The sequence below is a fragment of the Oreochromis niloticus genome, unplaced genomic scaffold (assembly GCF_001858045.2).
Source record: "Oreochromis niloticus isolate F11D_XX unplaced genomic scaffold, O_niloticus_UMD_NMBU tig00000736_pilon, whole genome shotgun sequence".
NCBI classification, from domain to species: Eukaryota; Metazoa; Chordata; class Actinopteri; order Cichliformes; family Cichlidae; genus Oreochromis; species Oreochromis niloticus.
In genome coordinates, this window is record NW_020327230.1 from 221,050 (window position 1) to 273,333 (window position 52,284).

Genomic DNA, 52,284 nt, shown 5'->3' on the forward strand with positions numbered 1-52,284 from the left:
TCAAAGGCTGTTGGTAGTCCCACAAACACGTTTTAAGACCAGAGGAAATAGATCTATTAGAGCAGTCGCCCCCAGGTTGTGGAATGCTCTCCCTCCATCATTACGTTGCCTTGATTGTATTTATTCTTTTAGAAAGCAGCTTAAGACTCATTTATTTACAGGGAGTGCAGAATTATTAGGCAAGTTGTATTTTTGAGGAATAATCTTATTATTGAACAACAACCATGTTCTCAATGAACCCAAAAAACTCATTAATATCAAAGCTGAATGTTTTTGGAAGTAGTTTTTAGTTTGTTTTTAGTTTTAGCTATTTTAGGGGGATATCTGTGTGTGCAGGTGACTATTACTGTGCATAATTATTAGGCAACTTAACAAAAACCAAATATATACCCATTTCAATTATTTATTTTTACCAGTGAAACCAATATAACATCTCCACATTCACAAATATACATTTCTGACATTCAAAAACAAAACAAAAACAAATCAGCGACCAATATAGCCACCTTTCTTTGCAAGGACACTCAAAAGCCTGCCATCCATGGATTCTGTCAGTGTTTTGATCTGTTCACCATCAACATTGCGTGCAGCAGCAACCACAGCCTCCCAGACACTGTTCAGAGAGGTGTACTGTTTTCCCTCCTTGTAAATCTCACATTTGATGATGGACCACAGGTTCTCAATGGGGTTCAGATCAGGTGAACAAGGAGGCCATGTCATTAGTTTTTCTTCTTTTATACCCTTTCTTGCCAGCCACGCTGTGGAGTACTTGGACGCGTGTGATGGAGCATTGTCCTGCATGAAAATCATGTTTTTCTTGAAGGATGCAGACTTCTTCCTGTACCACTGCTTGAAGAAGGTGTCTTCCAGAAACTGGCAGTAGGACTGGGAGTTGAGCTTGACTCCATCCTCAACCCGAAAAGGCCCCACAAGCTCATCTTTGATGATACCAGCCCAAACCAGTACTCCACCTCCACCTTGCTGGCGTCTGAGTCGGACTGGAGCTCTCTGCCCTTTACCAATCCAGCCACGGGCCCATCCATCTGGCCCATCAAGACTCACTCTCATTTCATCAGTCCATAAAACCTTAGAAAAATCAGTCTTGAGATATTTCTTGGCCCAGTCTTGACGTTTCAGCTTGTGTGTCTTGTTCAGTGGTGGTCGTCTTTCAGCCTTTCTTACCTTGGCCATGTCTCTGAGTATTGCACACCTTGTGCTTTTGGGCACTCCAGTGATGTTGCAGCTCTGAAATATGGCCAAACTGGTGGCAAGTGGCATCTTGGCAGCTGCACGCTTGACTTTTCTCAGTTCATGGGCAGTTATTTTGCGCCTTGGTTTTTCCACACGCTTCTTGCGACCCTGTTGACTATTTTGAATGAAACGCTTGATTGTTCGATGATCACGCTTCAGAAGCTTTGCAATTTTAAGACTGCTGCATCCCTCTGCAAGATATCTCACTATTTTTGACTTTTCTGAGCCTGTCAAGTCCTTCTTTTGACCCATTTTGCCAAAGGAAAGGAAGTTGCCTAATAATTATGCACACCTGATATAGGGTGTTGATGTCATTAGACCACACCCCTTCTCATTACAGAGATGCACATCACCTAATATGCTTAATTGGTAGTAGGCTTTCGAGCCTATACAGCTTGGAGTAAGACAACATGCATGAAGAGGATGATGTGGACAAAATACTCATTTGCCTAATAATTCTGCACTCCCTGTAGATTGGCTTTTAATTAGATTTGTGCTGTATGTTTGATTGTGCTTTTTTATGTATTTCTGTTTTTATATTACTGTGAAGCACTTTGTGGTTTTTAACCTGTGAAGAGTGCTATATAAATAAATTGAATCGAATTGTTCCCAGCTCTGAGCCTCTAGCTTCAGACTTTCCTTTTAGTTCTGTGTTTCAGTAAATAAAGCTGCCTCTTTCAATTTGTCCATTTGTTTCTGAGTCCTGAGTCCTATACCTGCCACAGTTGTACATAACAAGGAGAGTGTCTGAGCTTTAGTTGATGCTTGACCTTCTTATGACAAACAGCCAGTGTAATCTGACTTTGTAAGTTAAGACCAACTTATTTTGTGAAGTCTACTTTCCTGTGTTCTCCTTTATATCCAGGAAACCTGTGAAGCGGAGCTGGAGAAAGAGGCATCTTGGAAAAAAAATGTCATCAGCTGTGTCAGCCTGACTGTACTGGGAGCTGGGATTAACACTGCTGTGGACTTTGTGTGTTAAAACTGTTTATGACCCTTTTTTCACTTGTCATTGAAGTCACTGTCTCTGCTAGAGGAAGTCCTGTGATTGAGTCCTGCTTTTCTGCCTAGTGTCAAACCTTAACACAAACACAACTACAGCCAGGACAGAAAGATTTGAAGACAAAGGAGGAAACAGAGAAGACCTTAAATAGCTCCATGATTTTGTTTCATTCTTTCTGTTTGTTTGATTACATTTAAATGTTTGATAATAAATATATGTTTATGTGTAATGCCAAAGCAGATTTCTTAAACCCTATTGCTCTTTTGCTTCAAAGGAGTTCTTGTGAAACACAAACTTTTAAATCTTTTAAAAATCTTTTAAATGAAGCTGTTATCAGAGCTGTTTCAGTAGATATGTGATGGCAGTCATGTATTTATGGAATGACAGTGGGGCAGATCAAGCATAAATGTGACTGACTGACAGCCACATCACTGCTCTCTCCTGGGCCTCCCCCAGCGAACAAACAGATTAGGGATGTTTAGCGATCTTTTGTTTCAATATTTTGGCATAGCTTACTGCCTAAGTCAGTAAATGGGTGTACTGCATTTACACTTCCTTTTGGTTTTGGCTTATTCTTGGGTGGAGTTGGAGTCGGGAGACAAATTCTTGTTACACCGAGGATGTAACACACTTTTGCATAATTTCGTGAGCAGCAAAAAAACAACACTTACTATTATTCAGCACTTCACTGCACCTTACTGAGTGCTGGCATTTGAGTCTTTCTCACTACTCTGTGTATAGAAATCTGTACATTACAGAGAGTGCAAGCATGCATAATTTTTGATAGCCCTTCTTACAATCCACCTTAAATAAAGGTGGGATAAGGTTTTAGGTTTTAGGAAAGTGGAATTTGTTTTGGTCAGCTCAGATCATGCCAAAAAGTTTACTAATCCCTGAGAAAATTATGTAACTTTTTTTATGTTTTAACTAGGGACCGAGAGTACTTAAAATCTCAGTGAAGCGGAGTTGGTGAGGTAGAAAGTCATTAAGATTACATGTTACATATCACGCATTGTCTCACTTTGTCTTAGAAAATTGTATGTGTGTGTGTGTGTGTCCTCAGTGAACTGTATCAGTCTCTGCAGTATCTTCCAGCTGCAGCAGTCAGTTCAGTTTCTGTTCAGTCTGACTGAGGGAGGTTTTTGTACGACTGTTTTTCACTGTGTGAACACCCACTGACTGTTCAACCAGTGAGCACTCAGACAGTAATAAACTGCTGCATCTTCAGCCTGGACTCCACTGATGGTCAGAGTGAAGTCAGAGTTTGATCCACTGCCTGTAAAACGAGCTGGAATCCCTGAATCTCGAATGCGAGTGTAGCAAATGAGACGTTTGGGAGGTTTTTCATCTTTCTGTTGGAACCAGGCTAAACAGTGAGAGTTGCTTTGAACAAAAACATCCTGACTGGTCCTACACTTGATGCTGACAGATCCTCCCACAGCAGAGCTCACTGCTCCAGGCTGAGTCACTGTGATCTGTCCTCTGGACTCTGAGGATACAGAGACAAAAACATAAAGCAGCTTCATGGTTTTGTGGGCTTCATTTCAGAGGGACAGATGTTGATAGAGGAGAGGAGTTTGATTCTCTGGACTTTACCTGTGAAGCAGCAGCAGAGGAGAGTCCAGATGAGGACACAGATCAAAGTCATGTTTTTGATGAGGAGGATTTCTGTGGCTTCTGTTGTGATGAAGGACAGCTGTCAGTCATCCAGTGTTCAACTCTCAGGACTATAAACTCTCCCAGAGCACTGGAGCATGGTGCTGCTGATGCAAAGTGCCTCTCTATGGAAATCATCTGACTGACACAATGAAATCCTTCGTGTTTTTTCTATCTGAAATTTTTGTCTGAATTAATGATGTCTTTTCTGTTTTTGCTTAGTTTCCTATTAATTGATATTTAAAATTATTCAAAATGTAATTTGCAATTTCCATATGGATGATGAAGTTAATGTATAATCTGCCCCTTATCCTGAGACAGCTGGGAAAAGCTCCAGCCTCTCCAGAATCCTGTCAGATAAGATCACAGATTGAAATAGAAAGTGTGTGAAGTGTTTTCTCACAGTGTTCCTCACATGTGAACAGACGGCTGTACTCCTGCTGACAGTAATAAACTCCTGCACTTTTAGGTTGAACTTCACTGATGGTCAAAGTGAAGTCAGTTCCAGACTGACTCCCACTTAAATAATCACAAACTGTAGATTTGCAGGTGGCAGCATCATCAATCTGCAGTTTAGGAGCTTCTGCAGGTTTCTGAAGATACCAGGTGATGTCATCACTAACATACTCACCAAGAGTCAGTACGGGTTCAGATCTGGCAGATCACCATCTTTGGCACTATTAGAATCAATGGAATACACCCCAAACTCCATAGACAAAAAGCAATTTGTGAATGGGTTATTCATACACTTGAGCGTTGGACACAAGAGACCATGATATATTAATAAGAAAATTGGAACATTATGGTGTTAGGGGAATAGTTTTATATTTGCTTAGGGGTTATTTAAGAGACAGGATGTCAAGAACCGTAGTTCTAGCACGCAAGCTGGACCCAGAAGCAAACACAATACGCTGGGATGCACGCAGAATAACTTTATTTCTCAAACTAAGGGTGTCCCAGAATGATCAAAGGAAAACATGCAGTGTTAATATTAGAACCAAGGGACCGGGAGATAACAACTCGGGAACGCCGTGATCGGGACCGTGGGAGGCTGCAACAGAGAAGTGAAGAGAGTTACTGGGGAGCAGGGAGATAACGGCATACAACGGGGTAGAGCTATTTATCTTACAATCAGGGCTGGGCCGTGGGAACCGGAGGGAGGGGTGAGGGTCCGCGGGAGAGGGCTCCAGGAAGGCGGAGGAGATGATGACCGGTGGCTAATCTGAACTCCAGGCAGGCAGGAGGACGGGCAGGTGTAGGCTCAAACGCGCTGAACAATAACCTGGGCACACAGTAGAAGGATTAACATAGTTCAAAAGAAACCAGAAATTCCACATCCACCTTCACGTGAGGGCCAAGTTACCGCTGAATGGTGACTAATGGACTGGTGTGGAGAAGCCGGCCATGTGGGGTTAAATAGTCCTCCTGATGATCGCCTGGAATGGGATGCAGGTGTGGAGACGACAGCCACACCCATAGGCGTGGGCATCCCATCCGCTCCTCAGGCACCAGGCCGCGGACCATGACACAGGAAGCAGTTTGTGAAATGAAATGGTATTGCTCCTTTTTTATGGACATTGCTTGTGAACACATGTAATTCTTCATGGTTTAAACGAAGTAAAATACTTGTTTTATCTTGTGGTCTTTAATCATTTTGTATTGCAACAAGAGATGATCAGTGATCAATTTTTCATACTTCCAGAGTTGTGCTTTTATTCGTGCTTTGGTTTCTTTGCTGTCCTGGTGCTCCAGTGTTTCCATTTCTCTGACCCACTCTGTCATCTTGTTTAGTGTATTCCTCTCACTTTCTTAATTTATCTTTTTGTTAGTTCCTGTTTATTTTGAAAGTTCCTCATCAGTAGAGAGTTGAAGGTGAAGAATTTCCATGTAGACACAAGTACAGCAGGACAGAGAGAAAGATTTGAAAACAAGAAGGTGGAAGCAGAAATGCCTTTTAAATAGTTGTATTGCTTTGTTATTGTTATGGAAATTTAATTAACAAAATCTACAGACACGATGAGCAGAAGACTAACACCTTTTAATAAACACAAGCGCTTGGGAGAGAGCTGCCATCGGGGCACTGACAGCAGTCTACTAATGAAAAGTTTTATTATATGTTTATTATATATTACATTACATATATTACATATTATATATGTTTTATTATAAATAATATATCGAAGCCCAAACTTTCATAATCAGACTTATTTTTATTGTATTTTAAACCCCACAGGATCAGAAAACCCCAACAACCATATGACCCCCTATGAGCAAGCACTTTGGTGACAGTGGGAAAGAAAAACTCCCTTTTAACAGGAAGAAACCTCCAGCAGAACCAGGCAACCATTTACCATTTACAAAAAACATGCTGTGGAAGAAAGCCAGAGATTAATAAGAAGTAATGATTCTATAAACACATAAAGAAACCACGCGACCTGCGGCGTAGGTGCCACAGACAGATGTCCTGGTGGTTGTGTAGTAGGTGGAGCTGATGGCTGGATAGACTCTCCAGAGCTGCCAGGGGACACAGCAGGTGGAGACAAGACTGACTGGATATGAAACATGGAAAAAGGGAAGACACAGTGACTGAAACTAAAAGTTAGAACAAAAAATATAACATCAAGAGAACTAAAACCATGAATAACAATAATCAAGAAATATAATTTAAACACAAAACACTTGGTCACAGACCCAGGGCCGTGACAAGTATTTTGAGTGAAAACATATATTATGTTGTTTAATTTATAATGACGTAGAGTTGGTAAAAGAGGAAGAATTTATAGATTATCTGGGATAAAGAATAGTTGAGTTCTTTAAAATAAATAACAAAAACATCTGCCTTCATTGAATGAAAGCATTTAAATATTTTTATTGAGATTCATAAAAAGCTTTATTATTTAAGAAGTACAATAAATCAGACTGCTTATGTAATAGAGTTATTTCTAGGAAAATGTCTGTCAGAAGATTCATTCACAGAGAGAAAAATAGCCATATGCTATGAGATGATAAATTGATGACGTTTGAAGCAAATGCTTGCTGTGTCAGTGTTTATTTTTGTTAGAGCATATTGTAGTGTTGCAAGTTTTTGTATATATTTTTTGTGTTTGGGGAAAAGCCCCTCCCTTCCGCCTTCCTCCACTTGATGCTTGATTAGAGACACCTGAAGGGCAGCGAGAGGAGATGCTGTAATGACAGGGGATGGAGAGAAGAGAACAGAGAGCTGAACTGAACGGCGAGCCAAACCGAGGGTTAGCAAAAAGGACGCCCCATATTAGAAAACTGGCCCAGTGAGCTGAGAGCGGTCGAGGGTAGTCTCAGTGGGAAACCACAGCTGACAGTGGGTGCTTGACGAAAGCCGACCGTACGTTTGAACCCGGAGCAGCGGCGGGCGGAGTTCAGAGCTCTGGCCTCCCGGGGTAAGTACCACTTGTTAAGATTCATGTAATACCCGGGAAATTGAGAAGAGTGACTGCCGCTGCTCTCCTGTGCCTAGCGGAAGCTTGAGCGGAGCGGCAAGGCGACAACAGAGGACGCGGTCGGCCCGGCTCCCACTGGTGTAATCGGTGGATTCTTCACGGCCGGGAAGTGTGGCTGTCATGGATTGCGGGGTGAGCCGTGTAGAATTTAACAAAGGACCCAAGATACTGATATTGCAGTGAAGTGAGAGGCTTTATTGAGACTGAGTGATTAACAAACAAAAGGTGAGAGTGACAAGAAACAGAACTTAGAAATAATCTATACTGGGAAAACTAAAACCTAAACAACAAACCTGAACATGAGTGGCGACAACAAGCAGGGAGAATTCACAGGATGATGCAGGGAAAGAACACAGACGAACCAGCAACGCACACCAGAAAACACAGAGCTTATATACACAAAGAGGCAATCAGGAAATGAGACACAAAAGGAGGGAACAGCTGGGAGTAATCAGACAAGACGAGACAGGGGAAACATAAACTGAATACACTGACATAAGACACAGACCTTCACAATAAAACAGGAAATACACAAAGGTGCAGAGTGGAGAGAGAGAGTACACTGAGGAGCAGGAGGGAGAACACAGACATGATGGACTGGGGGAAACATGGAATAAAACAAGAGGGGAAACCCAATAAACTAAACAACTTGGGACCGATAGGAACTCCAAGAATAACAAATGAACTTAACATGATACAGAAACACAGGAAACAAAGAACACTGGGTCAAAATGTCCCAGGACCATGACAGTGGCGGAGCCTGACTCGGAACTTGGGACTTAGCTCATGGACTGAGCACCGTTATGTTTTTATTGTGCTGAGTTTTACATTTTTATTTTTCTCTCCCCTGATCAGGGTATTTTAGTGTTTATTTTTTATTGACTATTTTAACCGGGTAATACGTCTTCTGTTTCCGTGATCACCCCCTGCTGCTCTCCCCGTTATAGAAGGGGCTCCCTTTTAGCTTACGCCCGTGACGCAAACAACAAATGATTATTGAGGAGGTACAATTGTTCAGCATTTCACTGCACCTTACTCAGTGCTTCGATTTGTATCTTTCATGCTGCTCTGTCCATAAAGATCTATAGATCTGTGTCCATAACAGAGAGTACAAAGACATGCATTTTCTGATTGCCTTTCTTACAATCCAATTTATATAAAGTTGGGAGAAGGTTCTAAGAAAGTTTTGGAAGGTGGAATTTGTTTTGGTCAGCTCAGATCATGCCAACAAGTTTATCAGTCCCTGAGGAAAGTATGTAACTTTAATAAATATATGTTATAACCAGTGTTGAACTTCCCCAACACTGTAATTAAGTAAGTAATTATAGTTACTAGTTACTTCGTCAAAAAAGTAACTGAGTTAGTAACTGAGTTACAAGATTCTAAAAGTAATTAATTACTTGAAAAGTAACTATTGTGTTACTTAAAAAAAAATGTTTAACCCTCTGGGGTCCAGGGTATAATTGGCCATATTTAACTACTTTTGATTTTCCCTCCACATTTCACCTTTAAAAACTATTTACTTTGCCTTGTTTGGTATCATCCTTTTCAGCACAACCTCACGTGTCTGAATTTACTGTTATGTTTTCATTTTGACGTACTGTACTAACAAAATTGATCTAAAATCAGACAAAAAAAACATAAAACCAGAGTAGAAAAAGTTATATTTTTTACTGTAACAACCACAAACATGTTTATTGAATCATATTTCATAACTTTAAATGCAAATATAAATTGTCAATTTTGTCAACACAAAAGGGCTGGGTTTTTTTTGTTTGTTTGTTTTTTAAGCTCTAGCAAGCACTCTCATAAGCAGAGAGTGCTTGCTAGAGCTGTCCTTAAACAGTAAACGTGACGCAACTATTGAGGAAGACACGCCGCGTATATATTGTTTATCATGACTCTGGTTTTACTTGGCCTATCAACACAATTTATAAACTGGTATATATCACCTTGTTGCTTTTTATCTTTAAGTGGTCATGTGATTGACTTAGCACGACTACTTTATTCTTCCTCAGTCAAACAGCAGCACTCATGCGATTGTTTTTCCCCCTGAGCTCCAGGTGTTGTGCCAAAAAGTGATCGTCAGGCAGAAAGTGATTGCCGTCCGCGGGAGCGCGTGCTGCTTAAAGATGTAGCCCCCAGATTACTTACGTAGACAGCTACTTCCTTACAACTGATGCGGTAAGCTGAAGACAGCTTCAACCGTCTGGTTGTTGAAAAATAGTAACGCGACCGCACCGCATTTTCTTGTTAGTAACAGTAACAGCGTTGTAACGATAGGAATAGTAATTAGTTAGATTACTCGTTACTGAAAATAGTAATGCCGTTAGTAACGCCGTTATTCGCATCACTGGTTATAACACATGTAGGGAGGTCAAAGTCATGAAGATTCCATGTTATATATCACATATTCTCTCACTTTTTATTTTTTATCTCATTTACTAAAGACAATCTTTGTGATGAATCACTTTAGTGTGTGTGTGTGTGTGTGTGTGTGTGTGTGTGTGTGTGTGTGTGTGTGCTCAGTGAACTGTATCAGTCTCTGCAGTATCTTCCAGCTGCAGCAGTCACTTCAGTTTCTGTTCCGTCTGACTGAGGGAGGTTTTTGTACGACTGTTTTTCACTGTGTGAACACATCCTGATTGTTAGGATAGTGAAAACTCTGACAGTAATAAACTGCTGCATCTTCAGCCTGGACTCCACTGATGGTCAGAGTGAAGTCAGAGTTTGATCCAGTGCCTGTAAAACGAGCTGGAATCCCTGATTGTCGAGTGCTAGCATAGTAAATGAGCAGTTTGGGGAGGTTTCCATCTTTCTGTTGGTACCAGGCTAAACGATGGTTGTTGTCCCAATTAATAACATTCTGACTGGTCCTACACTTGATGTTCACAGATCCTCCCACAGCAGAGCTCACTGCTCCAGGCTGAGTCACTGTGATCTGTCCTCTGGACTCTGAGGATACAGAGACAAAAACATAAAGCAGCTTAATGGTTTTGTGGGCTTCATTTCAGAGGGACAGATGTTGATAGAGGAGAGGAGTTTGATTCTCTGGACTTTACCTGTGAAGCAGCAGCAGAGGAGAGTCCAGATGAGGACGCAGATCAAAGTCATGTTTTTGATGAGGAGGATTTCTGTGGCTTCTGTTGTGATGAAGGACAGCTGTCAGTCATCCAGTGTTCAACTCTCAGGACTATAAACTCTCCCAGAGCACTGGAGCATGGTGCTGCTGATGCAAAGTGCCTCTCTATGGAAATATTCACAGTGACTCCAGCATGACTTCATAAGCAGTCATCACATTGTGAATTCACAGGTGTCATTTCAATCGGCCAACATGTTTCAAGAAAAATATAAAATGATATAATTATAATTTTTTGATCTAGGATGCACTTTCGAGGTCCAAGTATTTTTCTTTTTAGTCTGTTATTTATTCATTCGGGATCTCTAAGTGTTCTTCTTAACTACAAACTGCTGCAGCAGATTAAAAACAGAATTAGACATTGTCAGGAAGAGTAAAATATTATGCTGCTATTATTTGCTGCTATTTTTATGATCATTATTACTATTCCATTAATTATTAATATTGATATTGCATTTAGAGGTTTAAACATATTGGCACCCAATTAAGCTTTTATTACAGGTCCAAGAAGAACCACTTTGAACTGTTGAGTTGAATCTATAATTCTAAATGCTTTTCAATGCTCCTATAATCTTAAATGTTTCTGTGCAGACTGCAGGGACAGGAAATATACTCTGTGCAAAAGGAGACAGGAAACGCCATGCTTTGCAAAAAGTGAAACTGAAAGCAGAGTCTGAGTGCAAGCTAAGAGCAGGTTATTTTATTATGCATTTATATCTTTGGATTAAGCTTTTAGTAGAGGCTCTTGATTAAAACATTTACTCAACATATTACATATATACTTGCCCTCAGAGGCTCCCATTAAAGAGATCAATGCTGCTCAGGCTGATAATTTTCCTCATTTTGTTATTTCTTCACCTACCTGTCAGCCTGTCCCAGTTCCTCCATCCCAGGCCATTATTAATTACACCGCTAAACCCGATAATTTCTCCCAGTCAATCATTATTTCTTCACCCATTGTTCAGCCTCTTCCTGCCAGCAGGGCGGCTCAGATTCGGCCTTCCCCTTCACCTGTTTCACCTTCTCAGGTGAAGGCAGCTAAGGCTCAGCCTGTCCCTGTAGCACCTACTCGGGTGGCTAGGGCTCAGCACGTACCCGCATCTGCACCAGCCCCTTGGGATGATGCAACTGACGTCCAGCCAGCACCCATTCCTGTGCCAGCTCCCAGGGCGAGGGCAGCTAAGACACAGTCCACTCCTGCACCTGTTCCGGTTCCTCGGGTGGGGGTGACTGGTGTCCAGCTAGCTCCCGTTCCTGTCCCAGCTCCCAGGGTGAGGGCGGCCAGGATCCCATCTGAACTCTCTAGAGGCTCCCACGCCGTTGCCTTCAGCTGCTCCGCCACCAGCGGCTCGTCCATGTCAAGTTTGGTGTCAGCAGCCACCTTCCACCCACTGACTGGACTTCCTCACCGCCGGCCTTCGGACCTGCTCAGTGGCCACCGCTGTCTTCCTCGCAGCCAACCACTGGACCTGCTCGGGGGCCACTGCCGTCTTCCTTGCAGCCGCCCACCGGACCTGTTTTGGCTCAGCCGCTGGCCATGTGATCGCCCACCACAACAGTTTCTTTTTGGAAATTTAAGTCCTCAGTTTCCACTCGCTCACTGTCTTGTCATTGATTTTGTCACTGCTGTCTACTCTGGTTGTTTGCCTTTCAGTTCAGTCAGCCAGTCTTCTTCCATGTACTGTTCATCCGTTCATCCTGCCATTGCATTAAACACCCTTAATCCTCACCACGAGTCCTGCGTTTGGGTCCCCTCTTCTTCACATACACACAGCAAACCCTGACAGCTGTTTAGTAATAGATCAATCACATTAACATAATCAAGATCACAAAGGAGATGGAGATGAGACGTAATGTTCTTTAAACTATGTTAGAAAAAGTTAACGGAACATTTTGTGGTTTGGGTTGACGTAAGCTGTACTTTGTCTGTTTTTGCAAAAGAGGGGGCTTTGTTGTCTTACCCCTATAAAACCTTTGTCTAATTATTTTAAGTTCAGTTCAATCGCTGACCTTGCCCAGCGTTGAGCTCCACGCGTGTAAACAATAAATCTTCGCTTTGATCATACCTTCTGGACCAGTGTCATCATTTGATGTTGGGAACCTCCGTACTCTTTTCTCAAATTTTTGAACCTTAACATTTGGGGGCTCGTTCCGGTGGTTGGAGAGAAGAGAAGACCAGTGGAGGTGTTGGACGGGGTCCGAGGTGGTCAGGCGGACAGACGGTAATCAGTGGTGGAAGTGAGGGGACATTCGCCGGCGAATTAAAAAGGTAAGACACTACCTGTTGAACTGAATTTCCAAAAGGTGTCAAAATTGGATATGACAAAATTAGAAAGTCTACTCACTGAAATTACTGGTGAATGTCTGTTTGATTTTGATGGTAATTTCATGAGCATGCTGGTTGAAGTAATGATATGAATGATGATGATGATGATAAGTGATAAGTAAAAGTACTGGGTTCAAGTCCCAAAGAAAAGGAAAAGAGTTAAAGTGAGTTCGAGTCTCACGTAGAAAGTAGGGAATTGGTCATTTCTGTGGGTTCAAGTCCCGCTGGACATGGGGTCTATCTTGTGATGGTCATTTCGTGGGTTCAAGTCCCCTATGTCCACAAAGGTAGATCTGCCTCAATCTCAATCCTGTTTTGGGCTTAGATTGTTGTTTCAAATTATTCTAAATTTTTCTAGAACGACAGCGGCGTCTGTTAAGAAGCGCATTTTCTCGGAGGTAACGCTCCCTCCTGGATAAAGACGTTTATCCTTGACCTAGCGGCAACTAATGGGATAGTACGGTACGACGAACCGGGGAGGACTGGGGAACCTCCAAAATTGCTAGGGGTTCAAGTCCCCTATTCTTGCGCTTTTTTGGCTACTGGTAAATTAATTTAGGTCTTAGAAATTTGGACAGAGCAGTTCGAGTCTGGTCTGGTGAATTGGTCGCAAAAAACCTGGGGTTTGCCCGTTCTAGTCGGTTATGGTAAATTTATCAAAATTGTGTAGGAACTATAAGGCTTACAATCTGTGCAGTTGTAAATATAAGACGTCTGTATAAAATAAAATAACATATTCTGGCTTGAAGAGAGTTTCTGCATCAGCAGTGCAGCGCCTGACTTCTATTTTTAGATGCTGTGTTCATGTAAATGAGGAGCGGTGACGCGCATAGTGATTGTTGCTTTCGGTTTCGAGCTTTGTAACTATTGCTTGAAAATTTTGTTAAATGCCTGTAACTAAGAGGTTGGTTTTGTTTATTACGAGAGGATAAATAGAGTGTGAATTAATTGCGGTGAATGTGTGATCAGTGACTGAGTCTAAGGGTCACAGTTTAAGTGTATGAGTGCGCGATGAGTCTGACTGAGTGAGAGAATGCTGCAGGTCTGCGAGTTATTTTTAGAGAACCTGTGTTTATGTAAATGAAGTGGCTGCTACTGTGAGTGCACAAAGGGGTTTTAACAGCTGTTTAATAAAGAACGTGGCTGCGAAATCCCTAGAGTGTTGGGGATTCTATAGAAACTGTTACGTATTGCTGAATGCCTGTATTTAAGACGCTGGTTTTGTTCATTACAAGTTTGGGAGTAAAGCTTTAATTTTTGACAGGAGTGTATGACTGTTTTGCTGAGTTTTGAGATAGAATATATGAACTGTGATTTGAGTTTTCTTAGATAAGAGGGATGTTTGTTTCTGGATCTTGTCAGGTTGAATATTCACGTACAGGGAGTGTTATTCATATGACATGCATTTGTTGGGCTGAAACGTTGGAGAACCAGTATGGTTTTACAGTGTCTGCAGAAATAAGACGGTCAGAGTTATATAGCTTTCTGTTTCGTAGTTTCCTGATATTCCGGTGCTTGGAAAAATACATTGAGAGACATGAAAGGGACCCACGTGAAGCTGCCAGTGCGTTTTCCTTGTTCTGCGAACGTGCCTTTAGTCCCTTTGACATAGAGTACCAGTGGACCGGGTAACGGACGGTGACTTTGCGAGTATATGCAAATGAGCTGGCTGCTGTGAAACGCACAAGAATTCCTGTTTTGGTTTAAAGTGTTTTTGAGGACATAAGCATGATTTACACATATTGTTAACTGACTGTAAATATGACGTTGTTTGGTTTGTTAGGGGGATATTCATGGGGCTTTGTTTCATTGCTGTGATGATGTAATTGATGAGCTGGGTTTGGAATATTGTTATTGTGATGCAAAGCGGGATGTTTTGAAGCTGAAACTGTTTTAATTTAGATAATATATAGCTGGTGATATTGACGTTTGAGTTCTCTTGTGTTTTTACCTGAGGCTTAAATAAACAAATAAGCACCTCTGAGAAACCCGGCCAAATTTTACTGTGCATAATAACACATGGTGCATTTAGGTATAACTCACTGCGCCCTATGTTATGGTTATAGGACTGATTATAAAAAAAATTGATGAACCTTTGAGATTAAATTGTGGAGAGAAGACAAAGTACACAAAATTTAATCGGACGATTTGAGTTTGTTAAGCACATGGCCATATAGTAATGTCGAGCTGTAGCATGCTGACATATCAGTAGAGAACTGTTAAAGACGAATGAGCTGTCTTGACCCAGAGAAAATGGAGTGGTCGTCCTGTTAGGATTGAATGATGCTCCGGCTCGGTGGTCAAGTTCAGACATAAGCCTTAAGCAATCATGAGCCACTAATAAGCGTGACAGATTAACAGATATAAAATTACAGGATTGAGTTTTAAAAGATCACAGTGAAATGAGCATGCAATAAAGTGGACTTATTAGGAGTAAAGAATTATACAATAGAGGGGAGTTGGTGTTAATTTACCAGTAAAGTAAAAAACAAAAAAAACAAAACAAAAATCAGCTGGAAAATAACCGAAATGCTGTTGGAGGCGTTCTGTAAAGTGGATATTTTACTCGTGGAAGGTGTCTTTGAAGTTAACTGCGTTTGCCATGGAGAAACGGAGGACGCCCCGTATGATTTGTCCATATGCGCAGAAGTTGAGTTAGATGATTTGGATGAGTATGTAAATAAATGTTTGCTATTGTTTACGGGATTAATGGAATTGGCGGACAATGAAGATAACCCGGGGTGGGTGCCATCTAACGCGGCGGCGTTTCTTTTCTCCCTGGTAGAAGCGGCGGAGACGGGTTCCGATTTTAACATGCTTGGATGAGGGTGTGTTAAGGTGGAACCCGGGTCAGAACAAATGAAGTGGGTTGTGATGAACGGGTGGCCAAGTCACGGATGGCTTATGATAAGTTGGGTTAAACTCTGTGTGTCGCCAAGCAGGAGAAGACGAGGAAGCGGCTGTCAGAGTGGTGAGACGGGTTGTGGAAACCGAAAGGGAACTACATCAGAGTAACCCAGGAGGAGGAGTCAGAAACGTCACTGGAGGGGGTAAGTGAGTGTGTGGCAGAATGGGTGACAGGGCGACCTCTGGTGAAATAAAAGGGTATAAGCCCTTGAAGGCTCAGCTTGAACAGCTGAAGAAAGCTATTCGACTGGCTAATGCAGGGGCAGTAAAAGCGGCCGAAAAAGAAGGTCAGGTTATGGAGCTTGAGGTAAGTAAGCTCATCACATCTCAACAAAAGAAATTAAGTGATGAAATAGCTCTGGGCTTGGTGTTCCAAACGGAAGGAGAAAGATGTGAAGAACAACTGAAGCAACTGGAAGAGGAGTCTGCAGGTCACTCAGTGAACAGAAAGACCAAAGCAGCAATGAAAGATCTCAGAGAGGTGCATGACAAGTGTTCTAAGTGGCTGTTTTTGTGGAATGCTGCAAAATCTTGGATGAAGGAGGATGACATGGCCAAAGCAGGGGACATGGTGAGTATAATGGCCTCAGTTAAACAACTAAAAGAGGAAAATAAGAAGTTGGAAGATCAAATGAGGAACTTGACCATAAAAACAGAGGAAACTGCTACACTCTCCACACCCAAAATATACCCATGGGCTACTTTAATGCCAAGTGCTCCACCCCCACCCTATGTCTTGCCGGTGATGACTTTGGATGGAGGACAGGTTCGTGGGCCTGAAGGACAAACAGGAACAGTCCTGGGAGGAGTGGTGAATGTTGACTACACTGGTGGACACATAGGGAGTCAGGAGGAAGAAGTAAGAGCAGGGGGGCGTCAGCCCTTTAGTGAAGGTGGGAGACTGGAGGCCTCAGCTGCAGATGAAGGCCCAACCTCGCCACAAAGGGGGCTCATGAGTGATGAGCTGACGCCGACCGAGGAACGCCTGGTAGAACAGCCCAGACAGGACAGACAGGTGGAAGGACGCCCACCAGCAAGGATGGGCGGCCAGCGGCGGAGCTGGGAGCCCGGCCCAAGCACAGGGGATCGCCAGGTCCGCAGAAGGAAGGACAGGCCCAGATGAGGGGATCGGGTGGAGCAGAAAAAACGCCCGACTGGGAACGCTGGGAAGGAGAAGTGCATGGTCGTATGTATGAGGAGCCTGAGGCACTGCTGAAAGTTTTCAGCACATTGGAAATGGTGAGGCGGACAATACTTAAGGGTAGGTCAAAAGACAAAATAGAGGACGAGGTCTCCTGGAGTGATGAAGAGGAGGACGGCGATGAAGAGGAAGTAGCCGAAGAAGGAGAAGTTGAGTCAGACCCAGGGCCAACCATATCACTGAGAAACCGCAAAGTAAAAAAGGATGAAGGTGGAAAACAGAAGCAGGTCACTGCAGGTCGGAGAAGATCAATGTTTGGGCAGTCAAAGGGAAAGACACAGGTGGTGAAAAATAGAAAAGTGATTTTTGACAGAGGAGTACAGGACGGACAACTGAATTTGCCTCTGATGTCTGGTCCATGTGGTGAACCAGTGTATAGAGCATATAAAATCAGAGATTTGAAAGCATTGGTTAAACAACTTCCGCCTATTACAGAAGGAGGGGCTAGTTGGCTGAGGAAACTGACCGCACTGACCGAAGGAGAGGAGCTTGCTCTGGGTGATTTTCGCGCTGTCGCTGGACGGTGCCTTCTTGGCGGAGGATTAGCTGATGTAGAGGAGCTAGCACGTACCACTACGTATGCTAATGATCTACCTCTTTGTGAGGTCCAAAGTGCCCTGTCTAATGCCGTTCACGAAAAGTATCCAACACGTAACACTGGGGCGATACCTAAGATAATTTGGGACCCCAAAGATACACCAGGGGAGTTCTTAGCTAAAGCTAAGGAGCAGTGGTTGACTGAAACAGGCATACATCCAGGTAAAGAGAGCGAAAGTAGGGCGTGGTTCCGTTCCGCCGTTCTAGCAGGGTTGCCAAAACAGGTCACAGCAGACTTAGAGAAGAATCCAGACTTTGCAGTAGCAGACTCTGCGCAGTGGGAGAGGCACGTGGCGCATAGGCTCCAGCTGGAACAGGATCTGGTGAATAAACAGAAAAAAGAGCTCGAGGAAGCCCAGGCTCTGCTTGTCAAGTTGCAGTTGGGGGAGGCTCGCGACAAATTTAACAGTAAGAAAAAGGAACTGAAAGAACCAAGCAAAACAGTAATGGTGGCAAGGCCCGGGGCTGACCCGGTGCCTGACTGGCCAGATTTGGATCCGAGTCTCTATCCTGATGACCGCTGGCCCGCCAATGCACCAGGGCAACGTAGACCCGCTGGGAATTGGGGGACCGGTGGACCGCAAAGGGGGCGTGGTGGATCCGGCAGGGGCGGACTAAGAGCTCGGCCTCTGGGGTCTCCAGCTAATAATGTCGGTTGGAGTGGCTGTTTTTTCTGTGGAGCGGAGGGACACTGGCTTCGGGAATGCCCTGAGAGGCCCCGTAACTATCCACAGCGGGGCTACCAACCCCAGGCACGTGGAAACATCAGAGGAGGAGCTGCGTACAGGGGAGCGCATCAAGCTCCGAATCCCAGTGCAGCGCCTGTCGCCCAGTATCCAGTTGCTGACTGGGGCTGGGACGGGGAGCAATACTGACGCCGCCCGGAGAGACCGAACAGTGTGGGCACGGCAGAACCCATGCTGTCGATGACCGTGGAGGGTACAGAACTACCCTTCCTGGTGGACACTGGAGCAACCTATTCTACATTGAGAGACACACCTGACTGTGCAACACTCTCAAGTAGCACAGTTAATGTTGTGGGTTTTTCCGGGATTCCAATGACTCTGCCGCTGACTGATCCAGCCTTGACGCAGCTGGGAAAACAGACTTTGAAACACCAATTTGTGGTGTCACCACAGGTGCCTGTAAATCTCATGGGCAGGGATCTGCTTGTGAAACTGGGAGCAACTATTATGTGTTCGGCGGACGGCCTGACGGTCACTCTGCCAGGAGGAAAAGAATTCCCGTGCCTGGGATCGCCTTCAAAGACTCAATATCTGGTCAGAGACTCTGAGCAGTCCACAGCAGACATATACTGGGGACGGCTGGTGGAGGAAGGCATTCTGAGAACATACCAGCAATGGAGACCCTGGATAATGAGCTTGGCCGTCTACTCTGAGCCTAGAGATCCTTACCACGTCACCCTTTTTTATGATAAGGAAGAAGACGACACCTATAGGGAGCAATTTGAGAGTGATCTAGAGGGAGAAACTTGGAAGGTAAAAACACACAATATTTACATTGAACCAGAAGGTGTCGCCGCGGCTGTCAAATTAACGGATGAACAATTGCCCTGGTACAATGTGGGAGAGGATTCAGCCCCTCACATTACTTTGGCGGTCCATGTTGGTCATGAGGCACGAGAATTAGGGCCAATGGTCAAGCGGGCGCTGGACAACTCTTGGTGGCAAGGTACGCAAATTCAAAATGTTTGGTATGCTCCTAAATGTAAAATCTATCGTATACTTTGTTGTTCTAACGATGCTGTGATTTTAGAACATAAAGAAATTTCCAGAACACATGGCAGGGAGAAAACAGATCATCCAGACGCGGTGGCTGAACTCCCCAAACTGCCGGACACATTGTGGTCCAGAGGGCCAACGGATGTGGGTTTGGCTTCCTGTTCGCCGGTTCTTTTCAGGCTGAAATCGGATGCACCCATTAATAAACCACAGTACAGGCACAAACCGGAGGCTGACGCAGGTATTGCAGAAACCATTGAAGGGTGGTTGCAGGTAGGGGTGTTAGAACCATCACACTCATACTGGAACACACCTATTTTACCAGTTGAGAAGCAGGGCACGGGGAAATACAGAATGGCACATGACTTGAGAGCTATTAATGCCATACTACGCACTGAAACTGTTCCTGTGCCTAATCCATACACAGCTCTCACGGCAATTACATGGGACCAGAAATGGTTCACGTGCATTGATTTGGCTAATGCATTCTTTTGTCTTCCACTGCACGAGTCACTCAGAGACATTTTTTCATTCACATACAGAGGCAGACAGTTTAGATACACACGGTTGCCACAGGGCTTTGCACTGTCACCAGGCATTTTTAATCAGGTGCTGAAAGAAGCCCTGTCACCATGTCAACTGCCTGAGGGCTGCACACTAATTCAGTATGTTGATGACCTCCTAGTTGCAGCTCCTTCCGTGGCGGCGTGTACGGCAGCCTCGCTCGCAGTGTTGAACCGACTGGCAGAATGCGGCTTCAAGGTCAGTAAGGAAAAACTCCAGCTGGTCCGACCAGAGGTAACTTTTCTGGGCCGGGTGATTGCACACAGATCCGTGGGGTTAATGAACACATACAGAGACCAAATTCTCACACATCCCAAACCGCGAACTGTGAAAGAATTGCTTTCTTTTCTAGGTTTGACAGGTTACAGCAGACAGTTCATTCCGAACTACGCAGGTAAAACCGCCCCTTTAAGGGACCTGATTAAGAAAGTCGGCGCTCGAAACCTGAAGGCTGAGTTGTCTTGGACGCCGGCCACAGAGTCCTCGTTCATTTCGTTGAAGCAGGATTTGTCAAGAGCCACTGATTTGGCCACTCCAAATTACGACGAACCGTTTTACCTAGATGTTTCTGAAACAAATGACATTGTAAATGGTGTATTGTTTCAGAAAAAAGGGGGGAGTAGAGATGTGCTCATGTATGTCAGCATAAAACTGGGCCCAATAGAAGCAAGACACCCAACATGCACACGACATGCAGCAGGGGTCGCAAAAATCATCCAGAAAACAGCACACATAGTAAGGGAACACCCACTGAAAGTGCTCACCACACATAGTGTAGTGGCTTATGTGAACTCACAGGCGTTCACAATGACCCCACTGAAACAACAGAGGTTGAGCAAAATTCTAGATGCACCCAATCTGACATTCACACATGAAGGGATTAACATGGCAGATTTAATGGGGTCAGGGGAACCACATGACTGTGTGAAAAGAGCCCAGGTTGAAGAGAAAGTCAGAGAGGATCTAAAAGCAGAACCCATAGCAGGAGCAGAGGAGTGGTTCACAGATGGATGCTGCCACAGAGATGAAGAGGGACTTAAAGCAGGGTATGCTGTAGTTCGCAGAGTAGGACAGGAGTACCAGGTAATAGAAGCAGGAAGGATTGAGGGACAGCAGTCAGCCCAGAGAGCTGAAGTGATAGCCCTGATCCGAGCTCTGCGGTTGGCCAAGAACCTGAAAGTGAACATTTACACGGACTCAGCATATGCGTTTGGAGCCGCACATGTGGAACTGGCTCAGTGGAAGAGAGCTGGATACAGAACCGCGACCAACGCACCTATCTGCCACAAAAAGGAGATGGAGGAACTGGAGAAGGCCCTGGAGGATCCGGATGAGGTAAGTATTGTAAAATGCAAAGGACATTCACAGGGAGACAACCCGGTGGTAAGAGGAAACCGGACAGCTGATGAAGCTGCAAAAAAGGCCGCAGGCTACAAAGGACAGAGACAAATGGTGCAGGTAACGGCAGAAGAGGAGGTCAACACCAACACTTTGGAGGAAGTCAGACAGGCTCAGAAGGAAGCAGCCCCAGAGGAAAACGGGGTGTAGCAGGCTAAGGGAGCCTGGCAGGAGGAAGGTCTGTGGAGGAGCCCGGACGGGCGTCCAGTCCTAACGACCAAAATGGCAAAGCAAAAGGTAAGTGAAGCTCACGGACTGGGCCACGTGGGTATAAAACAAATGGAGAAAAACTTGTGTCGGTGGTGGCACCCGGAGTTAAGGAACATGGTACAGGAAAAGGCCAGAACATGTTTAATCTGTGGAGCACACAATCCCAAACCAGCAGTGAAACCAGAGCCGGGTAAGTTTTTGATGCCTGAGAGACCGGGGGAGGAGATTGTTATTGATTTCACTGACATGATTGAGACAGGTCCAGGTGGTGTGAGGTATCTGTTGGTGTGTGTTGATGCCTTGACCAGCTGGCCAGAGGCTTGGCCAACCCGGAAGGAAGACGCGAAGAGTGTAATAAAGTGTTTGATCAATCATTACATTCCGCGACACGGGTTTCCTCGAAGGATTAGATCAGATAATGGCACACACTTTAAAAATCAGGATCTGCAAGAGGTAGAGAGAATGTTGGGAGTGCAGCATAAATTTGGGACAGTGTATCATCCCCAGTCTCAAGGAAAAGTAGAAAGAATGAATCTGAATTTAAAAAATAAGATAGCTAAAATATGCGCACAAACAGGGTTAAATTGGGTAGCTGCACTCCCCATTGCTTTGATGACCATACGATGTTCTGTGAATCAGTCAACAGGCTTTACCCCGTACGAGCTGCTGACCGGGAGACAGTTTCCAGCCCCTTGGACAGTGGTCTCGACGGAGCAGCCCCAGAAAAGGAACAGGTCTCATGCTGAATATTTTGACGAGTTGAAAGCCCTTGTGTCCAGTTTCACAAAACAGGTGACGTGTGAGAACCCCAGAGAGAAAGGAGAGGTCCCTGACGCCAAGGCGGTGTGGCTAAAGGTCATCAAACGTAAGTGGAAGGAACCCCGTTGGACCGGTCCATACGAGGTGACAGCCCGGACGGCTACAGCGGTCCAGCTGAAAGGAAAAGGCGACACCTGGTTCCATTGGACGCAGTGTGCGGCAGCAGACGAGAGTCTAGTGGACGAGGATCCGACTCCGCCGGACACAGGGGGCAACGAATCTAAGAGGCAGAATAAATCCTCTCCCCTGTGCAACGGGCCGACTGGTAGTCTACCCAGAAGGCCGAAGAAAGAAGAACCGCTGAGGAGGAGATCGCCGCGCCTGCAGAAAGGAGGGACCACAGACTGAGTGGCCAGAAGAGGGTAGCTGAAAAAGAGAAAAAAGCAAGCAGCAAAGAGACACAGGAAAATAACGCTTGGCATTCTTTTTATTTCTTAGTCATTAAATACACGCTGAAAAATGCCACGCCATGAATTAGAACCTCGTGAAGAGAGGGCACAAATTAAAATGTTACTTGTTATAGTGAGTTTGATGTCTGTGATGATATTAATTATGGCCGTATGTTTGCTCGTTTATACTTTGCAGAAAAACCCAAGTGAACTGTCCGGAACCGGAGGCCAGCCCACTCCAGCACCACAAGAGGGATCGTTCACCGAAACGGGGCCGAGGGTGAGAATAAAGCGTGAGATCTCGGTCACAAAGGATGGGTGTCTCAGCAGATATAAGGGGCTAGAGTTGGACTACGTTAAAGGGTCCACAAGTGCATATACGTTTGACTTATGTGAAGTGATAGATTGCGAAGGGGTAAATAGCACCTGGAGGGGATATGATGTGTGGATTTGTAGTCACTCTTACATATGCACGCGGAAAGGGAGCCCTCACTCTAGCCGGGGAAGTCACGCTGTGCTGGGGTCTTATACTGCAGGGCAGTGGTGTACTCCTGGTTGGGGGAAGGTGGTAGGATGGACCGGAGTAGGGTGGCAGCCGCAAGTGCCTGAGGGGTTAAAAGGGATAGCAATTCAGAGAGATTTTTCTACTTCTCAGAACCCCATCACCCTTTCTTTGGGTCCCTGGAATGCTCTCCCTAGGTCAGAAAGTCCGGGAGGTGTGTTCTACCTAGTAATCGGGGTAGATATGTTAGGAACGGATCCAACAGGAGTAATTAGAATAAACCTTGTCGACCCAAAACCCAAGCCAATAGGAAACGAGTCGCCTACCGCAGCAACAGAGGAACAGGAACCAAAAGCCAGGCAAGTCCTCACGGTAGATTATACGAGGTTAAAACCGAAGGATTTGATAGAACGCGCCACCGGGTTCAGTGACAGCAACCTGTGGCTGGACTGGATGGCACAAAATGCCAGGGAACAGCAAGTGTCAGATTGTGTGGCTTGTGCGTCAGCTAGACCACGTTTGTTCACAGAACCTGCACCACTACATCCAGAGGATCAGTGGGGCTATGACTGTATGCTGCAACTGACTAGAGAAGCAGTGAGCACTGGAAACTGCACGGTTTTGTCCAGTTTATTTCCCCCGACCGATAAACAGACGAAGGCAGGACCATTTATGCCGAAAAAAGATAATTATACGTGTTTCAAGTTCTCCACAGATCACGTGAAATATAAGGTGGGAGAAATTGACCCAAGTTGGTGTTCAGTTACCAAAACGGGGAGGACCACAAACAATGTAGGTGATGCAAACACGTTAATTGGGACCTGGGCTAGAAGTGGGCTTTATTATTACTGCGGACACAAAACTCTTTTGGCTCGTGTTCCTCTGGGAAGTGTGGGGACGTGCGCAATGGTGAGGCTAGGTGCGCCACTTATGCTAATTGGAAACCAGGTGAAGGCATTCCCACAGCACGACACACGTACACTGACAGCTAGGCGCAAGAGACACGTTTTGGTGAAGAGAGGGTCTGAGGGAACACATGCTTATGATCCTAGGATGGACTCGCCGACCTGGATAGACTCAATAGGAGTGCCCAGGGGAGTTCCGAATGAGTATAAGCTGGCGGATCAAATAGCAGCCGGGTTTGAAAATATTCCAATAATCGCTGCTCTCTTTCCAGTGACCCCAAATAAGAATGTGGATAGGATTAATTATGTTCACTATAATCTGCTGAGACTCTCTAACCTTACCCGAGATGGGATGGAAGGGCTAGTGGAGCAAGTGGGTCTGACCTCGTTGATGGGGGTGCAGAATAGAATGGCTCTAGACATGCTGTTGGCAGAACGAGGCGGTGTATGTGCTATGTTCGGTGATCAGTGCTGTACTTTTATTCCAAATAACACGGCTCCAGATGGGTCAGTCACCCGAGCTTTGGAGGGGCTGAAAACGCTCTCTAAGACCATGCATGAACACTTGGGAATTGATAATCCGCTGGAGGGCTGGATGACCTCGGTCTTCGGACAGTGGAAAGGGTTTGTACTTTCAATTATGCTTTCATTAGCTGTGCTGGTGGGTATTTTGGTGACCTGTGGCTGTTGTCTCATTCCTTGTGCTCGAGCTTTGTTAGAAAAGGTGATCACGAAGGCGGTGGATTCGGGAGCAGAAGCCCACATGCCCATGATGCCCTTGAGGGACATGGGAGTCGCTGTGTGGGACGAGGAGTGATGCACCTGAGAGTATGGTGACCTCTGGTCAGCCAGAGGTCAAAAGGGGGAATGAGGGGTCTGACAGAATGCTTTTGCTATTATGTAATCTGTAACTTCCACATAGTATGCTGATCACTGTGATTTTCAATGATTAAACTGTAGTAGAGACGAGCAAACAGATTGGCAGATCTGAGAAGGAAAACCTGTGTTATGAGAATGATTTTAACCTTTTATACATGATTGCATTTGAGCATATTAAAGAGCTGTGGCTCCTGGTCAAGTGAAGGTCAGAAACTCTTGGCGGGCGTTATGATCAGCCAATACACGGTGAGGAGGACAGGAGCTCTGAAAGGAATTGCAACACACCTGCTTACATGACATACGCCTGGAGTGATTTTTATCTTTTATTACTTATATTCTTTAGAGCTAAGATTTAAGTTTGTATCATTTATCACTTATATCCTTTGAAGTAAGTTTTAAGTTTCATTTATGTTCATTTTAAGTAAGTTTCCTTCATGGTTTGAGTATCATCATTGGAGTGTGACATTTAGTCCAGAAGTCACACATAGTTCAGCTGTGTATGAGCGCAGGCCTTATGTCTGGCTGGGGCGAGAGGTGTGAGGTGAGCCGGGGTGCAGGAGAGGTCATGACACATACGTACATAGCATACACACACACTCACGCACACACATACACACCATAGTAGATTCACTTTAGTAGGTAAAAAGTTAAGATGTGTTTTTGCTGCAAGTGCAAATTGTGCCGGCATATTGTCAGATGCTTAGAGGAAGTGCACCTGATGTTCTGGGAGATAAGAAGGCGTACGTGGTGCGACACCGGGATGGAGATGAGACGTAATGTTCTTTAAACTATGTTAGAAAAAGTTAACGGAACATTTTGTGGTTTGGGTTGACGTAAGCTGTACTTTGTCTGTTTTTGCAAAAGAGGGGGCTTTGTTGTCTTACCCCTATAAAACCTTTGTCTAATTATTTTAAGTTCAGTTCAATCGCTGACCTTGCCCAGCGTTGAGCTCCACGCGTGTAAACAATAAATCTTCGCTTTGATCATACCTTCTGGACCAGTGTCATCATTTGATGTTGAGAACCTCCGTACTCTTTTCTCCAATTTTTGAACCTTAACACCTTTCAGTTCAGTCAGCCAGTCTTCTTCCATGTACTGTTCATCCGTTCATCCTGCCATTGCATTAAACACCCTTAATCCTCACCACGAGTCCTGCGTTTGGGTCCCCTCTTCTTCACATACACACAGCAAACCCTGACAGCTGTTTAGTAATAGATCAATCACATTAACATAATCAAGATCACAAAGTCGGTTGTCTAACTTTCTGATTTTATTTGAATTGAAAAGGTGTGTAGATTTTTCCCACAAGGATTTTTTCACCAGACACTCAAAAGTAATTGAACAACTGTCTACTACAACCCATTTCATGGAGATATAAGACTTGTTTCCTCATTATTCAAAGATAAATTGAAAAGATGAAGTATTTTCAGTTCAAAGTTAGCATAAGGTCCAGGAAATCGTCAATCAGCTAATAAACTAAATCAAACTTCGAGAGAAATCGAAAAGCAGTACCAGGATGAAATATGAAGTGTACACAGCTATACTCTCTGCTCACATTCAACCAAGTGCTGCAACACTGATTGGACAGCACTTCACAGTTCAAATGGATAATGGCCCAAACTTTAAAAACCACCCAAGACTTTCTGAGGCAAAGAAATAGGATATTCTTCCATTTTTAAGTCACCTTATTTCACCTCAACAGAGCATGCATTCCTGTTATTGAATACTAAACTGAATGAAGAGAGACCCACAAACGAACAGAAAATGAATTTGGATTCAGTAAAGGCCTAGTGGAGAATTATGTTGTTGAGTTTGTTTGTTTCAGAGTCAGAGAGCCGTGTCTCTCTACAGTCAGAGGTTTTTGTACGGCGCCTCAATGAGTTTGTATCACTGTGGTACACGTTCGGTGGAGGAACCAGACTGAATGTTGGAAGTAAGTTTATTTTGGTTTACTATCAAATACTGTCTTTTTTATTGAAGATCAATTAACAATTTCTTTTCTGATTTTGAGAGAAAAGCACGTAACTTTGCAACAAGTTTGATGATGGAATTTTGAATTATCCTCTTATGTCATGGAGGGTAATTCAGATCTGCTCTGTCAAAGTGTTATGTCTACATTTCAGTCAAAATACAATTGAAAAAAATCAAAAGAAATATAAATATGATCTCTGTTGTCTTTAGTTTGTCAAGTATTGTTTGAAATTATTTTGAGTTTGTGTGAATTTTATACATGAAGAGCATTTTGTGTTGCTAAAAATATGTATTCTATTTTTTTGTTTCCAGTTCATATTAATGTAAGTCATGTACAATATTGATGATTTTAAACTTGTTTTGTAAATGTTGCCACATCTGCTTCTTTTATTTCCAGTGTAGTTTGAACATATTTCAGGTCAAACTGTGTGATGATTCTCTCTGTGCTGATATGCATGAGAGCTTTCTTAAAGGGAAGTGAAACAATGTGTGAGTTAATGACTGGTGGAGCAGAAAAAACACCTGACAGAAACTTCTTAACGGAGAAAATCAGCTCTTACAGTAAAGGTGTCCGACTGTCTGTGGTTTGATTGACAGCTATGTGCTCCCTGTGCTCTAAGCTGATTGGTGTCTCCTAGGTGATACCCGTCCCATCCTGACAGTGTTGCCCCCCTCCAGTGAGGAGCTACAGCAGGGGACTGCAACAATCACATGTCTGGCCAACAAGGGCTTCCCCTCAGACTGGAGTCTGTCCTGGAAGGTGGATGGCAGTGGCAGCATCAGCTGGGAGGAGAGCAGGAGCCCCGTGGTGCTGCAGAATGACGGCCTCTACAGCTGGAGCAGCACCCTGAGGCTCCCTGCAGACCGCTGGATGAAGGTGGGCTCTGTGACCTGTGAGGCCACCCAGGGCTGCCAGACTCTGGTCTCAGAGCCACTGAGGAGAGTCCAGTGTTCCCAGTCCTGACCTGACTCAACCTGATACTGGTTTAATGCTCTCATTCTCAACTCTGTAACTGCCTCCATCTTTCTTTTTAAAGAACAAATAAAGACTAAAACTGTTATTTTCTTTCTCATAATGACAACATTCATGTTTTAGGTAATAAAGATGTTTTGCAAAGTGAATTTTGGTTGAATCAGACATTTTATTTTATTCAAATCTGCAAACCTGCACTTGATGAATATATTTTTCATTTAGAAGAATGTAGGGTTAGGGTTTTTATTTTCATCCTCACTGATCAGGAACATTTTCAGATTTTTGTCTTCAGATTATTTTATCTTGATATGGGCTGTATCCCAATTCAGCGTCTGCAGCCTTAAAGGCCGCATTTCAAGGCCGATTACGTCACAGCGGCGCGCCTAAGGCTGTCCCAATTCAAAGGCTGCTCGAAATGCGGCCCTCATTTCCCTGAATTTTAAGGCTGCGGCAGTGTAGACTTCGTGGCACAACATATCCCACAATTCATAGCGCGGCAGTCACTGTGGATAATTTTGCCGCAGACGGCAGAAGCGTAGCGGCTCAAGAGTAAACTGTTAAACGTAAGTACTGAATATGATGTCACTTATTTATGTGCAAATGTTTAATAATAAGGAACATTAAAACATTACTGTTGGCCACATGTCGACAAAGTTATTTGCCATTAGCGATGTTTGTACTTTCAGCGTTCAGTTTGTTTTAAAGCCTTTAAAATATAATACAATAGCTGACCTTAATCTTACAGAGAATGTGATGATTTTATGGACAATTAAAGTCAGTCATATATCCACAAACACAACAAGCTGAAAGTCAGTGATGCTGCTCGGTTTGCAGTCCTGAATATGACGGCACAAGCAGGATTCACTGCACTGTTAATGTTAGCTATGTTATATTGCTGCCTCTGTTCGGTGGTGTCGAGCCAAACGGACTTTAACGTGTGTTTGAACGAGCTGACGGTTCACTCGTTAAGCTGAAAGAAAGATGCTTTAATCACAGGAGTCACACATGTGTCCACTGGACCATCTGGGAACTCTTCTTGTTTAGCACTCGTAATAACACAAACACTAAATCCTCCTTCTCTTGTGCTGTTTTGTAGCAGTGTGTACACCTGAGACTGTCACCTGTCTGTCTGTCCTGCACTCTCTCTCTGTTTCTTTCTCTCTGATTGTGTAATAAAAGTATGAACATGTATTTATAAGTTACACTTGTGTTTGAATCCTGCAGCTTATCACACATTTGATTTCCATGTGTGACAACTGCAAGTGTCCAGAGTGAGGACAGACTGAGGGACCCACTGCTGCACATCATCTGTGAGGCTTTGCACCCCTGATGATCCACCAGGACAAACTCAGCAGTGTGTGAGGAAGAGGAGGAGGAAGAGCCAGCAGCAGCTGACAGATGGAGAGAATAGACAGACTGTTCCCTGTTTGTGAAGGACTGCTAGGAAAGTTTAACATAACTAATTGTCTGTCCTGAATCAGTCTTATTAGGTAATGTTCAAATAATGTTATCATCCCAGTGTTTTCAGTGTGGGAGAAAGTACTCAGGGCCTTCAAGTTACACACTATGAAAGGCAGCAACAAGTTTAATATTCAGAAACCTAAAGTATGTATCAGCAGCAGAATGGAGCTAAAAATAAATGTTTGTTTCAGTTCTATGAAGCTTTGAGTATTTTGGATTAGTAGCACTGCTGTGTTTGTTGCATCATATTGCTGTAATTGTTTATATGCTTTATATATTCTGAGGTAAGTTGATCTATAGTGTTACATCATATTCTATAAGGATGTTATGTGTTTGTAGACTTTCTGCCCAGTTTGACCCATTTAGCAGAAGTCAGCCTGTTTAAGGCTCTGATATCTATTCTGTATGACTTAAAGCAGTTATGACATGGTCTGATTTTCTCACCCAATAAAGGAATATTTCATATATCAGTCTGATCTTCATTCTATCAGAAACAGTTTTCACAGCTCATACATTTTCTTTTTACACATATATATAAGCATTGAGCCAAATTTAGTAATGCCAACATATTAAACGGACAATATTTGTCTCTTATATATAATACATCTGTATATACACTGTCAGAGATACTTATCTTTGAGTGAAGATTTAAGGTGACAGGAAATATAAATAACTGCAACTTGAATCTTTACTGAAGCTCAGTATTTGACACAGAGTTCACTCACATGAATTTCACTCACATGTGCTGAACCAGTGTACCTGCACATTATTAAATCACACAAAGCTCATGTAGAAACAAACACACGAACAAAATATGTTCTCCTTCATTTCTGTCAAACAAAGCTGTATGACATGTTTCCAGCAGTTGGTGTTATGGTTGCTAGGCAACCTGGGCAGCGCGACGGAGGCTAGACCGTCCCATTTCACAAGCCTCGCACTTCCGGCCTTAGCGGTCTTTGAGTACGCGGCCCTTGAGGATCGTTGAGGCTGCGTACTTTAAGGCTGCAGACCCTGAATTGGGATACAGCCCTAGATTCAGTGGATTTGTTCCACTTCTAAGGTCAAAGGTCATGAAGAAGACTTATCCTGGTATCTGTTAATGGCCCACGTTTGTTCTTTAGTTAAATATATATTTGAAAGTTGAACACAACATGTATGCAATAGCAGTGGGACACAAATTTGTGATGAATCACTTTATTTTGCATGTGTGTGTGTGTGTGTGTGTGTGTGTGTGTGTGTCCTCAGTGAACTGTATCAGTCTCTGCAGTATCTTCCAGCTGCAGCAGTCAGTTCAGTTTCTGTTCAGTCTGATTGAGGGAGGTTTTTGTACGACTGTTTTTCACTGTGTGAACACCCACTGACTGTTAGGATAGTGGAGACTCTGACAGTAATAAACTGCTGCATCTTCAGCCTGGACTCCACTGATGGTCAGAGTGAAGTCAGAGTTTGATCCACTGCCTGTAAAACGAGCTGGAATCCCTGAATCTCGAGTGCTAGACCAGTAAATGAGACGTTTGGGAGGTTGTCCATCTTTCTGTTGGTACCAGGCTAAAAGATGGTAGTTGCTATAAACATAAACATTCTGACTGGTCCTACACTTGATGTTCACAGATCCTCCCACAGCAGAGCTCTCTGCTCCAGGCTGAGTCACTGTGATCTGTCCTCTGGACTCTGAGGATACAGAGACAAAAACATAAAGCAGCTTCATGGTTTTGTGGGCTTCATTTCAGAGGGACAGATGTTGATAGAGGAGAGGAGTTTGATTCTCTGGACTTTACCTGTGAAGCAGCAGCAGAGGAGAGTCCAGATGAGGACACAGATCAAAGTCATGTTTTTGATGAGGAGGATTTCTCTGGCTTCTGTTGTGATGAAGGACAGCTGTCAGTCATCCAGTGTTCAACTCTCAGGACTATAAACTCTGCCAGAGCACTGGAGCATGGTGCTGCTGATGCAAAGTGCCTCTCTATGGAAATGATCTGACTGACATGAACTTGGATCAATCTGACGATGCTGTTTATCGAGGAATAATTCAATCCATCATAGTATTGAGCAGATATATCAGCTTGTTCTTCAGAATATTCTTATTCCAAAATATTTTGTATTATTTAAATGTTTTGTTTTATGGTTCATTGATAGATTCACATGTTTATCATAATATTTAGTAAGGATATATATGGATTGATTTAAAATATGAATTAATGAGGTCACAGGTTCATGCTGTTGAGTAGCTGAGCTCAGTCTCAGAAAGAGTGAGGAGCTCAGACATGTGGAGGTACAGTCACTGCTCTTTGCTTCAAATGAGTTCTTGTAAAACACAAACAGACACAATCAGTATCTTTTAAATGAGGCTGTTATCACTGACAGCACTACCTATAACACCTTTCTGTAGCTATATGATCACAACACATCAACACAACAAGCTATACAGTATGTCCAGCCTGCCCCACTGTTACATGTCAGTGGGGCAGATCAAGCATCATTGTTCACTGGTGTTGATGTTTTTTTAATCACAAATTACAAACAATTACACAACTGAATTCCAGCTTTATTAAAATGAATAAAATTAATGAATAAAACCCATCATGATAGAATCTCTGTTATCATCACAGACACTTTAAGTTCAGGAAGATTTACCTGGATAAAAGGTGCTGTTGGAGGTAAAATCCACAGACTGAACTTGGGACCTTCACATTTCTAATTCTTACAGAATTTAATGAGCAGAAACAAACAACTGATTGTTGAGAATTTATGATTGTTCAGCACTTTTCTGCACCGTACTGAGTGCTTACATTTGAGTCTTTCATGCTACTCTGTATACAAATCTGGACATCTGTGTCCATAACAGAGAGTGCCAAAATGGGTATTTTTGATTTGCCTTCTGTGGTGGAGGTGTGGCCCTTGGCTCAGCTGCAGGGGAGGAGTGATACAGTGAGCTCAAGGGGGCGGTACCAGGAGGCAGGTGAGCCACAGGTGGTGGCGACCAGTGTTGGTCAAGTTACTTGAAAAAAGTAATCAGTAGCTAATTACTGATTACTTCCCCAATAAAGTAATCCCGTTACTTCACTGATTACTTATTTTCAAAAGTAATTAATTACTTAGTTACTTAGTTACTTTTTAAAAACACAATTTACAACCTGAATAGGTGATAAAGCGATAGATCTTTCAGCCCAATTCTACTTGTTATGACATGCATAGGTTCTTTCTCTTCAGCACCCTCTGCTGGTCATAGTGGGAATACTCACAAGCTTATATTTTGGTGGGGTTTTTCTGTGTTCCTGTGGGTAGAGGAAACAGGAAGCTGGTCGCTTGTTAGCCTGCAGAATATGCTGTTTGTCGCCTTAGATGCTCTTTAAAACATTTCTGCCTTGGAGAGTTATTGCTTGTGAGTATTAATGTACAACATGTTTACAAGTTTATTTGGTGCATTTCTATTACATAGATTTTTTTAGAAACCAGTTATTTCATCTGTTATGTTTATCTTTGAGGAAGCTAAACTCGCTAAGTTGTATCCGGTTGTTCAGTCTGACGTCACTGGCCGTGTCTGGGCCTAAACTCCGCTGCAGGTCCATATATCAAACGATCACTGTGGCATTACTGAGAGTTGAAAAACTGTCTAAAGTCTTTCATCTTTAATAAAATGATCAGTGTTCTGCTCTACCAGGTGTAACAATTGAGTTTAACATCCAGGCATCCATGAAAATGGAATTTATGACATTTAACGGCGTTAGAAGTTAGCAGGAAGTTAGCTCGCTAGCTTCTATCTATATGCAATATAGCATGTCCTGACTGCGGGGTTTTGGAAAAAAATTCAAACGTACAGCTCTGCTATAACTTCCAACATAAATGAAGACAGAAAACTAAACAGCAGTGACGTTTGTAGGGTTACTGAAGTTTGGCTAGCTGGTATATAATGATGTGCTACGTGACCGCTAGCGACACAGCTATGTTAGCATAACATAAACAAGCTAACTTTTTTTCCATTTGATAAAAGTTAACGTGAGTGTTCTCGGTGGTCAGGAACAAATGTAATCGCATGGCAGGATGCTGTAAAAGGACTAAACTTCAGCCAGGAGAACAACTGAGATAATTCATCCACAATACGAGGTTAGTTATTCATATACTGATCGGAGCTGGCTTGGCCCTGGCTTATCGAAGAATTAAGGAAGCGGAACCGGCTGTTCAAACCCCCACAAGGCTGCCCACTGGGATTGAAACGATGGGACGAGGCGTGAGTTTCTCAAAATGGGCTCATTGAGTGCAGCACGGATAAGATCTTGGAGAACCGCACGGCTGCCGTGAATACTCAGAATAAGACCTCTGAGTGCAAACTGGATTACATCTGGAGGGGCTCGCTCAGAATAACACCTCTGAGCGCAAATTGGATCACATCTTGGAGAAGCTCACTGCGGTCGTGAGTTCTCAGAATCGGCTCTTTGAGCACAAGAATGACAACATCACGGAGCGCAAGTTTGATAACATCATGGAGAAGCTCGCGGCTCCCCGACGGGAGATTGAGTGACCAGTGTTGGACTGTTAGAACAGCTTTGAAATTCATATGAGTTGTTCGCACTAAAGTAAAAACCACCATCACTTCATGCGGATACCCCTTCGGCGCCAGCTGCGGTCTCAAGGCTGGAGCTGAACCAAACACCCTGATAACGACTGTGTTGAGACTGTTCTTCCCATTCTATGCAAGGCCACCTGGGTTGGCTGGAAGACTGTTTACTTAGCCTGGCAGGGCGAAGGACACTGTCTCAGCTGAACTCTGGACACATACACACACACACACACACACACAGACATATATACACATGTAGATGTACACTCATCCCCCCTCCCCCCTCCAAACGCCTTCGACGCTTATTCCCTTCCAATGCTGACGGTGGATCATGGAGACCAGCGCATAGGCTGCAGGCCCGGATGTACTGTCTACATTGGCTGTCTCTCACCCTTTACCAATCCCTGTTGCTTGTCATGTGTTTCTTTGGTGTATTAAGAGTTTTTTTCATGTGCTATGTGCAGAGGTGTTTTTTTTTCTGTTCTCAAACTGATCTCCCTGTTGGAGCTCAGTCTGGGGGAAGTTATTTTTTTCTCCTTATCTTTCCTCATGTTGTGCTTTTCCATGTTATACCCCTCTGACCTGTCTTCCCCATGTGATGTTTGTGTAATGTATGTATGGTCGGAAGGGTAAGACGGCGCTGGCACGGCTGGCAGCCTTAACCCAATTTCCCTCGGGATGAATAAAGTATGATCAATCAATCAATCAATACTGCTGCATGGGCTGTGCTGTAGTAACATCGTAAGGTTTTAAAAACTGAGCTTAAATAAATGATTAGCAGTAATAAAAGCCGAGGGAGGTCAACAGTGATCACTGACTGTTTTAGGAGCTTTTTGAGATTAAATAGAAGAAAATACAAAACATTAAACATGTTAACAACACAAAAGCCATATTAAACGCAGACTACTTTAGGCCCGGAAGTAGGATTCGTCACGTCATCACTGAACAACCGGATTGTGATCACTACTGAGTCGCTGTTGATTACGCATTCTATATAACAGTGTAGTTCATATCCTAGAAGTGTGAGTTAAAAGGAAAATACATCTTGTAACATTTACTTTGTGTTTGTTTTTAGTTTTACAGGAAGAAAAGGATGTCAATCATTGAACTACTGACGAAGTAAAAAGCCTCAAACTTACTTCCGCCTCCTATGTTCATTGAAACCGTTAGCTGTCTGTCAAGTTGGGCAAAGGGACGCACAATAAGGACAGAACAGTAAAAAAGCAGCTTCTCAGAGGGCAGAGATAATCAAAGACAGCAACCTCGGCTGCCAGCACGTCTCATCTCTACTACTGCTTACGCTTGCCACACAGCAGCATTGTGGGATGGAGGACACACAAGCCGCAAGAGAAATAACGCAGCTGTCGGCTCTAGAGACCAGGTCAGTGGCCTCTATAGCATCTAGTGGATCATCAGCCAGTCGAGCTGCTGCTGCAGCTCGTGCTAAACTGGAGGCAGCTCGCGCACGAGCCGATTATGCCAAAATAGAGTCAGAAATGATGATTGAGAAGGCTCGCATAGAAGCCAAATTGAACACTTTACAGTATGAAAAGGAGGTAGCAGCAGCTATGGCTGAAGCCAGCATCCTTGAGGTTGCAGCAGAGGAGTCTGTCAAAACTGAAAGGAAACCAGCCTTTGAAGAGACTGCTGAAAGGACACGCCAGTATGTGGAGCAGCATCTACAGCCAACCGAGAGTGCTAAACCAGAGGCAGAGCATAGAGAGTCAACTGTTCATGAGCTGAAGCCCACGATTCCTCCCAGGCAAAGCTTTGGTACTCCATATGTTGAATCCCACTTGTTCAAAATGAGAAACAAAGCCATTCCAACATCACGGCTATCTCAGGAACCAAAGTCTGGTATTTACCCCCACTCAACACCGCACCCACCAGAGAGCACAAGGGAAAGGTCGCCTGATCGAGTCACACCACAACTCCTACCAGATGGTAGTGCTCAGGTGGGTGATATAGCAAGGTACTTGGCACGGAGGGATCTTATTAACCCTAGAACACTATCGCTATAAATAGTAACACAAACTAGTGCCGGGTGATTTTTACCCGATATAATATAACCAATAAAAAGTAATCAAATATATGAAAATATGACAACACATGACAAATTAGAGTGGTCTTCTTTTACTTTCAACTGTGCCGTGTCTAACAAAATGAAAAAAAACCCTCCTAAAACAAAATAATGACTCTGGAAAGCTGGTCTTTGGTCCACCCATTCCTGGGAAATTTGAGACTTCCCTGGTGAAGGCACAGGCTCCTCGACACGCAAACAGCTGCAGGAGAGAGAAATTATGTAAATGTATTTTCCCGGGTGTAAATCACCCGGCGATAGTGTTCTAGGGTTAATGCTGGTCTCACAAAGTTTGATGACTGCCCTGAAAATTACTGGGCGTGGAAATCCTCCTTTCTGAATGCAATCAGTGGACTAAAACTCAGCTCCAGTGAAGAGTTGGACCTCCTTATTAAGTGGCTGGGGCACGACTCAGCACGGCATGTGAAAAGAATAAAGACGGTGCACGTCTGTCGTCCCGAAGTTGGGCTGGACAAAGCCTGGGAGCGCTTGGAGGAATGTTTTGGCTCTCCAGAGATAATTGAAAAAACACTGTTCGACAGGCTTACAAACTTCCCAAAGGTCAGTAGCAAGGATCCTGTGAAGCTGAAAGAGCTTAGTGACCTGCTGCAAGAGGTTGAGGCAGCAAAATCAGAGGGTTATATCCCAGGGCTAAGCTATCTTGACACTGCACGTGGTGTCGCTCCAATTGTGGACAAGTTACCACACAATATCCAGGAAAAGTGGCTCTCTCAGGGTTTTAAGTATAAAGTTGACCATAATGTCATTTTTCCGCCATTTTCCTTTCTCTGTGACTTTGTCTGCAGAGAGGCACAAGCCCGCAATGACCCAGGCTTCAGGCTCTTAGCATCTACTACAGACCACTTTAGATCAGATACTACAGTGAGGAAGCCCTATAAGGGTTTGGTCTCTGCTCACAAGACGGAAATATCACAGGGGAAAGCTGGCCAAGACAGTGTGAGAGAGCAAACCTGTGATGTGGAAAGGCAGTGTCCTATTCATAAAAAGCCTCATCCCCTCAAGCGCTGCAGAGGGTTTCGCAATAAACCCATTGAGGAGCGTAAGACCTTCCTCAAGGACAACGGTATCTGTTTTAGATGCTGTTCTTCCACTAGTCACATGGCTAAGAACTGTAACACAACAATCAAGTGTACAGAATGTGAAAGCAGGAATCATATCTCTGCCCTTCATCCAGGACCACCTCCTGCAACTCTCTTTGGTCATGGCGGGGAGGGCACAGAAGAGACAACTCAGCCTGCTATAACATCAACTTGTACCGAAGTATGTGGAGAGGCTCAGAGAGGAAGATCCTGTTCTAAGATCTGCTTGGTAAAGGTTTTCCCAAAAGCGCAGCCAGAGCGAGTGACAAAGGCTTATGTCGTGCTCGATGATTAGAGTAATCGGTCACTTGCCAGGTCAGAGTTTTTTGATGTTTATGGCATAGAGGGATCAGAGTCTCCATTCACACTTCGTACATGTGCGGGAACGACAGAAATGATGGGTAGAAGAGCTACAGGCTTTGTAGTGGAGTCACTAGATGGAGCCACATCAGTCACGCTGCCCACAATAATTGAATGTAATAACATTCCGAGTAACAGAGCTGAGATACCTACCCCTGAGGTGGCAGCAGAACATGCTCATCTAAGACCAATAGCCCATCTCATCCCACCACTCGATCACAAAGCTGAGATCCTCCTCTTACTTGGACGTGACCTACTTAGTGTCCACAAAGCGAGACAGCATAGAAACGGTCCTCACAATGCCCCATATGCACAGAAACTGGACCTGGGATGGGTCATCATTGGTGATGTCTGTTTAGGTGATGCTCACAAGCCTGCAACTGTGGATGCCTATCACACTAATGTGCTTGAGAACAATCGCCCATCCTATTTCAGACCATGTCCAAATATGGTTCATATCAAAGAGAATTATGGGTCCAAGTCTGAGCGTAAAGCCTTCCCTACCACCGAAACACCTAGAGTTAAGGCATGCACTCTTGGAAGCACTGTCTTTGATACATCTGAGGACGATAACAAAATCGGCCTTTCTATTGAAGACAAACTGTTCCTAGAGGTCATGAATAGAGAGATGTTCATAGATGACAGCAACAGCTGGGTGGCGCCACTTCCATTCAAGGGACCTCGCCAGCGGCTGCCCAACAATCGTGACCAGGCGGTCAAACGCTTATCCTCTCTTCATCGCACCCTTGAAAAAAGGCCTGAAATGAAGAGGCATTTCTTTGCTTTCATGCAGAACATATTTGATCGTGACTATGCTGAACTGGCTCCTCCACTCGAGGTGGACAAGGAGTGCTGGTACTTACCTACGTTTGGGGTGTACCATCCTCAGAAACCGGGTCAGATCAGAGTTGTGTTTGACTCAAGTGCAAAGTGCCATGGCGTCTCTCTCAATGATGTTCTCCTCTCTGGACCTGACCTCAATAATAGCTTGTTGGGAGTATTGTTGAGGTTCAGACGTGAAACTGTTGCAGTAACCGCTGACATTGAACAGATGTTTCATAGTTTCATTGTAAGAGAGGACCATCGAAACTATTTGCGCTTCCTCTGGCATGAAGACAACAATCCTGCAAATGACATCTGTGAGTATCAAATGAAGGTTCACGTGTTTGGCAACAGTCCCTCACCATCCGTAGCTATATACGGCCTTCGATGTGCAGCAGCTCATGGTGAAGAGGAATTCGGATCAGATGCACGACGCTTCGTTGAGAGGGAGTTCTACATTGATGATGCGCTTATGTCAAGGCCCACAGCCAGTGAAGCTATTGATCTAATGAAGAGAGCACAGGAAATGCTTGCCACATCTAACCTTCGCCTGCATAAAATAGCATCAAACAGCTCTGAGGTTCTTGATGCGTTTTCTCCAGATGACCGTGCAAAGGGGCTTAAGGAGCTAAATCTGGAGACTGATGTGACACCTACACAGCGAAGTCTTGGTCTGATATGGGACCTAAAGAAAGACACCTTTACCTTTCGAGTAGCAGAGTCAGTGAAGCCCTTTACAAAGAGAGGTGTCTTAGCTACAATCAATGGTCTTTTCGATCCTTTAGGATTTGCTTCACCGGTTACAATCCAGGGAAAGATGCTGCTGAGAGAACTTTCAAGTAAGGCCTTAGACTGGGACACTCCACTGCCTAGAGAAAGGGAGGCCGAGTGGGATACATGGAAAGAATCTCTTGTCGATCTCAAGAATGTACATATTCCAAGAACCTACGCTTCTGCTACGATGTCAACAGCAATCAGAAAAGAGTTACACATCTTTTCATATGCCTCCACTAAAGCCATTGCTTTCCTAAAGACCACTGGCGAAAATCAGAACCATCAGGTGGGCTTCGTTCTAGGGAAAGCAAAATTGGCCCCACAATCTGCTCATACAATTCCAAGACTGGAATTGGGAGCTGCTGTGTTAGCTGCAGAGCTTGCCGAAGTCATCACAAGTGAACTGTACCTAAATCTTGATGCAGTTGAATTCTACACAGACAGTCGTGTGGTTTTAGGCTATATAAGCAACCAGACGAAGAGGTTCTATGTATATGTTGGCAACAGGGTGCAGCGAATCAGGAGGATTTCAGAACCAAAACTATGGCACTATGTCCCTACGAGCTCTAACCCTGCTGACATAGGCACACGCTCGGTGCCTGCTGCCATGCTTGGTGACAGTGCCTGGCTTAAAGGACCTACCTTCTTGTTACAAGCTAGTGTTACAAGAGAAGCTGAAACCTATGACCTTGTGGACCCCGAGTTGGATGATGAAATACGTAGCTTTGTCACTCACACGAGCAATGATGGGTCTCTGCTTGGATCGCAAAGGTTCAGACGTTTTTCCTCTTTGAAGAAACTCCTCAAGGCCCTTAGCTTGCTCATTCATATTGCAAAGGTCTTCAAGAGCAAAGATGAAGGTCCCTCTTGCAGTTCATGGCATCATTGCAAACAGTCTCACACAGCAGAGGAACTGACAAGCGCTGAGATTGCCGTCATCAAAAGTGTGCAGAAGGAAATGTTTGAGGAGGAACTTGCCTGTATTGCCAATGGTAAAGACATACCAAAACACAGCTCTTTACAAAAATTCAGTCCCTACTGTGATGATGAAGGACTCTTGAGGATAGGTGGAAGGCTCAAACATGCCAACATCGACTACAAGGAGAAACATCCTCTCATTATTCCAGGTGGTAGCCACGTTGCCAAGTTGATAGTAGAACACCATCACCAGCGAGTAATGCATCAGGGACGGGTGTTCACAGAAGGTGCAGTCCGTACTGCTGGATACTGGATTACAGGAGCAAGGAGGCTAATCAAGCAGATTATCCACAACTGTATCACCTGCAACAGACTTAGGAAGAGAGCAACTGAGCAAAGAATGGCAGATCTGCCTTCTGATCGTGTCAGCACCGAACCCCCTTTCACCTTCGTGGGTTTGGATGTATTTGGCCCTTGGTCTGTGGTCACAAGGCGCACAAGAGGAGGCCAGGCAAATAGCAGAAGGTGGGCTGTTCTTTTTACGTGTCTTAGCACACGTGCTATGCACATTGAACTGATTGAGTCAATGGACGCATCAAGTTTCATCAGTGCCCTGCGTCGATTCTTCAGTTTGAGAGGGCCTGTTAAGCAGATTTGATCCGATTGTGGGACTAATTTCGTGGGTGCTTGCCGGGAGCTAGGTTTCACACTGACAGACCCCGACGTGTCGAGCATTAAGACATACCTGGGAGAAGAGGGATGCACCTGGATCTTTAATCCACCTTACTCTTCTCATATGAGAGGAAGCTGGGAACGTATGATAGGGTTGTCCCAACGTATCCTGGATGCAATGCTTCTCCAAACCACGCACTCTCACTTGACACATGAGGTGCTTTCCACTCTAATGGCAGAGGTAACAGCCATCATTAATGCTAGACCTTTGTCTCCTATCACAACAGATCCTGACACACCATTCCTGCTGACGCCTTCCATGCTTCTCACTCAGAAGGTGTGCACTCCTCTCCCCCCTCCGGGAAGTTTTATTGAGAAAGATCTCCATCGACAGCAGTGGAGGCAAGTTCAATATCTTGCAAACACATTTTGGACCAGATGGAGACGGGAGTATTTAGGGACACTGCAAAACCGGAACAAGTGGCAACGTAACCATGCAAACCTCAAGGTGGGAGATTTGGTGCTCATCAAAGACGCACAAGTGAGACGCAATGAATGGCCAATGGGACTTGTCAACCAGATCTTCCCGGATAAGGATGGCAGGGTCAGGAAGATTGAAGTGAGGGTCTCAAGAAATGGAACTATTAATACTTACCTGAGACCTGTGTCAGAGACAGTGTTATTGATGTCCCCAAAGGACTGAGAAGTATGTGTATCATGATGGTAAACATTGTATTCAGATATAATCTGTAAAATCTTGCAGTTTATTATGTTTCAGTTGGTTCATAGTGGTACTTTACAATACCAGACGGGGAGTGTTATGACATGCATAGGTTCTTTCTCTTCAGCGCCCTCTGCTGGTCATAGTGGGAATACTCACAAGCTTATATTTTGGTGGGGTTTTTCTGTGTTCCTGTGGGTAGAGGAAACACGAAGCTGGTCGCTTGTTAGCCTGCAGAATATGCTGTTTGTCGCCTTAGATGCTCTTTAAAACATTTCTGCCTTGGAGAGTTATTGCTTGTGAGTATTAATGTACAACATGTTTACAAGTTTATTTGGTGCATTTCTATTACATAGATTTGTTTAGAAACCAGTTATTTCATCTGTTATGTTTATCTTTGAGGAAGCTAAACTCGCTAAGTTGTATTGTGATCACTACTGAGTCGCTGTTGATTACGCATTCTATATAACAGTGTAGTTCATATCCTAGAAGTGTGAGTCAAAAGGAAGTAAAACACAGCAGAAAATAAATAAAGTCAAAGGCTAGTTGCTCTATTTTCACCTGTAAAGCAGGACTGGGGTAGGCGGAGGTTTGCCGTGGTGCAGGTGTGCCACAGCGGTCAGTGGAAGAATCCGCGAGTTTCTCTGTGAATTTCCCATTACAGTCGTAGCGCAGTCGCTGCTTGCTTGAAAGTTAAGGGGGTTTTTTTCGCTGTAAAAAGAAGTTTTCTTCCCACGCACAACGGACGCTAATGTTTTTGTCACTTTTTATGGAATCAAACTCAAAATAAGGTCAGTACTTCCACACTTTAAACGCTGCACGCTCATACTCTCTCCCGTACTTGATATATTATCCATTGTTGATCTGCACACAGCTGTTGTCACGAACGTCGCACTCGCTTACGTCACTGTCATGAGACATTCTCGCAAAAAACTCACGGTTTTAGTAACGCAGTAACGCAGCGTTCCTACGGGAAAGTAACGGTAATCTAATTACCATTTTTGCAATGGTAATACCTTACATTACTCGTTACTTGAAAAAAGTAATCGGATTGAAAAAAGTAATCGGATTACAGTAACGCATTACAAGTAACGCGTTACTGCCCATCTCTGGTGGCGACTGACTGATGACGCTGTCTCTTTCTGTTCCTCTATATAGTGAAGACAGAGTCGAGCGGGGACGGGGAGAGCTGGACTGGAACAGACTGTGTTCCTTGAGTTCATAACTGTCAGTAAAACACAATAATAGTGAGCACGATCATCGTGTGTGTTGTGTACTTTGACACCTTTCTAACAATCATATTTATGTGAAGTTGGGATAAGGTTCCAAGAAACTTAAAACCTCTGTGAAGTGTGAATGAGGTCAAAGGTCATGAAGCTCAAGTGTCAGCATTATAAATGAGCTTTTTAGGAGTTTCACCATTTTTCTGTTGGTACCAGAACATGTCATTACCTTCATCTACCCCATGATTGGTTGTACATCTGAGTGATGGAGACCAATTAACTTCTTTTGATGAAATAATACAAACCATGTTTGTTGACTCCAGAAACACCAACAGTGATATTTGGAGGGGGTTCCCCACAAGTTTTTGTTTTTTTTAATTTTTTTTGTAATGTGTGTTACACGTGTGGCATGCCACTATACTGTGGAGAACAACAGTCAATTATGGGGAAAAAACGCTCGTCCCAAACGAGTTTGAAGGCATTTCTTGAGTCTCAAAAAGTGGTTTTAGTGTCAGGGTTACAGTTAGGTTATGGTTAGGCATTCACTTTTGATGGTTAAGGTTATAGTAAGCAGCTAGGGAACGCATTATGTCAATTAGATATCATCACTAAGGTATGAAAACCAGTCTATTTCTTTGAGTGTGTGTACTCAGTCAACTGTATCAAACTCTGCACTTGAGAGAGGTTTTTGTATGACGACTTTTCACTGTGTGAACACGTGTTGGCTGTTAATGTAGTGTTCACTCAGACAGTAATAAACTGCTGCATCTTCAGCCTGGACTCCACTGATGGTCAGAGTGAAGTCAGAGTTTGATCCACTGCCTGTAAAACGAGCTGGAATCCCTGAATATCGAGTGCTAGCATAGTAAATTAGCATTTTAGGAACTCCTCCATCTTTCTGTTGGTACCAGGCTAAAAGCTGATTGTTGTTCCAAACATGAACATTCTGACTGGTCCTACACTTGATGGTGACTGTGTCTCCCACAGCAGAGCTCACTGCTCCAGGCTGAGTCACTGTGATCTGTCCTCTGGACTCTGAGGATACAGAGACAAAAACATAAAGCAGCTTCATGGTTTTGTGGGCTTCATTTCAGAGGGACAGATGTTGATAGAGGAGAGGAGTTTGATTCTCTGGACTTTACCTGTGAAGCAGCAGCAGAGGAGAGTCCAGATGAGGACGCAGATCAAAGTCATGTTTTTGATGAGGAGGATTTCTGTGGCTTCTGTTGTGATGAAGGACAGCTGTCAGTCATCCAGTGTTCAACTCTCAGGACTATAAACTCTGCCAGAGCACTGGAGCATGGTGCTGCTGATGCAAAGTGGCTCTCTATGGAAATGATCTGACTGACTCCAGCAGGACTACATAATTAGTCTTTGCAATGTGAATTCACAGGTTTCATTTTAATTAGCCAACGTGTTTTGAGATCTAATTGGGTTGGTAGTTTTGTATTATTCTATTTATTACTTTATCCAGGATCTTGAAGCCTTCTCCTGATGCACAATCTGGTAATTTGAATCAAAAGCAGAATTAAACATTTATTCAGCTACTGCTATAAAAGTGATCAATGACACCACTGAGGCAATGAACCTTTTGGTGTCACGTTTTTCCTAGACTGACTCCAACGCAGACTTGGACCAGTCTCATGATGCTGTTTAATAATAGATCAATCAATTTAACATACCACTGAATAAAGGTCTCAAAGTCAGTATTCTAAAATCTGGAATGTATTTTAGCAGATTGCCACAAGGATACGTCTTTGTTTTTTAAAGCCATTTCATGGACAGTTTCCATGTACCAAGAAAAAGTAAACAAATGATTGATTGATTTTAAGTAAAATAATTGCATGTATTGTTAATTAATTACTATCCATATGAGGTCCAAAGAGATCATCACCACAGGAAATAACAAAATAAACATAAGAGCAATAGCAAAAACTTTAGGACTGTCCAAATCAACCATCTGGTTCATTCCTAAAAGGAATGAATGCAATGGACAGCACAATACTAAAAAGGACTGAAAAACCACAGAAGAAAACTAAAACTGATAATGACAGAATGCTAAGTGAAGAAAAAAAAAACATTCCCTTGGAAAACTTGGATGCCGTTCGCCTTGGTCGCTCAGCACTCAGTGACACTGACACTGCTTTGCACCTAACAGCTTGCAGGCCAGGGTCCTCAGTTCCCCCTTGGTACCTGGACCTTGTCCTTGGTGCCCTCCATTTGAGCCCCTGGAAAGTGCTGAGTTGAAGTGGCTATCGCTTAAGACTGCCTTCTTTCTGGCCCTAACTTCCACCAGATTAATTAGTGAGCTCGAGGCGCTGTCGGTCCACAGTGACTGTTGTAGGTGGCTGCCAGATGGGAAGGGGGTGGTCCTCCGGCCCAACCCTGCCTTCTTGAAGAAAGCCCTCTTGGACTTCCACCTCTCATTCAGTTGAGCTGCACTCAGCTTTCACTGAAGGTTTAGACTGAGAGGCTGCTGGCTCTGTGCCCCGTCCGAGCTGTGGCACCGTATGTTGCACGTACCCACTCGATTCGGACAACGGACCAGCTGTTAGTTTCATTCCATCCCGGGATTCTGGGAAGCCCCCAGTCCAAGTCATCAGCTGTGTCACACAACTACAGCCAGGACAGAAAGATTTGAAGACAAAGGAGGAAACAGAGAAGACCTTAAATAGCTCCATGATTTTGTTTCATTCTTTCTGTTTGTTGTATTACATTTAAATGTTTGATAATAAATATTAGTTTATGTGTAATACCAAAGCAGATTTTTTAAACCCTATTGCTCCTTTGCTTCAAATGAGTTCTTGTGAAACACAAACAGACACAATCAGTATCTTTAAATGAAGCTGAGGTGTTTCATTAGCTATGTGATCACAGTCATGTATTTATGGAATGACAATGGGGCAGATCAAGTATAAATGTTCACTATTTGCTGATGATGTATTTTTTTAATCTACAAAATTACTAACTGAATTCCAGCTTTATTAAAATGAATAAAATTTCATGATGTTATCATCATGGACATAAATGAACATATACCTTGTTCAAATGTGCTGTTGGATTTGAAGGTAAAATCCACAGACTGAACTTGTGGCTTTCACGTTTCTACCCCTCTTATGATCCAAAATCATGTGGGTCATATGTGTGTGTATTTCTTTGGGTGACTCTTCCCATCAGAGGATGTAGGTGTGGGTGTTTCTCTTTCGTCTCTCACAGGTGTGTTCATTGGAGTGTCTTGACAGAGACAGGTGCCTGCTGAGTGGTTGGGTTGACTGATTCCTGTTCCCAAATTGGAAAACTGGATGGACAGCAAGCTCTTAACTACCAGATGACTGACAGCCACATCACCCCTCTCTCCTGGGCCTCCCCCACCGAACAAACAGATTAGCGATGTTTAGAAATCTTTTCTTTCTATATTTTGGCATAGCTCACTGCCTAAGTCAGTAAATGGGTGTACTGCATTTACACTTGCTTTTGGTTTTGGCTTATTCTTGGGTGGAGTTGGAGTCGGGAGACAAATTCTTGTTACACCGAGGATGTAACAAACTTTTGCATAATTTAGTGAGCCGCAAAAAACAACACTTACTATTGAGAAGGTACAATTATTCAGCATTTACTGCACCTTACTGAGTGCTGGCATTTGAGTCTTTCTCACTACTCAGTGTACAGAAATCTGTACATTACAGAGAGTGCAAGCATGCATATTTTTTGATTGCCTTTCTTACAATCCAACTTATATAAAGTCGGGATAAGGTTTTAAGAAAATTTAGGAAAGTGGAATTTGCTTTCGTCAGCCAGAAAGTTTACTGATCTTTGAGAAAATTATGTAACTTTAATAACTATATGTTATAACTAGGGACTGAAAGCACTTAAAATCTCAGAGAAGCGGTGTAGGTGAGGTAGAAAGTCATTAAGATTACGTGTTACATATCACACATTGTCTCACTTTGTCTTAGATAAGTGTGTGTGTGTGTGTGTGTGTGTGTGTGTGTGTGTGTGTGTCAAGATATGGCCCTGTGAACGCCTTGTTAAAAAGCTGGTGCAAGGAGTCCAGCGGTCCACCTAAACAAAGGGCTCTTATACTTAAACAGATACAGAGTAGGTGTCCTCCCATACTATATATCAGAAAGAGAAGGTACGACCTCTCTCATGACCTTAGGATGTGTGTGCATGCCAGAACACTCTGGAAGGCACACATAGTCTTTGCAGACTACTAAGGATCAGACCTCTATCATTATACAATTGATTATATACCTCTTAACATATATGATTATATATTTCTAAGCATAAATAACAATCCAACAATATAAACCTGACATCAGTCTGAACTGCTGTTGCCCGAAAACGATCTGGAACTCCAGACTGACGCTCTGTAGTATCATAGATCAGGAGTTTCTGAGCTTTTCCAGATTTCTGAAGGTACCAGTTAATGTCATCACCTATAGTTGTACTGGATTTACATCTGATAGAGACAGTCTGTCCTGGAACAACAGACTGAGCTTTAGGAGTCTGAGTCAGGATGATTTATGCTGATGAACCTGAAAACAGGAAAAGAAGAGAAGAGTTATTGAGACAAATCAAACTCAGAAAAAGATGATCAAACATTAGAGGATCATTTCTTTAACATGGAGAACAGATGGAAGAAGGTCAGTGCTGCTCCTTTCAGAGTTTCTCCATCATAGCAGAACATCATTGTGGTGAACCTGGCTGCATGCTGAAGCAAAGTTTTCACAGAGAGTCTCACCCTGAACAAGGAGCCCCAGGGTGGCCAGCAGTAGAGTCAGTGACATCATCATTGTGCTGCTGGTGTGTGAGTGGCTCTGAAAGGTCTGGACAGCCACTGATCAACACTGGCCTCTTAACTGGCCTCTATGGTGTTGAAAGCACTGGAAAAGTCAAAAAACATGACCTTGTGAGCACTGTGAGGGTCATGTTTTTATAATGACTTTTCCAGTGCTTTCAACACCATCAGGCCGACCCTCCTGGGTGATAAGCTAACAGTGATGCAGGTGGATGCTTCTCTGGTGTCCTGGATTGTTGATTACCTGACAGGAAGACCACAATATGTACGTCTCCCACAGTGTGTGTCTGACAAGGTAATCAGCAACACAGGGGCACCACAGGGGACTGTCCTCTCCCCCTTCCTCTTCACCCACTACACCACAGACTTTAGCCACTGCACAGAGACCTGCCATCTTCAGAAGTTTTGTGATGACTCCGCGGTGGTTGGATGCATCAGCAGGGATGATGAGACAGAGTACCGGGCTGTGATCGACTCCTTTGTCACGTGGTGTGAGCAGAATCATCCTCAGCTCAACGTGGTAAAGACCAAGGAATTGATAGTGGACTTCAGGAAGACCAGGAAACACTTGACCCTGTTTCAATCCCGGAGGTCAATGTGCACATTGTAGACTACTATAAATACCTCGGAGTATACATTGACAATAAACTGGACTGGGCTAAAAACACCACAGCACTTTACAGGAAGGGCCAGAGTCGTCTCTATTTTTTGACGCGACTGAGGTCCTTCAACATCTGCTGGACAATGCTCATGATTTTCTATGAGTCTGTTGTGGCCAGTGCGATCCTCTATGCTGTTGCATACTGGGGGAGCAGGCTGAGGGTCGCAGATGCCAACAGACTCGATAAACTGATTCGTAAGGCCAGTAATGTTGTGGGGATGGAGCTGGACTCCCTCAAGGTGGTGTCGGAGAGGCGGATGCTGTCCAAGATAAAGACAATGTTGGATAACACCTCCCACCCACTCCATGACATGCTGGTCAGTCACAGGAACATGTTCAGTAAAAGACTGAGATTACCGAAAAGCACCACTGAACGACACAGGAAATCATTCCTGCCTGTGGCTCCCTGTACAACTCATCCACTTAACACACTGTTTACTGCAACAGCTACACCCTTTTTGCACATGTTCTTCCTTTTTCAGCTATTTATTAATAAATGACCTTTATGTATATATATGCCTGTATATATTGTGCTATTCTTAGTTAGTGTATTGTCTGTCTTTGTTAATGGTTGTTTATAATGGAGCACTGTAATGAAAAAGAATTTCCCCTAGGGATCAATAGTATTCTGATACTGATTCTGATTAACAGCTGTGAGCAGAGAGGCAGGACACATATGCAAACACACAGAGTCAGTCATCTTTCCTCATCATGTCATCCTGAGTCATGTGTTCAGAATCCTTCAGTCAATACAACACTTTTTTCCTTTGTCTTTTTTTTTTTAATTTAAGTTTAATTTAGTAATTAAAGATATTCCAAAACAGGAACATGTACATTTACTTAAGTATCCAAATCTCAACACTGTTTTGTCAATTTGTGTTTAAAAGGTTAAACTGGAACAATTATTCTTTTCCTAATTTCTTCCATAATTTACTTTCAGAGAGTGTGTGATGACTCATGCTTTGGTATTTATGAATATAAATAATCATAGAAACATATACATATACACATTAATTGTTACCTTTCTTGAAAACGTATCACTGTGGTCATCGCAGCCCAAGGAGGTGAAGCCTCTTTCAGACTGAATACACAATACTACTTTCTGCCTTTTAATGAATATTTCTTGTATCAGTATTAGCATTATTGCTATTTGATTAGGGGATCAGCCATCTGTAAAATATTTGGAGACTCATTGTTTTCACAAGACTAATTATTTTTGACTTTATCAAAAAAAGATTAAAAATCTAACATTTATTTAAAAAAGAAGAAAAAAAGTCCTGGTTTAATTCGGTACAATTATAAGATTTGGATATCATTGCATTTTGTGCAAGTTGTCTTAAAAGCTGTGTGTGTGTGTGTGTGTGTGTGTGTGTGTGTGTGTGTGTGTGTGTGTGTGTGTGTGCTCAGTGAACTGTATCAGTCTCTGCAGTATCTTCCAGCTGCAGCAGTCACTTCAGTTTCTGTTCAGTCTGACTGAGGGAGGTTTTTGTACGACTGTTTTTCACTGTGTGAACACCCACTGACTGTTGATGTTATGGAGACTCTGACAGTAATAAACTGCTGCATCTTCAGCCTGGACTCCACTGATGGTCAGAGTGAAGTCAGAGTTTGATCCACTGCCTGTAAAACGCGCTGGAATCCCTGAATATCGAGTGCTAGCAGCATAAATGAGACGTTTGGGGGGGTTTCCATCTCTCTGTTGGTACCAGGCTAAACAGTGAGAGCTGCCAGAAACATAAACATCCTGACTGGTCCTACACTTGATGCTCACAGTTCCTTCCACAGCAGAGCTCACTGCTCCAGGCTGAGTCACTGTGATCTGTCCTCTGGACTCTGAGGATACAGAGAGAAAAACATAAAGCAGCTTCATGGTTTTGTGGGCTTCATTTCAGAGGGACAGATGTTGATAGAGGAGAGGAGTTTGATTCTCTGGACTTTACCTGTGAAGCAGCAGCAGAGGAGAGTCCAGATGAGGACGCAGATCAAAGTCATGTTTTTGATGAGGAGGATTTCTGTGGCTTCTGTTGTGATGAAGGACAGCTGTCAGTCATCCAGTGTTCAACTCTCAGGACTATAAACTCTCCCAGAGCACTGGAGCATGGTGCTGCTGATGCAAAGTGACTCTCTATGGAAATCATGGAAATGCCCTTGTCCATTATAAAAGGTTTATTCTGTGTTCAAGAATCAGTGATTTGGTATTTCTGTCTGCTGTAATTACATCAGATTTTTCTCTTAGTCTTTTTAATTAATCCATTGAGTTTTTCATAAAATCAGCAATTTGCATTTTGTTGATTACTTTTAAAAGTATTTTTTTGAAGTTTTACATTGTGCATCTTATGCTGAGCAAGCTTTGGTTGTGAGGATTGGGCAGGCTATTCTGTGACATACTTCAAATCTGGCAATACAGTAGGTAAATATTTGCATGAAGAAAAGTCATCATTTCTTCATCTTGCTCTGTACTACACTATAAAGATTACAGCATAAAAACAAATAAGCAGCACATCGTCAGAACTTTACTGAATCTTTGCACCAGACCGTGTGTCTTACTCATGGCCGTTGATCATTGGCTGTTTATTAATGGTCATGAGAATTTGCATATTAATGATCAACGAACTGACCTCCCAGCCCATTGTTCATTCACTGGGCTGGTTTCAGTTATTATGCAAATGTACTGTTTATAAGGTTTGGGGAAACCTGCAGTCAGCTGAGACTGAAGAAGTCACTTGGATGAGTGATGAAATGTTTCTCCCACTGATAACATTACATCCAGATGAACCGAATCAACCTTGTGGGTTTTACTTATCTAGATGATTGAGCATGCATCAAGACACCATGTGTATTAGTGCCTAATTATGAATAATATTACTCAGATATTGATCAGTGACAAACACAAAAGGCTACAGTTTCAAATATTTTAGACTCTCTGACTGGTGAGAGTAAAATGCTGAACATTTGTGTCAATGCTAGATAGAAAGCACTCAGGCATAGAATTTAGTGTTTATATGAACGTCTGTGAATGAGGCGTTTTATGAAGAGCTTTGATTGCTCAAGCAGAGTAGAAAAGTGTTATATAAGAACCAGTCCATGTACCATTTACCATTCCTTCATCTTCAGCCTGGACTCCACTGATGATCAGAGTGAAGTCAGAGTTTGATCCACTGCCTGTAAAACGAGCTGGAATCCCTGATGTTCTAGTGCGAGTGTAATAAATGGAAAGTTTAGGAGGATTTTCCATCCCTCTGTTGAGGCTAGGCTAAACAGTCTGATACATAGACCTTATGACTGGTCCATTTGATGGTGACAGTGTCCCCCAGAGCAGAGCTCACTGCTCCAGACTGAGTCATGGTGTCCAGGACTTTGGTGCTACTAATGTACAGACACTCTCCATGGAAATGCTGTGAATCCAACTGGGACTTGGATAATTTGTGTTTTTATCAGTAGATCAATCATTTTTACAGTATTAAGGGAAATTGTTTTAAAACCTTTGGCATTTATACTAACTCAGTTCAGACGTTTATTATGTTGTTACATGGTTGACAAAACAATCAGATTATTTAACTATTTATTGCAAATATGTGTAAACTTATTTTTAATATATCTCGTATTAAGAAAGTGAATAATATTACTAATGTTTCATGTAATATAACCACGAATAAAGTCCTTAAAACCTTTATAAATGTACCTACACTGCAAAAAAACTACTCTGGAGGTTTTCACTAATTCATAAATTGCCAGTTTTAAAATTACCTGTGAAAGTGTGAAATTAAAAAGTCATGTTGTCATGTTGCTCTCTACAGAAAGAAATCTTTGTTTTGTTCTGGGGTTTTTGGATTTGTTTTGGAAACAGTGAAAAAGTGTGAGTTAGTGACTGGTGGAGCAGAAAAAAGCATCTTACAGCTAAATATCAACTTGTGGTTTCTGTTATCTAAGATGACTGGTGTCTCTTAGGGGACACCTGTCCCATCTAGATGGTGCTGGGTTCCTCCAGTGACGAACTGAAGCAGGGAAATGCCACCATCATGGGTCTGACCAACAAGGGCTTCCACACAGACTTGAGGCTGTCACAAAGATGACTGACAGTGTTGGCAGTGGCAGCATCAGTGATGAGGAGAGCAGGAGCCCGGGACACTACAGAATGATCTTCTATAGCTGAATCAGCACCGTGAAGCTCAAAGCAAACCACTGGATGAAGGTGGGATTTTCCTGTGTGTCCTAAATTTAGGTC

The 52,284-nt window shown here is 43.4% G+C and overlaps 2 long non-coding RNA genes and 4 gene segments (V, D, J or C); 1 reads left to right on the forward strand and 5 right to left on the reverse strand.

Annotated features, from left to right (window-relative positions):
- Positions 1 to 4,827: 4,827 nt before the first annotated feature.
- Positions 4,828 to 5,419, reverse strand: LOC112844681 (uncharacterized). 2 transcript variants are annotated; one of them, XR_003217409.1, is made up of 3 exons: positions 5,274 to 5,419; positions 5,040 to 5,192; positions 4,828 to 4,961 (listed from the first exon to the last, which is right to left on the reverse strand). It is a non-coding gene; the product is annotated as an uncharacterized LOC112844681 (long non-coding RNA). The 2 variants fall into 2 exon arrangements; XR_003217408.1 differs by having other exon boundaries at positions 5,040 to 5,310.
- A 4,551-nt stretch (positions 5,420 to 9,970) lies between these two features.
- LOC109199571 (Ig kappa chain V region 3381-like) lies at positions 9,971 to 10,507 on the reverse strand. The segment is given in 2 exon segments: positions 9,971 to 10,341; positions 10,449 to 10,507. Coding segments are annotated over 2 exon segments (384 nt in total).
- Positions 10,508 to 26,749: 16,242 nt separating this feature from the next.
- On the forward strand, positions 26,750 to 27,971 carry LOC109199549 (Ig kappa-b4 chain C region-like). The segment is given in 2 exon segments: positions 26,750 to 26,897; positions 27,574 to 27,971. Coding segments are annotated over 2 exon segments (459 nt in total).
- A 2,604-nt stretch (positions 27,972 to 30,575) lies between these two features.
- LOC109199570 (Ig kappa chain V region 3381-like) lies at positions 30,576 to 31,199 on the reverse strand. The segment is given in 2 exon segments: positions 30,576 to 31,040; positions 31,148 to 31,199. Coding segments are annotated over 2 exon segments (384 nt in total).
- An 11,716-nt stretch (positions 31,200 to 42,915) lies between these two features.
- On the reverse strand, positions 42,916 to 43,791 carry LOC109199550 (Ig kappa chain V region 3381-like). The segment is given in 2 exon segments: positions 42,916 to 43,632; positions 43,740 to 43,791. Coding segments are annotated over 2 exon segments (384 nt in total).
- Positions 43,792 to 46,926: 3,135 nt separating this feature from the next.
- Positions 46,927 to 47,441, reverse strand: LOC112844680 (uncharacterized). Its single transcript, XR_003217407.1, has 2 exons — positions 47,342 to 47,441; positions 46,927 to 47,135 (listed from the first exon to the last, which is right to left on the reverse strand). It is a non-coding gene; the product is annotated as an uncharacterized LOC112844680 (long non-coding RNA).
- Between the last annotated feature and the right edge of the window lie 4,843 nt (positions 47,442 to 52,284).